Source organism: Pyxicephalus adspersus, chromosome 6, assembly GCF_032062135.1.
Source record: "Pyxicephalus adspersus chromosome 6, UCB_Pads_2.0, whole genome shotgun sequence".
Classification (NCBI taxonomy): Eukaryota; Metazoa; Chordata; class Amphibia; order Anura; family Pyxicephalidae; genus Pyxicephalus; species Pyxicephalus adspersus.
This window is the reverse complement of record NC_092863.1, coordinates 58,343,713-58,415,801: the sequence shown is the minus strand read 5'-3', so window position 1 is coordinate 58,415,801 and position 72,089 is coordinate 58,343,713. Positions and strand designations below refer to the sequence as shown.

At 37.3% G+C, this 72,089-nt stretch overlaps 1 long non-coding RNA gene across 1 annotated transcript; it reads right to left on the bottom strand.

The window, feature by feature from the left end:
- Nucleotides 1-42,521: 42,521 nt before the first annotated feature.
- Nucleotides 42,522-45,795, bottom strand: LOC140332553 (uncharacterized). The gene is made up of 2 exons (XR_011921167.1): nucleotides 45,679-45,795; nucleotides 42,522-42,973 (listed from the first exon to the last, which is right to left on the bottom strand). It is a non-coding gene; the product is annotated as an uncharacterized lncRNA (long non-coding RNA).
- Between the last annotated feature and the right edge of the window lie 26,294 nt (nucleotides 45,796-72,089).

Below are 72,089 nucleotides of genomic sequence, written 5' to 3'. Positions count from 1 at the left end.
GCCAGAAACAATGACCAGGTATATATTCTGACCAGGTGTATATTCTCTAAGTTCTATCCATGTTACCTAATACACCTTCAAAGTAGAAGTAGGAAGGAGATATTCAAATTACCACAATATGTTTTGTTAGAGTAGTCTTGAGGGCTCATTGTGATTCCTTCACAGACAAATAAGCATTTCTGCTTTGAAGTGAACTTGTAATTGAAGAGTTCATATTATTTCCACCCCATCTTCAGCAATAGGAATCCATCTACCTTCATTCCCCTGATGCGCCATTTGGCTGTACGGGGGCCTCCCTGTGTAAGCTGCAAAGATTATAGACTCCCCACACATGGCATCACTGATCCATAGTGGCTGGCCTCATTGTGTCACATGTAGAAAGATTCTACAGCTAGGCAGAGTGATGGGGAAAAGGAAAGGTGATGCTAGGGGATTCAAGCAAACGTGATGTGTTGCCCTGCAGAATACAGGTATCCTATAATGCAGCCATTTTTATCCCAGGTCATGTGGAACCACAGGGTTCCTCCATAGGTTGGACCCCATATTTGATTATACTTGCATAGTTATGGAACCAACGCACCTTGTAGAGCCAGCTACATGATCTTTTTAGGTATCTATAAAGGTAGTATTATAGTCACCACTGTAAGGACGGCATTTATTCTACTAGCCACATGTAAAATGCTAGGGTTATCCAAAACTAAAAATTATTTTTAGTTTTGGATAACCTCAGGGGTAAAAATGGTTTGCTGGATTACCCAGCTTCACTGATGAAAGTGTATCTTCTCCAGCCTTGGAGAGCTTTAATAAATCAGGTCCAATGCGTATAGTAGATAGGTAATCCTAAATACACAGTATTTACATGGTAAACGGTTAAATACTTGGATGCAGTATTGCAATAATAATCACTATCATTGAATCTTTTACAATAATACCCATTATGCTTGCAAAATTCACCATTTAAATGCGACTACAGAAATCTGACAACATTTGTCATGGAATTTTATCCATTATATATTACATTTTTGTGTGTGTCAGGTCTGAAAGCATTATTTTATGGTATTTAACCTATACATCATTTCTCTATGTATGCAATTATCAAACCTTGGATGATTTTGCAAAGGTATTACCGGTACTTATATTTTGTCATCTTTAAATAATATAAAGTTGCATATAAGCACAGAGAGGAAAGTACAGTAAATTAGCCACAACAGACTTGGTTTTAAAAAGCACACACATTGTTACAGACCTTTCATTCTCTACATGGCCATGTTTTTCAGATTTCAAGGATCTACTTTTTCGAGAGTAATATGCATTAAAAGCAAGATGGAATTGTAAAACTTGACTGTTTTCAATCATTTTAGAGCACAACAGCAGGGTATAGCTTGTTAAAGGTAAACATAGACATTAGGTGATTGTTGTCTAATACCTGTGATTTTGGTAAAATCAGATGTTTCTCAAATTGTCTGTGGGGTTTGTGTGACTCTACAAGACATCTTTCAGGGAGTTCAGGGAAAAGGCAATCAGTCAGGGAGGAACTTTATTGTCCTGTGGTGATAGTTACATCCTTGTTTATAAACATTGACTACCTAGGTTATGTACCAAGTAAACCTTGATTACCTTTTTTAGGCTATAATCACATTGCTTTGGAAGCAGAAGATCATCTAGTGCAGAATATTTAGGCAGCATTCCACCTGCGGTTGAATCAGTCTCCTGGGGCTTGCTGAAAGTAGCTACTGAAATCAAGAAAAATCTCTGCATCGAGCACTCTTGCTTCTGTTCTACAACACTTCATTCAGCCAATGTATGAATTACTAAATTTAGGTCCATTATATGGGGGTGCTAAATGCCTCCTTACAGCTGCAATATGACAAATTTCTATTTGCAACCTTTGACTTTAAAACATTCATTTTCTGTTATTTCTCTATTATCTAACTTTAAATGTTAGCTCTTCAGTGCTTCCACATTTTCATACTGTATTAGAATTATAGTGGATTGTGTAGATTATCAATAATAAGCTTTATAATTTAAAACAGGGGTCGTCAAAGTTTTATGGCCACTAAGCCATTTATGGGGTGGACGGGAGCAAACTAGGCTGGACCCGCCCTAATAGCTCCGCCCACCACGAGGGAACTCCCTCTGAAGAGAAATCCCTCTCCTCCGCAGGGAGCTTTCTCTATTTACCGTGGCGGTGGATACTTCTGCCGGCCGTGGTAAATAGGGGAGAAACTGCAAGGGGGCGGCTCCAGAGCTCCAGCAGCTCCGGCTCTGGTAGTTCCTAACGCCAGAGCGTTAGGCCGGAACCAACTACCAGCTAGGCTGTATCTGGCATAAAGGCCGGAGTTTGCTGACTCCTGATATAAAAGTTATGTTATAATACACAAGAACTCTAAATCCTATCTTAGAGCTACAATTTCACTTTTTTTGTGGTATTCCCATGATGATTTAAAACAGCTTTGGCTACAATACACACTTCTTCCCTTTGTTCACATTACCCCTAATTGAGAACATTTTGTGAGTGCAGGATGTCATAGACACCACAACTTTTTGTTTTCTTGAACCAGAGAAAGGCACTGGTACCCTCATCTGAATACCTGTCTCTGCATTATTTAGGTGTGCTTACTGCAGGGAAAATTAAAAGAGTAAGTGGACCTTTGCTGTCATTTGATTGGCCTGACAACAAAAATAGAATTTTATTATTTTAATAAAACCGTATTAAACGTTGTCATATGACCGCCAAAGCCATTGTCTTTGAAGGTGAGAGAGAAATGGGCTTTCATCCTTTTACTTCCAGAGCCATTTTTCCATTTTGCCCCTCTAAAACACTTGGAAAAAAAAACATTTTCAAACCCTATGGAATGGGATGATAACACAAATTTTTATGTGACTCACAGGACCTAATGTATTAAAGCTCTCCAGGACTGGAGTAGATCGATTATCATGGATTATCATGGAGGAATGGATTTGGTTCAGGATTGAAAACATTTGCCAAATAATAGCAAATGAAGAAGAAAAAAATATTCTAGGCTTGCTGGACTCAGATTCTTCCATGATAGTCTTTCTTCTCCAGATTTGAAAGGCTTTAATATATCAGACTCATTTTATGAATTGCTTTTTATCAAAACTTTATTCAGGTAAAATTCTAATTTTGTGTAAAACATAGAAGGTTTTGATGATGAAACAGATGCCAAATGTATCAGTGCCCCAACAAAATCCATAACGAAATGGTGACAAGCTGCAGTACCTAAAATTGTCCAAATGGTGAAGATTTAAGAGAATTTACAGCTCATCAGTTACGAGTTATCCAAAAATGCTGACTGTAGATGGACTCCTTTCACTACCTAATATGTGTTGCTCAGTAATCTTTTTTATAGGTTTGCACTAATGTTCTGTTCTTGGGGACAGGTCGCTTTAAAACAACTTGTGAGGTCCATTGAATGAACATTTGTTAAACCTCAACAGAAATATTTTTTCTTTAGTTTAATGACAAACACCCTGTGTGATAGCATAGTGAAGGTGCCAGGTCAGACTCTTATTGTGACCCTTGCCCTCTGAGCAAAGTCTGTGCTCAACCGCCTTCAACAATCAACTGCTTTCCCCACAACACTTGGGTTTTACTAGGCACTTCCACGTGCAACCACACATAATTCTCCATCCTAAAAGTCCTTCATACCATGAAGTTCTTTGGTAATCCAGGAGGGCTAGGTAAGAAAGCTGGGACAGTGGGGGTGGCAGGTACATATGGCAGGTATATATGTAATTTATAATTTTACTACAAAACCAGCAGCTCAGTGAAAAAGCATTAAGTTCTTAGGTGGTATAGAAGTTTTTTAGTACAGTCACTTCTGTAATAGTTATAGAATTAAAAGGATTAAAAGGAAAGTATAGAGTATTTTTAGTGATTTATTGTTTATTTACTTCATATTTCCTTATTGAACAACTGTTGAGCTGCAATATCAACCACACATGTTGTATATTATTTTTAAAATTGCATTGTAAAAAAGCGCAATGAATTGCAGTAAAGCATAAACTTCATATGTAATGAACAAATATGACTACCTCTATGTTCATACAGGATTATAAAACTATATACAGACACAAGGTTTTTGAAACATTAACACATATCACACACCATTCCCAACATTGATTTCCTAAAGCTGATCTATTTTACACGTCTACTTTTAGATGCTGATTGATGGATGTGGTTATGTTCAGGTTTATCTGTGGTTTTCCTCCCGTATTCAAATTTCTGTGTCTGCTTAGGCAGATCGATCATGGCATGCAAATGAAAATAGCCGTTTAAATGTAACCTGAGATTGTGGTCATGAGAACCGCATAGTTCAGATATCCCTAAGGCTGCTTCTGGCCGTTTTCTTGCTATTTTAGCAGTCAGGAGGAGAATTTTATAGAGTACATGTTTGATTACTGGTTGGAAATTTTCTTGGAGGGTGTATAGCAATTATACAGTATTATAGTGTAAATTATATTTAAGACTGCGATCAGTTAGCACTAGAAAAATTATCATTTATGAATTATAAATAGACAGATGCATCACACAGGGATGACTTGGATTAAATAACTAGATAGGATTAGCATGAAAGCAGTATTGAAAGTGAAAGAACAAATAATGATTTAAAGAAACGATTCTCAACTCTGTTATATTGTATATCATGTATTCCATTAAAAAAATATTTTTTTTTACATGGTACATGTCACCTAAACTCAAGTTATGTGTAAATGTTTCCTTTATAATTCATTAGGTTTTGAATACTCAAGATTACTAATACCCATATTATAATGATCTTTCTTTAAGAAACCGCCCTTTAACCCAAAAGTGCCCCATGTAAACAAGTAACTGATTTGTATCTTGTAATGTAAGATATTATGGTTAATATGCAAGTTAGGGTCGATAGGTTTAGAAAAGTCAATCTGTAAATGGATAGAGAACTGGCTTAAAGATCACATCCAGAGTTGTAATTAATGATTCATATTCTGAATGGTCTAAGGTTATTAGTGGTGTACCCCAGGGTTTTTTTACAGGTTAAACTTTACTGTTTAACATTTTCATAAATGATATAGAGTTTGTGAATAAAAGTACTATTTCTGTGTTTGCAGATGACACCAAACTATGTAATGGAATACAGGATCCATACAGGATGTCTATAATCTACAAGCAGACCAGGATGTACTGTTTGATTGGGCAGCCAAGTAGCAAATGACATTTAATATAGATAAATGTAAAGTTATACACTTGGGAGGTAACAACATGCATGCTTCAGACTGTCTAGGGGGAATACATTTGGGAGAGTCAGAAATGGAAAAGGATCTGGGGGTTCTGGTAGATCATAGACTTAATAACAGCATGCAATGCCAAGCTGCAATATCTAAAGCTAGCAAAGTACTTTCTTGTATTAAAAGAGGAATAGACTGCAGAGATGGAGACATTATCCTGCCCCTGTACAAAGCATTGGTCAGACCACATCTGGAATATGCAGTCCAGTTTTGGTCACCAGTTCACAAAAAGGACATTGTTGAGTGCAGAGAAGGGCAACTAAATTAATAAAGGGAACGGAGGAGCTCAGCTATGAGGGGAGATTAGCTGAACTGAATCTATTCTCCCTTGAGAAGAGACGTTTAAGGGGGGGTATGATCACCCTGTATAAATATATATATGGTCCATATAGAGAACTCTCTTCCCCATTATTCACTTTGAGACCATTACAAAGAACAAGAGGGCACTCTTTGCGTCTGGAGGAAAAGAAGTTTAAGCTTCAGGTAAGGAAGGGATTCTTCACTGTAAGGTCTGTGAAATGTGGAATCAGCTCCCTCAGGAAGTAGTTTCAACAACTACTATAGATTGCTTTAAGAAAAGCTGGATGTCTAGAAGCACAGATTATACCTGAGTATTAAGGCTTTAAAGTAAAAATAACAGTGACTGTTGATCCGGGGAACATCCGATTGCCTCATGGAATTAGGAAGTAATTTTTTTTCCCCTGTTGAAGCAAATGGTACCAGGGTTTTTTTTGCCTTCCTCTGGTCCAACTATGTCTTATAGGGTTTTATATCTGGGATATGTTTATTTCCCTAGTGGTTGAACTTGATGGACTTATGTCTTTTTTAAACCTAACCTATTATGTAACTAATTATGTAAAATAATGCAATATTTTGTAAAGTACACACATGTAGAATTGTAACTGAAACTGTTTACTATACAGCTAAAGGTGTTTTATTATATCTGTTATATAAATGTAAAAAATGCCAGCACATTCTTGTGAGAACTTTTATTAACTCATTAGGTTACAGGCAGGATTACTGCTGTATTCTATTTAACAATACTGTGGGAGTGCATCAAGCCCTGAAAGCCATTGGTGCAGTGCTGGCCAACATGGCAGAAGATGTGATTGCCTATGGGAGGAAAATAAAAACCGGCAGGCAACCCACAAAACTTTAAAACCTTTCTACTATGACATGCAATATTTAATACATCAAAAAAGATCCTGCCATCACAGCAGAATGAAAAGTAACAGGAATAATGGTAAGCATCCTTACTTTAATACATGATGGTAATGTGGGTATTGGAAAAATATTGTTAGTAGAACCAGGACAAACACAACTACATCATCAGTAACAAAAATATGATTTCCAGCAAACCATAATTGACATTGACACTCACAAGATTTCAAGCACCAAGATGTTCAATAAATTGGACAGATGTCAATTTATTTGTCTATTTTTATTAATAATAACAGACAAAAAAGCCCATTCCATTAGGGGTTTGGACAGTTCCATTTTTGTGTAGCCAGTATTTGCAAAAAAAGTAGGACTGCCTAATAATACTTTTCTAGGTTAAGAGCAAGTTGAGACAGTTTTGTGGGGATAGGCCTCTTAAGCATCTTAAGGCCTCTTTCTATTACCCAAAAACACAAAATATAAATATTGGCCAATGATCATTGCTAAGACCTAAGAAAGACAAAGAGCCACCCTATGCTCCTAGACTTAGATAAATTAGGATTTCTGGAATACCATGCCAAAGAAATAAGTAAGGGTTATTGTGTTATTGGTTACTGTCCTCTGCATACTTTTTTTTCTATACCCTATATTTGCTGTATTTGTTAGAACAGAAGCTTAACCCCAATTTCAAAGTGTTGCTTTTAAAAAAAAAAAACAAGTGTGGATGTAAATTCATGTCATTGGGCCTGATTTATTATAGACTGGAGAAGATAGACTATCAGGGAAGAGCCTGGGTGATCCATCAAACCTTGAACAGATTCCTCAAAATCTTTGCTAATATTTGGCAATTGTTTTCAATCCTTGACTGGATCCATTCCAGGTTGGCCTGATCACCCAGGTTCATACATAATAGTCTATCGTCTCCAGCCTTGGATAGATTTAATGAATCCAGCCCATTGAGCCTGAATGACATTGCAAAGCTGTTGTGGTAAGGAGAACATGCACTTTTTACATAATTCACTTTGCTGTGCAATAATGCAGGTGTGGTAAATGCACCACATTAATGTAAATAGAATTTTGTTGTTTTGATTCTAGAAGCTGTAGAATACATCAAGGTCTAAAACTTATTTAACCTTTTTTCTAGAAAAGAATAAATAATCTGAAAGGTGCATTGTCAAAAGTGTGGCGCCACAAATGATATTAATGAAAAAAAATTAACTAAAAAGAAGATAAACTACAGGATGTTTCAAAGCATACTGTGTACATATCAAATCTCACTGGCAGATTCCAACACGCAAGACTAAAAGGCCACTTTTATCACAACAGGCCCAGAAAGTGTCTGTAAACTCATTCACTAAATGTGGAGTTCTGGAATTTTGGCCAGGTAGTGTTATGGCAAATATTCCAACCCTAATACTTAGAGCTGCAAAGTCAGAATGCTAGAAATGAAAATCTGCTGTAAATTTTTAAGGATATTAGAATTTATCTCAGAGTCTTGTGACCATTTATTTTGCACAGCAGAAGTTACTTAGTATGCAATAGCAATTATTGTGCTAAACAATGTGTTGTCAGGGCATTTCTCTACTCCTCCAGAATATCTTGTGTACATATTGCATATAGTATTTTTTTTGTTTTGTTTTTCATTTAATACAAAATAATGTTCTGGACTATTTAGGCTACATCCAGGCTAGCTTAATTTTTGGAACCTGGTATAATAATCAAAGTTGTACATATACTTGTGATGCATTTAGTAAAACCAATGTAAAGGGAAATATTAAGGTTCAAAGTGCAGGGACAAAATGCAACTAATCAGATTTCTGTTTACTGTGGTAATGTTAGTTTGTTTATTTGATCATTATATTATAAAATTTTGTTAGAAATGATGTGCTGTTAAATACAGTATTTGAACATGGTGCTCATGTCGTTGCCTGTCCTTACTTGCTTTTTGTTTAACCTCCCTGGCGGTCTAAATAATAAGTATTTGTAAATGTCAAAGCATTTAAAAATACCTATTATTCTAAATTTCCCACCTGGTCCCGCCTCCCAGCCACGCGGTCCTGCCCCCCAGCTGCACGCTCACACGGCCCGGCCGGCATCTGCCTCCCCAGGCCTTGTGTCCCAAAAGTTTACACGCCGGGGACGCAGATGCCGGGTGGGCATTGCCAGGCGACACAGATGCTGGGCGGGCATCACCTTGGGAAGCAGATGCCGGGCATCACTGGAGGACGCAGGAAGTACCGCTGGAGGATGCCGCAGGAACGTGGGGACCAGGTAAGCTTTAAAACTCACTTGCAATTCCACCTCGAGTGTAGCTCAGGGTTACCGCTCTTGGGACTGAAAATAACCCTGAGCCACACTCGGGAATACCGCCTGGGGAGTTAAAATGGCTTACTTATCAGCCTAGCAAATGGCCACAACTGTAAAACAGGATTTGCAACCCACAGACTTAAGCTACCTACCTATGCCAGATTGCTATTGATCTTCAGTGATCCTTTGCAATGACAGTAAAATAACTGTTAATGAATGAGAGCTATACACACTTCTCTGTTCAAATAATTAGACATGGGAGGATCCTATTGAAAATGTTGTGTGTTTGACCTCATCGGTCATTTAGTGATTAGCAATGTTCACCTCGGGTGACAGCTATCGTGTTTATTGCAAAGTTTTGTAATTTTCATTAGGATTTACCAAACTTTTTGTAAACTGGATCTGGGATGATTTGCTTATCGGTGGTTGATATGATAATTTTTTAATCTAAAAGGTTGGCATATTAAATACTAGACTTTTTCAAATATTGCTAAGAGGTAGAGTTTTTCAATAGAAGGCACTTTGTATATCTACTCACCCCACCTCTTAGACACCTCTTATGACCTCAACATGTCATTTTCATCAGATATAACTTTATGTGGGCTTTGTAGTATTTCAAATCTGTGTTCAGTTTTTGTAATGACGCTAATTATATATTGTTTGAAATTAATTATAAATCGCCTTAACATATTACAACATTTACGACAGTTTTATTTTTTTAAGGTCCTTCAGGCACTAACTGCGATTTAATTTGTCATCATACCTAGAAATTGCCTTAATAATCCAGACAGTTTCTGTTACGTGTGTGGTTCATTCACGATGAAAGCACAATGTAGCCAAATACAATTAGGCCTGTTCCCCATGATGATTCATTGCCAATTCTGGTACCGTCACATGATGGACTTGCTTTTCTAGAAGGTGATGAGGAATGCGCTGGAGTTGCAACCAGTAACAATCCTGAATCATCTGATCCTGAGTACTTGGACGATAAAGATTCAGAACCAGAGACCTTTACACAAGCAGAGCTGAATGATCTCGTTTGTGATCTAAATCTCTCCAAAGACAAAGCAGAACTTCTTGCTTCAAGGCTTAAACAGAAGCACTTGCTTGCAAAGGGTGTAACTGTAACTCACTACAGAAAACAAAATCATAACTTGACAATGTTCTTCACTAGTGATGGCTCACTGTGCTACTGTCATGAAATAAATGCATTCTTTAACAGTTTGTCAAAAGAGCATGTTCCATCTGAATGGTGTATCTTCATTGATTTCTCTAAAAGAAGCTTGAAATCAGTCCTAGTGCATAATGGTAATTCCAAACCAAATTTACCGATTGCCCATCATGTTAACCTAGGGAGTCCTATGACAACATGAAGTTACTACTTGAAGCAATCCAGTATAAAACACACCAGTGGAACATCTGTGGGGATCTAAAGGTCATTGGCCTACTGATAGAAATGCAAGGAGGATACACAAAATATTGCCATTTCCTATGCCTGTGGGACAGTCGATCTACGGGAAACCATTATGTCAAGCGTGATTGGCAACCAAGAGATATCTATAAGCCCAGAACAAGCAGTGTCAAGTTTCTGCCTCTGGTTGATCCCCATAAAATATTTCTGCCACCTTTACATATCAAGTTAGGCTGGATGAAGAACCTTGTTAAGGCCAGGGTAAATCAAACTCCATGGGTTTTCAGTACCTTGTTGAGAAGTTTCTAAACATAAGCACTGCAAAAATAAAGGAAAGGATATTTATAGGGCCACAGATCAAGTCTGTTTTGCAGGATGATGTTTTCAAACAATCTCTCTCAGCAGCTGAGCTAGAAGCTTAGGATGCATTCAAGTGGCTGTGTGATAATTTCGTGGGCAACCATAAGTCTCCTGCATACAAGGAAGGAATTCAGAATCTGCTTGATTCATACCAGAATCTGGGCTGTCGCATGTGATTAAAAATACATTTCTTGCACTCACACTTACAATTCTTCCCGGAAAATCTTGCTATGGTGAGTGACGAACATGCAGAACGTTTTGACCAGGACATGCATTTAATGGAGCACCTCTACCAAGGTTTCTGGAATGAAAGTATGATGGCTGACTACTGCTAGATGTTTTACCGCAACAATCCAGACAAAGAGTACACAAGAAAATCATACTCAAAGCATTTCTGAAGAAACAATGGTACCTGACTGACACTGTTCAGTAAATCTATAACACAGTGTGCCTTATTTTACTTCACACTGAAGATGTATTAACATTCACTTCAATGGTGCTTACGTTTTAGTACAAAATACATGCACGTACAATGTTAACTATATTAGTACTCATAACCCAGGAACGTGTTATGGATAAACTGAAAACAGATAGAATACACTGATTTAGAAAAGTTTGCTGTGGTTTCTGATGATTATCAAAACTAATTTTTTGTTGAGCTGTGTAATCTACACTCAAACATTTCTTGGTGGGAATCTTCCAGGTCCATGTGTTTCAATAGCAGTAATTGATTCACCACCAGGAGATGGCAGATTTCCTGTTTTATAAATCGAGCCCTAGGAGTTTGTTAATAGGTGTACTTTGCCTGCAGATTCTGCACAGTGTACACACACCCAGCATTTATAAATGTGATCATACATTATATAATCTGATTGTACAGTCTCTTTGCAATCTCTTTTAGGCCTAGTACAACAAAACAAATCTGCCACCATCTTTGCATTTCACTGAGTGATCCAATTTTGTTTTGATTTTATACATTACATGTAGCATTATTTTCATGAAACTTTCATTTGCCTTCTTTTTCTTCATACATTTTCTTTTTTTACAGAAATATGAGTTCTTCAATAAGAAGTTGATTAAATAACCTTAATGTATTTTGCTACATTTGTGGTGAATATTCACCACATAGTTCCACTCAAAGTTTGAAATCTGTTTTACTGTATATTGGCAACTGCTATGCATCAATTCCAATAGGTCACTCAACAAAACTTAAAGAAGAATACGAAAATATCAAAATAGTCTTACAAAAGCTTTGCTATCATGAACACCAATGGTCCATATGTGTTAATTTAAAAATGGTGAACTTCCTACACGGACAGCAAAGTGGATACACAAAGTACCCATGTTTCATCTGCTTGTGGGCTAGTAGAGCAAAGCAAGATCACTGGAAAAAAGTGACATGGCCTCCAAGGGAAAACATGAAAAAAGGTGCAGCGAACATAATTTAAGAGCCAATGGTTGACAAAGAAAAAAATCATTCCCCCTCCACTACACATAAAGTTGGGATTAATGAAGCAATTTGTTAGAGCTCTGAACAAGGACGGTGATTGCTTCAAATACATTTGTAGATTCTTCCCTCGACTGAGTACTGAAAATTTTTAAAGCAGGAATCTTTGAGGGACCCCAGGTTCAGAAACTGATAAATAATTAAAATTTCACAAGTTACATGACTGGGACTGAAGCTTCTGCCTGGCACAGCTATGTCATGGTTGTCAAGAACTTCTTGGGTAATAAAGCACAAAATTATGAAGAACTGGTACAAAACTTGCTTCTTCACTTTAAAAGTTTAGGTGCTACTATGAGCATAAAGGTACACTATTTCCATAGCCATTTGCAAAAATTTCCAGAAAACCTTGGCGATTCCACTGAGGAACAAGGGGACAGGTTCCATCAAGATATAAGGGTGATGGAAGAAAGGTATCAGGGCAGATGGGATCGACACATGATGGCAGAATACTGCTGGAGCCTTCCAGTGATTGTCCTGATCATCAGCAGAAAAGGAAATCATACAAACTAAGTGTTTCAATTACTTATTTGTGATTAGCTCCGTATTTATACTGAATATAGAATATATTGGCATTAAGTATTTCAAAAATGTAAGTGTGTATACGTAGGCATATCTAAGTTAATTTTACTTAATTTTCATGTTTCATTAGTTTTCTATAAGCTTATTGTTGAGGTCATCATTTCAAAAACTAAAGCCAATCTAGCAAAACCAATACAATTTTTGGAATCATCTTATGTGCATCAATCATAACCCAAAATGACTTTAATCTGTTTGGCAAGAAAATGTTTGTTGACCAGTGTAATGAACTGGTCCACAGCCCCAAAACTCAGCAAACATGTGTACTATATTCTGTCCTTGCAATTGTTTTACATGGGGAGTACATGATCATATTTAATTCAATCATTCATACACACAACTTGTGTGATTTCAATTGATATTTACAAAAATGTTAGATCAACCCTGCATACATTTGTACATATAGTTTTCTGTCTAGAATATGCAGATTTTTTATAATAAACTGAAAATAAATTGATTTTTTAAAATATATATGAAAAATGAAATTTTAATCTTTCATTTGGTTGAACGTGACGGACTTTGATGTGTCTTTTTTCTATGTAACTATGACAAGGTGGCCAATCAGGCAGTAAAGTAAAGTTTTGCTTTTTTAAGACTATACCCACCAGAAATGACTTGTTAGTTCAAATAATTGTATTCTAATATTATGCACAATTATAGCTGTTTCTAGCACTTCTTAGTAGTGAATGAGTGGAATGTTTTAAGACAAATACCATTTAGAGTTTCCTAATAGGTCACTATAAATGAATCTTACCCTGCAAATGACTACACAACACTGTCAGGATAAATACACCAATTGAGTGTATCCAGAACTGTGTGTTGTCCTTATCATAGTTTGTTTGTTAGCTATATAGATAATCTGAAATATTGAACACAACTTCACATAAGATAAACCATGTGCTGTAATTAAATTTGAAATGGGTATCAAATCCTTTGAAGTTTCCATAGCAACCTTGACTATCTTGCAAACTAGCTCTTTTAGAAAGGAAGCAAACACCGTTATACGCAGTAACTAAGTGTGACATGTTTAAGAACAAATTTATTTTTGTCAGTGATATCATACTATGTGGCCACGTTTAGATACCTACATATCATTCAATACTTGTGTATTCACTTACTGAAATAAATAGTTTTATACCTTTATTGGTTGCAAGCAGATGATGATTTTGTTCTACATCCATGAATCATTGCTATCTAAGCCTATTTATTTTATAAACCCTTATAGTACCCTCATGTTTTTTATAAAATTCTCAAAGTACATAAGATAAATACAAAGTCACTTGCAATCTCCTATATTGGAATCTAATTAAACTTTCATTTGAAAGCATCTACATACATTTGAAGTGCATCAAGTCTTGGGGCATATTTTTATTATTACACAGTATTTATATAGCGCCATCATATTACGTGTCCCTACCACAGTTATATGTCATTAATGTAGTCTAAGGTCAATTTTTTGGGGGGGAGCCAATTAACCTAACTGCATGTTTTTGGGATGTGGGAGGAAACCAGAGTACCTGGAGGAAACCCACGCAATCACGTGGAGAACCTGCAAACTCCATACAGACAGTGTCCTGGCCGAGATTCAAACCTGGGACCTAGCGTTGCAAAACGCTAACTCCTGAGCCACCATGCTGAATGTCAAATTCACTAGGCATTAACTGCATGTGAAAGGAGTATATGTTTTAAAATACAGTGACGTGCTATTTCATAAATATGGCCAAACATTTGTTATATTTAAAAAGCAGCTTAAGTAGAAAAGCTTGCATCCTTTGATGGCGAAACGCGCCAGTCCACGAGACAATTAATCACTGTATTTTATCTACAAGTCGCACAAAAGTTGGGTGTGATTATTTGCATCTTTGTCTAGCACCATTTCTGACCAACCGTGGCACTTTACAACTTAACAAGCTTCGCTTTATAGAACTTATAAGGTAAATGCACACTTGTATTAGCCTAAAAAGCTCCTTCTTGTTGTTTGTTCTGTTGGTGTGAAAGCTTGCATCATGTTATTATTCTGTAAAAAAAGTTTTCCTTTTTGTGGGGAAGCAGAGGGCCTTCTTCTGAGGTCTGAGACCCCTGATGTGTCAAAGCTGGAGCTCTTCAATATTCTACATAGATACCTTATGGTACAGCCTAATGACAGAGAACAGGCCATTCTACTCCGGCTGTGGCTGCTTTCTGAAGTGGTAATGTCACACCTCTTCCCTTATGCCTTGTGTTTAAAAAAAATGGAGCTGGGGATTACTAAAGAGAAAGTGGGAGTTTGGAAGCCCTACTGTTGGTGTAATTGAAAGTAAAGAAGCCTCATTTTGGTGTCAGTTAATGATAAAATAAGTACTGATAACTTCAGATAAAGTAAGCTCTAATCCTCGTGTCAATAGAATAAAACATACCCATTGTTGGTGTTTGTCATTAAAGTAAGTAAAATAAGTCCATTCTTTAGTGTAAATGGGATATAATATACCAATTATCATTTCAGTTGTAGTCATATAAGTTGGGGTCAGTGGTAAAAAAAGGACCCCCCTTTTTATGAAGTCAGTGGGATAAAGTCAATTTTATCATACCAGCATCAATGGGATCAAAATAAACCCCCTTTTGGTTTGGGTCATATAAATGAGTTATATGTTTGCATTACAGTGATTGCTTAAAAGATGAAAAGCCCCCTTTCCTGGGTGTCCAGGAACCTACAGGACAGTTTCCAAAATTCCAGAACATTTACACAGGATCTAGGACAGTTGATATTGGAATTTGCACATTAGTCTGATTCACTAAAAGAACAACTTAGTTTGCAACTTATTTTTGGATGTATCTAAGTGCTACATTTTTGTATGCTAAAATGAAAAACTTTGTAAAGAAACCTGTATTTAAATTTAAATTCTGAAAATGTTTTTTTTCTGTTCATCTAAATTGTATTCTAGTTTATGATAGTAGGCATTCAGGATACCATGTTAACCATGGCAGTTTGTCTGTTTCAATTAAAAGGCCATCATTCACCCTCCAGAAACACTCTCATCACTGTTATCACATTATTTCACATGCTTTTTGGCATGTGACAGTGTGTGCACACAGCCTAGTTTGCACTGAAAAATGTTTATGTGCAAACTATGCCAGAGGAGGAACGTGCAGGACTTTGTGTCTTTTTGGCACACCCATAATCTTTCTTCATTCATAATTTGAGCCATGAATTTTTTCACAGGCCATCCTTTGCATATTGGGTTCAGGGAATAAACCCCAATGTTAGGGGATTACTAGAGTGTGGAAGCTCCCTCGACATTCTCATGACAAAGTCACTTTAAGATCTCTCATAAATTTTTTTTCCCTTTGGAGAGATTTTTCTTAACGTCCTGATCCAGATACACAACAGGATTTTAGAGAGGATGCCTTCTGTGATAATACGAAAACATTTCCTTTACTTTCTGTACTAGGGACAGTGCTCATCAGGACAGTTACACAAAGTATAATCTCAACTGGTGGTGGGATTATAGCAGTTAAATACAAATTACTACAGCCCATGAACCAAATACAACTTTTAGAGCTTGCCTGGTCAAGGGATAACAGAACAACTAGTATCCAATTTTTTAAGTTGCCTTGCATTTTGTATTCAATTATATATAAATTACTTTTAATCCGCTGTTGTTATTTTTGTTTTTTGTAGACCCTATACTATTCAGAGATACCCATTATGTGTAATCGGTTTAGAGGTATTTCAAGGCCAACAAAATCCTGTTTATTGGCAACTGATCCAAAGAATATGAGTTTACCATTCCCAAAATGCATTGAAATTCCAGCTCTCTGTATAAGCTAAAATGTTGTTTGCTTGCTCTGCGGCAACTGCTATCTTCATCTTCTATTTACCCTTTTATGAGGATGGGCTTCATAAATACTTAAAGTGAACTTGAACTCAAAGAAGAGAGTTAGTTTGGTATAAAGAATGCTTTAAACCCTGAAAAATATACAATTTGCTTTAAATTCCCCCTGAAAATGCAGTGAAATTCCTGGTATATGAGGGTACAACCCCCACCCAATGACAGAGTTCAGAACAGAGCTTGATAGGTCAGTAATAGAAAAATTAGCTATATAGAGATCGCAGGCATTACTGCTGACTTTTTTCTCTGCCTTTTTGGCCACAAATTTTAGTTCCTTCTTTAACTCTGGGCAAACAGCACAAAATACAGTTTAAATATGTTTGTGTGCTTTACCTGCCAATATTCAAACAGGATTTGTAATTCTGTTCATCTACTTCATCAAAAACCGCAACAGAAGTAATTATTATTTCTATATTTTTGCTGTTGGCATGTGGTTCACATTAACCTTTCAACACAAGATACATAACAAACATTTGTGGTTTGAACTGATGTGAACTAATACATTTGACTCAGATGTGGTTTAAGGGCAGCTATATCAAATTTGCTTTTATCTACAATATGCGCAGATGTTTTTATAAAATTTCTAGCTTCTAGACATGTGAGTAGTTGTAGATATTGGACTACTGGATACTGTGAAAATAAAGTAAATAAAGTCCACAGATTAGTAGCATTAAACAACATCCCACATGCAAAAAGTGACATATTGTACATAAATAAAATGAAAAATAATCTTAAATACGTTCATAAGTATTTTAATATAGTAACTCCATAGCACTAAGGAATATTCAGCAAGATGCTGAAAACATTCCTCAGGGATTTTGTTTCATATTGACATGAGTTCATTTTGCAGTTGCAGCAGATTTGTCAGCTAACAAATTCATGACGCAAATCTTTTGTTGCCTCACATCCCAAAGGAGCTCTGTTGGATTGAGATCTGGTAATCGTGCAGGTCATGTGATCTCATTGCATGGCATGGTGCATTTTCCCTGTTGGAAGTAGACATCAATAAATAGATACACTCTGGTTATAAAGAGAAGGACATGATAAGCAACAGTAAGGTAGGCTGTGGCATTTAAATGATGCTCGAATGGCACCAAGGGGTCCAAAGTGTAAACATCCTCCAAACCATTATATTATCACTACAAACCAGAACTGTTTATACAACATAGAAAAAATTAATGATTTTATGTTGTAGATTTATGGTCCCCAACATTTTTTGCACTATGAACTGGTTTCATGCATGAAAATATTGCTATGGACTTGGAAGGGTTGGGAAGGGAAGTTGTGAAAATGTCGGCTGCAGTCTGTGCAAGGAAGGATGTCTGTCCTCTCTCCTGCCATTTTATTCAGCCATACAAAGCAGCTTACATATTTGGCTCAGTGTAATAGCAGAAGAGAGGACACAGATCCTTCAGCGAAAACTGCAGCCGATAATGGTGGCTGCAGCTCAGTTTGGCACAGCCCATGGCCCGGTACCAGTTTGCGTCCTGATGGTTGGGAACTGCTGTTGTAGATAACTTATTCTGAGCTGACCATCTTAATGTTGCAACAAAAATCAAGACTCATTAAAAGTTTGTTCGGTATTTTCTTTCCAATTGCGGTGAGCCCATGTGATTTGTAGCTTCAAGTGTCTTAGCTGACAAGAGTGGCACCTTGTGTGGATTCTTGCTGCTGTAGTCCATCTGCTTCGAGGTTTGATGTGTTGTGCATTCAGAAATACTATTCTGGCTGTAATGGGCTTGAGCTTACTGTTCCTTTCTATCAGCTTTAACACGTCTGCCCAGTAATTTCTGACCTCTGCCATCAATATGGCTTTTTTATACAGAAAACTGACAATTACTGGATAATTTTCATTTTTTCGGACCATACTCTGTAAACCTTATTGATGGCTGTGCATGAAAATCCCAGCAAATCAGCAGTTTCTGAAATAGACCAGCCTGCCTTCCACTGACAACCATGCTATGTTTAAAGTCAGTTTAAATCACTTTTCTTCCCCATTCTAATGCTTTCTTTAAACTTTTTCAGGTCAACATGGCAATGTAAACATACCCAAATAAATGCCATGTAGTTAAATGATCAGATATTAGCATTAGGAAGCAATTGAACAGGTGTATCTAATAAAATTGTTGGTGTGTGTGCACGTGTGTACACACCTGGCTCAGCGGCTAGCACTTTGCAGTGCTAGATCCCCGGTTCTGATCTTGACCAGGATATTATCTGCAAAGAGTTTGCATGTTTCTTTGGGTTTGCATGGTTTTCCTTCCATATCCCAAAAAACATGCAGTTAAATTAATTGCCTTCCCCTAAAAAGTGACTTTGTGGTAATGACATATGACTATGGAGGGACAGTTAGTAATACGACTATGAACTTTGTAAAGTGCTGTGTAATAGGTCAGCGCTATATAAATACAAGTAAAGCAATATATAAAGCTATATGTACCATTGAAGACCCACTTTACACAGACAGATGTTGCTATTCTGAACAAGGACACACTGTATCTGCTTTCTATAGTTAGGTTTAAATTTACATTGGGATTTGCTTGTTTTCCTCTAGCACATACATAGTAATGCAAGGGTAGTTAAGAATCTTTGAGAAGCGGTCCTTGTTAATTGTGAATAAGATGATGATTTGAAGTACAATGCTCAGGAATGCAGTGTAGCAAATGAAGGGTTACATTCCTGTTGAGAAAACTGCACACCAAATCCACTAGGGTTTACTTTTTACCATTGCAAAGCTTTAATCTAAGCCCTTGCCATCTGTTCTGTTTACTGACTGGGGATTTTTTTTTAAATAGGAACATATTTACCACCACAACAGAGTAAACAGCCAGCAGTTGGCAATGAGCTGATTTATTTGTGAAAGCGGGGAATTGCTTGCTGCAGGACTTGTTCCCTACTGGTCGGGTGTTTCACTGCTAACTGATATTTTATGGGTGAGGACACAGTAATGTTGTTACTGCAGATCAGTAGGGTAGCCATGCAAACTTCTGAGAATCCTAGGACTGGATTTCAATGACACAAATGTTTATTTTTTTTAACTGATCCCTTACATTCAAAATAAAATGCTTTTTACACAGTCATTGCATTGCAGTGAAGATTATTTCAAGGGCAGAAGGGAGTCAAATAAAGTGTACTTTCGGGTGTATCTGGGTTGCTGTAATATCTGCTTCCCTAATGTGGGAATTGTGTTGTAGCACTTACTTATTTACGCAATGGCACTTACGGTTTTATCTTAGCCCCCTGCAAAGTCCCACAAATACCAATCAAACTTGCCAATAAAATCCACCAGTATGCAGTATGGGAATGATGCTGCACTGCTCCTAAATGTAGAGCAGAGTTGCTAAACTCATGTAAGTTCTACCTTCCAGCACTACAGCAGGATGTTGTTTGAAAAACATTTCAAGCGGAATGGCTTGAATTGGATTGTAACTGTAGCTTGTCAATCAGCACCTGGTCGTACCTAGTCATGCCTTCTGCTTTTTAGATTGACCCCATTGCTGGAATCCTTCTACTGTGATCTGCAGAGCCTAGAAGAGGAGGATGTGAGACACAGATAATGGAGCATTTAGCTCAGTCAAGGAGGATAAACTAAGATTTTGACTTTGACTTGTACATTACATAGTACCTTGATTTGGTACTTCTTTTCACTGTCCTGCAGAAGCCATAAGTTGTTTGGCTGAGCTGCTTCAAGCTGCTTTAGGTTTGTCTTTAAAATTGTTCAAGAAAAGAAAAATAGAATAAAAAAATAATTTATTATATTTGAGGATATACAATACTGCTTCACTGCTCCTGGGTTGGCTCAAACACACTTGGCAATTGTTAATAGTGCTCTCTTGGATCATCAGTTCAACACATGTAAAAGCAAGGAAGGTTGATGCATTACCATTCACATTTAAACTTCCCAATGACATTTCATCAGTCCTACTAGCTACTAGCTACTGCAGTACTAGAAATAAAGCAATTCAGGAATGTCCAAAAGGTGAAAAGAACCGTTATTTGCACAGCATACAAACAGTGTTTACCTGTCCCACTGCCCATGCCTCTAAACTATGCATTGAAGAGAGAAGCTTCCTGGGTCATTTTCTGCATCTGACACTTTTTGGTGCCAAATGCCAGTATCCCTTGTTGTGCTCTTTAGTTATTTCCACTGACCTACACCATAGGACCCAATAGTGATAAAGGGCCCATGGGAAGAACTGCAATGTACACCAGGGAATCAAGCATTCCATTCTCTCAAGTGTGCTGGATGTTGAAGATGTTTCAACACAGTGAAGTTTGGTGACACAAGCAGGTGAGGCAGGTTGCTTGTATTGAGATAATTTTACATCTAAAAATACTGACAGAATTACTCAAAAGCAAGGAAATAATTACATCAATACCATCCCACTCGGAATTATACAAATTTGTTATATTTATAAGTTTTCCTTCACAGGAAAGGTTTCTTTGGTTGCTGGTTAAGTAAATTAATCTACGCATCGGAGCAAACAAACAAAGAAAAGAAAAGGAGAGCTCCTTACATGTTTCTCTTTGTAATTTTCTTTTAAATATACACTTCACTGGTTACTTTTACTTGTTTTATGTAGTGCTGCAGGTCCAAAAACTGCTTTAAAAAATGTTTTTACCAACTCCGCACCAAATTACACATTACATTGTAGGATGCCACAGTACTGAAGTTTATAAATGCATTGCGACTACAACTGATTTCAAAGCAACAGAAGTTTAGTAAACAAGGTACACAGCCAAATTGCAATGTTTCGCAGTGTTCAGTGATGTGTGAAGTGTGTTATTGGAGTTTAGTAATAGGAGACCTTAATCCTTCAGCAAATCATATCCTTATGTCAAATTTACCACCAGTACTACAGTATAATTGTGTTCATTTTCCACTTCCTGCCTGATAACTTGCATGATGCCTATATGTCATCTCACAGATTCTAAACTGTAAATTTGGAAACTCTGGAAAACTGTGCAGAGCTGAATAGCTTGAGGCTTTTATTATGTACCTTAACAGGAATATCTAATCATACATCCTATGGCAATTAAATTATTAGTAGAATATCAATATGGTTACATTTTTATCAGCTTGATCAGATTTAAGAGATTTTGTCAGCTGGCTAACTATTGCCAGTAAGTTCTGCTTTAAAACTACAAGAAGCAGAAGCACAATTTGTCACATGTGAAATTCCCACTTCATAAAAGAAATATGGATGTCAATGCTATGCACACATGCCTACATTTGAGCCACTGTGTGAGTAAGTCACTATACTATGCAGGTGAAGGGGATGGCAAATCATTCCAGACCAATTGCATGTTCCAGGGATTGTGATCAAGGCCACTGACCACCATTTTATATCATTAGGTTAGATTTGCATGGCATGGCTTGCAAAAGGACACATGGAAGGACCCATCAAATGCTTCCAAATGTCAAGGCCACAGTTGCAGGTTATTGCGGTTCCTCTGTCTTGCATGGGTCCCTCTGATGAGCCTTTTGCTAGGAAAGAAATCTTATACCTAGTAGAACACAAAACAGGGATGATCATGTAAATTCAACCATTTCATAAAGTATATTGCATACTTGTTACCAACTTGGATTTATATTAATAAATTGTTACAGCTGGAACCTAATGTATTGAAGGACACAGTTTTGCCAAGAGCAGTAAATATTACTGAGATAGCAAAAGAGAACAAACTACTTTAATAAATAGCAGCACATTAACAATTGGAATAGGAGCACTACAGGGACGTGGAATCTTGCAAATGGTAGTCAGCTGTGCTGATAATAACCATATATGTACCTGCCAACAGTGACAATTACTGCAAATCCCTGAATAGATAATACTCTGCATACATTAAAAGAAACCCATGCTGAGTAAAGTACAGGGTATTCCATGATGACGCTATTGTAAAATGCTAGTTTTTTGGATGCTGAACTTGTGACTTTTTCACTGCCTTGGGACAGTAGGGTACAAAATCAATCTAAATCATTCACAAAGGGATAGTTGTGAGGGTTACTTAACATAGTGAATGGGTGGAACTCTTCTAACGTTAACCATCAAAGAATGTGCAAGCTTTTGCAAAATTAAATTTAAACTTTCACTTACATTTACTAAGCAAAATGAAAAATCAATAGCAAGGATATAATTTACTTTGCTAAGTGAATATTCTTTATTTATTTACTAAATCAACCCCAGTGAAAGTTTAAGGATTCCCGATTACTAGCCTTCACCTTTTCAACACAATGGGCCTGATTTATTAAAGCTCTCCATGGATGGAGATGATGACATCAGTGAACCAGTGAGTGATCCAGCAAACTTGGAATGGATCTGGTCCAGGATTTGCTAACAAATAATTAAAAATAAATATACAATATATTAATAAATTATCTAATTAATTAATCCATTCCAGGTTTGCTGGATCATCCAGCTGTTTTGATGAAAGTGTATCCTCTTCGGCCTTGGAGAGCTTTAATAAATCAAGACCAACATTTACTAATAATATATACAAAAACTATATCCCAGGAATAGGAGATGCTGCTGTACATGGCAAGCAGAATTTACTTCTTACAGAAAAATGTACCTACAGCTGTTCGGAAAGATTTACCTAAATTGTCTATAGAGAGAAAGATCCATTACGATAAACTGTAAAACTCACATAGTCTTAGATCTTATTTTAGATAAACAAAGGACAAATATTACAAACAATTTATAGTAAGGCTATAAGGGTCTCTGTTGAGAGACTTATCCTTACTTCCTGTAATTCTCACAACTGTGTGAGTAGTTAAAGGCTAGAACTGTCAGATATTGTTGCCTATATGTGTCTCTATTGTATCTTTATTATTACTTTTGCAAAAAGTATTGTCAGTGGGAAGTGAAAATAACAGAGCCATGAATAGCAGAAAAAAACAGTAAATGAGAATTATACTCTTCTCCCTTAATATAAAACAAGGAAAAGGCTTTTAAAATAACAAACACTTAAAATAAAACAAACAATCCTTTTTCTTTGAATCAGAATTTTATGAAATTGTGATGTTGTTTATGGGAAATGTATTCTAGAGGCACTTGTGGCATCATTCCCCTCATCTTTAGTTATCGGGAGATCATTGGGTGAACAGACTGAAAGCTCCTCTGGGCAGAAGGCATTCTGCATCTTTTCACAGTGCACAGTAAAACATTTCAGTATTCAAGAAAAATGTTTTAAAATAATCATATTGTTGGAATGGAATCATATCTTTTCTTTTGAAAATGAAGTTGTCTTTGGACAGGAATTATGGTTGAAAACAAACCCGTAAAACACATCTTATCTGTTTCAAAGTCACAAGATTGTCACAATTTTACATTAACAGTATAATTTTCCAAAGAAAAAACAAAACTTCACCATTCTGTAACTGTTCAATATAGAGGGGGCCAATCACTCTGGATATTTACCATATGAGAGAATAGGTGGCTCCAATGCTGTGAATAGATAATAAAGATAATCTGAGTGGTCAGCGGTCCATTTTACAAACTCAGGAAGGTATAAGGACTGCCACGCTGATTTGATATGCACTGAGATGTAGTATGTGTTCATATGGGTAAATATCAGTATTTCCTGAGCAGTCACCGGACTTTTAGCCCCTGGATTTCAAACTCTGTACTTATTTCATGCTGGCTATAGTTGTGCTTTTAATCACAAGAGCACAGTGGCCTCCATTATGCTCAAATGGTAGAAACTTGGCACAACCAGGACTCTTCCTAGAGCTGGTCACCTGGCCAAACTGAGCATTGAAGGGAAAAGAGCCTTAGTGAAAGGTGACCGAGAACCAGACTGTCACTTTGACTGAGCTCCAGTGTTGAGATGGGACCAATCAAACAGGATTTATATACAGGATTAAACAGGATTTATAAAGCGTCAGCATATTACCCAGCACTGTACAATAAAAAGGGGTTGCAAATGACAGACGAATACAGACAGTGACACAGGAGGAGAGGACCCTCCCTCAAATAGCTTACAATCTAGAAGGTGAGGGAAGTAACACACAATAGGAGGGGGATATGTAGTGGTGGGAAGTAGTTTCAAAAGACAAGAAGATGGGTATGCAAGCTTGAAAAAAAATGGGTTTTGAGTGCTCTCTAGAAAAGTCTTGGAGCTGTGCGTGTGATGAGGTAATGAGTGAGGATCTGGGATTTATGACAGAGTGGCTAAACAGAAGCTTCTCCTCAAAAGCCCACTTGGAGTTTGCAAAAAAAGCACCTGAAAGACTCTCAGGAACAAGATTGTTTGGTCCAATGAAACCAAATTGAACTGTCTGGCTTCAATACCAAATGGTATGTTTGGGGGAAACCAAGCACCACTCATCAACTGCCCAATACCATCCCAAAGTGGTGGCAGCATCATGCTGTACGGGGTATTTTTCAGTAGCGGGGACTGGACGACTGGTCAGGGTTGAGGTAAAACTGAATGAAACAAAGTACACAGAGATATCCTAAATGAAAACTTGTTCCACAGTGCTCAGGACCCCAGATTGTGCTTAAGGTTCACCATAAAAAAGACTCAAGACTGTAAGAGTTCCCAAGGATGTTTCAACTAAGTACTAAGTAAAGAGTTTGAAAACTTATGCGACTGTGATATTCCACCTATACAGTGGTTTAAAAAAAAAAACGATCCTTGCCCCTATCAATTTTAAAGGATCTTTTGCAAGGCTCTGGTCCCGCAATAGTACTTGCCAGACACCAATCCCCCAATCAAACGCCTATAGCAAGCCTCTGCTCAGCCTCGGGAGACTGGTTGCATTTCCCAGCTCACGGTTGCCCGAAGGACTTAGTGCGCTAGGAATAACATCTGAGGAAGGGCTGGCAGAGAACCAGAAGCCCTCAGATAAAGCAGTACTAAGATTAGGACAAGTCTGGAATACTGAACCAGGTCATTCACAGGTAATCAGTCCAATAGATGAGGTATTCAAAGACAAGGGTCAGGGTCACTGGCAAAAGTTCTGTCCAGGCAACATACACTTGCAGTGTCAGAAACAGGCAACGTCAGCAACAGTAAATCGTACAAATTCACGCACCAGCAAGTCAGCCTAGTTTAACATTACAACAGGAACTGGTGACTGGGAGCAGAGAGCCTATAAAGTCCCAGCAGCCAATGCCTATGCAGTATAGAGTCAGAAACTAATCTGCCTCTAAAATCCTCATCAGCTGTGTATAGCCTTGGAGTGTGTGTGGGGATACAGATAAAATACATCAGGCTGCACGGCTAAAGGAAAGCAGGGGCTGCTATTTCTTAGTCCTCCTTGCTGCTACATTGCTGGACAGAATAAAGGTAGTTTTATACTGCAAAGGCGCACAGCACAGTATTCCTGGACAGATAAGCAACTCCTTCTTTTTGTTTTGCTGTGAGTGCTTACAAAAAATATTACTATAGTTTGAGTTTAATATAATTTTTTTAATACAATCAGGTATCACAAAAGAATGCCTTTGCAGCCCTAAGACTTTTAAAACCTAAGACCCATGAAAAGAATTTGATGGCCAATGGCCAAAGAAAACCGTTGGAACATCCGTCAAATAATTGAGATTTCCAATGATTAAGTGAAATGTAAGTGTACCCACACTATGAGACAACTGACTTTAAGACACTATGAGACAACTGAATGTTAAACGCTTATAATTGCCCACACAGTTTTTGTATACGTTTTTAAATGTTTATATGCTTTTATGCATTTAAGATGTTTTAAACCAAGTATGTGGCAGAAAAGAGTTAAACTAGGGGAAAACACACTGCAAATGCCCAAAACGCCAAAAAACACCCATTTACATTAATGATGCATTTGTAGTGTTTCTGAGCATTTTGGGGCATTTGGAAGGTGTTTTTAGGCATTTATGGGTGTGTTAACATGTGTTTCTTTACAGCCCATCAAAAAATACTCTAGTGTAAACTGGTTCAATGAAATGAATGTAGATTTTAAAAGTAAGCAGTTTACACAATCTGGGTTAGCCTTTTTTGTATTCAGTTGAATTTTTGTGGTTTCTTGGAGATGGGCTTTAATTGATCAGTAGAAAAAAGGAATTGCTCTGCTGAAGTTGCAGATTATTGAGTAAACTGAATCAGAGGAAATGTCTTGGAACTCAGATAGAGCCAATGAACTTAAGTGCCTCGGGGCAACACTGTTGTTGAATGCATCTTATTTTTTAATATGGTATACATGCTTTGGGAATAAGTAAAGTACACAGTAATATTCTGTTGTACAACCTTTTGTGCATTTGAAAAATGAATGAAGCCTTAATATATAACCAAGGGGGTATTTTTGCTTTAAATATTTATGTATAATATCAGTGGCAAACATTTAGGAAGAAGGTACCCTTTGTGCTTGGGAAAAGTGAGCAATGTGACATAGCAAATAACACCATCAAACCCAGAAATAAGTAGATGAAAACAAAATGTGTAACAATAATGATTTCCTAGGCCTTATTGTATATTCAGTTGATGATGAGCAGCTAAGAAAGCTCCAGGTCATGTTGGGTTGTCTGCACGATGTGTGGATTTGAAAGAGCCAAGCTACAGACATTTCATATAATGTGTATTTTCATACCAGCAAGATCAAAGATCTGTTGCTGTGAAAGAAAGTGTTACAGGTTTGCATACAAACATTTCAAAGGCACTGAGATTAAAAGAAATATTCAGAAAATGTTAGGTTTAGTTCCTGTTGTGCCATGTTCTGATTTTTTCCCAAGTTTTCTTTCTCAGCAGAAATAAAAAGCTGAAGTCTAAACTAGGTCCAGAAACAGCGTGAACTACAGCTCAAAAAAAAATAAAATGGCACAATTCAAACACACGCTATTGCATAAACACAGACTTTTTTTTTGCTTAACAGACCAACGCACTTTTTTTTTATTTTTTTATTTCCTAGAACAGTAAATACACATTTTGTGAACAGCACACTGCATACAAATTTGTAAATGGTAAATAGTGATATTGTACTAGCTAAGGATTTGTTTAAAAACATTCTACCTTGGCACACCTTTTGATACAATCTCCACCCCTGTTATGTGATTATTTTACTTCTAGAATGCACTATTGGGAAATGTAACATTTATTTACTCAAGTTCATTTTATTAGCAGCCCATGGCTGCTACTTACCCTTGTATTTCTTATGTACATGGTAAGGGTGTACCTATTTTGTGCACACACTGCTTCTGCATTATGACTTTATGTCTTTGTAAATAAACAAATGACACAGTGTAATATGTAATGATTTGCTCTATTTATTATATATATTTTGTTATATTTAACTAATTCTACCTGACAAAGACAAAATGATTTTTATTCCTTTTATTCATGTCCTGGTTAATGAAAACTTAGAAATAAAAAAGGATGTACTTTCTTTTTCTGATGACTGTATATATATTTGTTTAACCAGCAATATATTTAAATATACAGTATATGACAAATAATTTAGCAGTTTAGCTATGCACATTTTTTGTGTTTCACATAGCTTAGTAGGTAAACACATAAATATTTGTCTAATATACTGTATATTTATAAGTATATTGTGCTGAAACATTGCGCTTACATCATTTATGGTACTGAAAAGCCAAGTTTAGTACCATTAGGAAGTTAGAAAATATAAGTAGAAAGGATTTGTATAGATTTGCATTTAATTTACATATCCTTATACCGGTAGGCAAGACATGACATGTTTGAATGCATTAAATTATGTTGCAAGAATAAAAAAAAAGTTGTTAATATTTGAGTAGGTGTGAACCAGTGCAGAAATCAAGACATGAATATTACATTTCTAAATTGCAACTTCTAAAAAAACATTTAATCATAGCCTAATATAACAAAATTGATAGCAACGTAAGCCATTTAAAAATACACTATACCTTGTAAAATCATTTTATTTTTTATATAGACTATGATAAGCTTTATTATGAGTTATATTCTTATAGCTAGCTATTAATTTTTTTATGACTAAGATCATACTGGAGTAACACATTGCAACCAAAGTTCCTTTTTATCTGATTTGGGTGATGCTGATTGTTACTTTGCTACAAAGAGATAAAGACCCAAACCGGTAAATCTCTAGGGGACCTAATAACACTATGCATTGCCTTAACAAACCTTATTTCATGCAAAGCATTATCCTTAGTTAAAGCAGAACTGAACCTAATTTGTTTTAAAAACTGAGTAAAAGAAGGTTCTTTATTGCAGAAGGCACAGGCTCCAATAAAACAAATTTCCTGTTTGCAATCTTCTACTGTACTTTTAGTTCGGCATACATAGATTGCATGTACGATCATGGCAGGAATGCATGAACTCCTATGAGCATGTAAGGGCAATATGCCAATTAATATGACCTAAAATGTCAAGGGGTTGATGAAGATGTTGGTGCTGAAATGCAGAGAGTTTACTTATATAATTGCTCCTGTGCATGGATAGATCAAATTCACCAAACTTTGCTTTGGCTTCACAGTTGACATATTACTATAAAAAAGTGGTAAAGCTGCATACCAGTGCTGGAATATTGTCACCTGAGACAATATATTGTTGGTAATTGTTGTAGGCAAAGATTAAGCAAGTTTATAGCAAACCTGTAACATATTTTAGTGATCTCCTGGGTGGATCACTGGATAACCAACTAGGGACTGCTGTCATTTCCTACGGTGGAGATTGCAGCGGGGTTCCTTCTGCTCCTGCTACCCCCTCCCCTTTCTATTGAATTAGACAGCACTATGTATACTTGTTGGGAAATTATCATGAAAAACTGTACTACTGTATGCACTACTATGTGTATGTAGCCACACACTGTAGCACTGTTTACTTCTTTACTGTTTTACTTTCTGTCATAGGTTCTTACTAAGCTTTCATATACTTGTATCAGCCATCCTAAGAAGCAGGTTGGATGGAGGGACCATTACAGGTCCTATTAGTCTCACAAAACTTTGGTACAGAAATTAGTAAGAAGCTTGGGTGGGGAATACTAAAGGAGGTTTGGCCAAAAGGGGGGAGAGGGTTGGTTACAGCAGAAGTAAACTCACCTCCTATTTCTCCCTTGGCACCACCAAAATTTTCATCCATTGACTAGCCAGGTAGGAAGAATGTAACCCCTGCACATGTCCCCTGGAGTTCATTTGTTCCAGCACAGCGTTATACTGACAATGTATGGTACACTGAACTGTGCACGCACCTCTCAGTCACAATTTTGAAAAGAGGGCAAATAGTAAACTCAGATGCCTAAATAGACTGCCACCTTAGCTCTGCTAGAAGTGGGCACAGAAAAGAGACAGGTGCCACACAGAAGAGGTGGGCATTCCACTGAAGACTTCATTCACATGCAGACCAATGTAGTGGACGATCAATGTGTGGTGATTGAAGTTTGTTATAGTTCAAAAGACTAGAAGGAGCAACCTACTGACACCTTTTCTGAGGAGGAAGGAACTGGATGACAGTGGTGGACATCCAGCTTGGAAGTGAGATGGAAGCTATTAAGTTGACTTCTATTTTTTTTTAACTTCTATTACATACTGGGCCTGATTTTTTAAAGGTTTCCAAGAGTGGGGAAGATAGACTATCATGGCAGAATCAGGAAGCTCACGGTGCTCCAGTGGAAAGAAGGCTGTAGAATGGCTGAACGTAAAGGTAAGGCTGACATTTAGACTTTAACCAACTGCTACATTCCTTAATTGAGTTTTCCGACACAACTCTGAGCTATGTCTCATTCTCATTCCTAACCTGCAGTACCCCAATACCTGATAGCGTTTTCAGCAGCCTATCACTTTTCGGTGCAAGTACAGACACTCCCACTGTCAGCCGAAACCTTCAGCTGTTGTTTAAGAGACGATGGGAATTAAATATAAAGAAAGATTACAAGCAATTACAAATGATAAAAATAAAAATTAATGTAGTAAGAAACTTAATGGGCCTTACCTTTGCTTGAAGTGTTTCTTTGAATTATATGGTATTAATGGAAATAAAATTAGACAGTGTGAGTTTTGAGAACCTTTTTTTTAGAAGAGCTCATTAATTACTGAAATATAAGTAAATACGCTTAATTACTTTCACACTTCTATTGCTGAGGAATAAATACACGTTTAATTATTAAACTTGCAAAGTCCATAAAACAAAAATAATCTCCCTTTCACAAAACTTCATATCCACCAAAGACACGGGAATATCTGTAAATGAGCTTTTGGGTGAGGAGAGCATTTTGTTGAGCGCATTCAACTTGTTTAAAAAAATTCATTTAATTTATATATGTTTTTTCAGGTTATTTGGGGAAAGAGTTTATATTAAGCACTGACATTATTCACTATGATGCTGAAAACCTTAAGGGTTTTATTTGATTAACCAAAAAAGCTTAAGGTTATTTTTCCTCTATTAACAAACAATAAACCATCACACTTGTCCTGGCAGCATCTAGCATGTTGTGAAAACCTCTCTTCAAATGTTAAAAATCGCCTTGTTTTTGACAGTCAGATTGAGTGGACTATATTTAATCCTAATTAATTAGAAATAAAGCCACCTAAATATGGCTTTTGGGTATTTGTTTCATGTTTTAAATAATATGGTTGCCTCCTTTATATAATTAAATATATCTAGATTCAGATAGTGTGAAAGTGAAACAATGACTATGCATACAGAGGAAAAATTAACATAATACATTTATATTTGTACAATGTATTTTATTTGTAGAAACCTGTAAAGTAGAGTATTGGGTTGAACCATTTTTGTTCATCATTTAGGGTAATACTATCATGATTGCTGATGTCTGCTACCAATTATGACTTAATTCTGAAATTGCACATTCTTATTACTTATAGGTCCAGTTGAGGTTTCTGTTTTCACAAAACTTGGGCAAATAAGTAGATTTTGGCAAAATGTCACCAAGGCAGTTCTATAAATTAGTGTCAGTAAGAAAGATAAGATAATCAAGTTTTAACCACTTGAGGAGATAATTGTAATTGATGCAAATATTTTTGGAAGCATCTCTCTGCCCCTTTAGCCTTGCTGCTGGGTCCCTGTTAGTATTACCTGGCACCTACCAGCTGTCAAAATAACAGCTGGGGATTGCTTTGTATTAAACAACAGAATCATCTGTCAAAATATAGCCCCTCCTGTGTAAAATAAAACTTGAACATAGTCTGCAAGTTTTACTGAGAAAATAGAATGCACCAAAGTATTTTTTTCTATTTAACCCCTTAATAACTCTTAGTTAAGGCTCTAATCATCTGTAAATAACAGCTTAATTTGCCTTTCTGTCACGGACCCTTCCGTGACAGAAGTTTGAGGATCTGTCAGACAAGCTGCATATGTGAATATCTGACAGCCTCTTTGATTTTACTTGTTTCTGTGTTGTTGTTTGTAAAGACCACTCCCCTTGCATCAGGTGCAGGTGCTGGTCATTACTGCTCCTCCATTTAGTCTGGCCTCACACTTCTTGCTGTGCGGTTGATATTCACTGCTGAGTTGTGAATAGCTGGAGTGTTGAACCATCCTGTGTTCCTGTTGATATCTGCTAAGATAAGTTGCTTTCCTTTTGGTGTATTGGTGTTTTTTTGTTATTCAGTTGTTTACTAGGCCTCAGGGAGACACTGGGTCCTTCATAGGGGAAGGAACCAGCAGTCTCAAGCCAGACACTACTGCCAGGGCTATACAGGGCTGGTAGGGCCTAGGTTCCTGAGTATGAGCTTTCCTACCATCAGGGGATGCTCATACGGTTAAGAGTTAGGGCCAGATTAGGGTGTCTGCAAGGGGTGACCATTCCCTTTTCCCTAGTCATTTCAGGCCTAGTAGTATATACACCTTTCTGTTACCCTCCCCTCCCTGTTATACGTGACACTTTCTTTTTAGCTAGTATTTTTTTGATAATTCCTTTATTTTATTTCTTTTTTTTTTCCACCATTTTTAATCTCCCATCTAAAGAAAAGAAAACAACACAGGTAAAAAGTAAATTACACTATTGTTTTCTTTTTTTTTTCTATCAACATAATTTTTGCAATACAATAAAAGCAAGTAGAGTTTGTCCCAATGTATGTGATCTGTGCTATAACAAGGTATATGCTACCTTTTCCTATAATATATATAGAGATATCCTAGGATATCCTATTAAATGACAAGTTATCATTGGATAAACAGGCCCATAGTGAAAATTTACAAATTGGTCTAGTTTATGGGGAGTAAACTAATACTAGAGCTCAGGTGGTTAAGGATGCAATGACCTTTTTTAAATTAGTTTTTTATTCAGTTTTCCAATAACATCTATGAAATGGCCCTCAAAAGGCTCCTTAGAATTACATAAGCTCTTTTTAACTATCCCACATCAGTTATTTTGTCAAAAAATGGCCTTGATTTGACCTTGGTATTTATTTTAAAGAATGACAAAAACAACCGAATGAAAAGAAAATACATGAAATCCACATGAGTGGAAAAGGAACAGAGTAACAAATAGATAAAAAGTATAGATCAGATCCCCTGCAAACAGAGTTGACTAGCTGCCATGGCCTCTCAGTGACACCTATCTCTTGCCTTGTACACAAGGGTGGAGGGTGGGCATGACTGAGTGCTCAGGGGACCAGGTAAGGTAGGAGTTAAGTTATTTTAGGAGGAGGGAAAGAAGGTCAGTAAGGTCAGTAGTAGGGATCTACGAGGGGGTGGAGAGGTGAGGGATGTAAAAAAAGTGTTATTATTATAAATTATTGTTTGGGCACATTAAGAACAGAATTGTCTTGTCTATATCATAAAAGTTGTGTATTTATTCAAAAATCTTCATAGAAAGTTACAGCAGCAGTTTAATAAAAATACATAAGTGTAAATATGTGTATGTGTGTGTGGTGACGCCCGATGGATGTGACGTCTCTCAATATAGTTAGGATGCGATATATACATTCCATACATTCAAATATGGTCATACATACGGAAACAGAGAATGAAAACAATATGCTAATACAGCTCATGAATATTTGCTACAGCCTTCAGGGCAGTCTTACACTCCAAAATAGCATCAACTCTGTCAAGTAAGATAGATAAACAACATATATTCTGGCCTTCATTTGTTTAACGTCACGTACATGAATATGACATCAAATAAAATTATAACCTGATCTAACAAGGAACTTGGCGTGGGGGAAGAGAAGGCAGAACGCCTGGGATTTTGAACATTCCAGCCACCTTACACCGTGGTGTTTTTGTGGTCAAATTTTGGGTTGAGAAGCAGTTGGGGTCCTCTAGAGCAGAGGCGGTGGAGTCATACAGTGATGGAGGACCCAGTGGTCCGTGGGAGTCTCCTAATATCTAAAAGGTAAAAAGAAATTGTCTCTTCAGTGTTTGTTATGGAGGGGCTGCTAAGAAGGGCTGTCATTTCCAAGGTGGGAAAAAAGGAAAACATATTGGCAGATCTATAGGTGGTTAAAGAGACGTGGTAAAATGCCTTTGAAGACCTGCAACCTCATTATTGGCAATGTTGAGGTCCTCGTTTATACAGTAGTTTAAGTTTTAAGAGGGGTAGTGGTAAAGGTATTTAGGGTAACATTGTTAGTATGGCCCTATAGCTGCTTTTTACATTTCCCTTATAAATAATAAAAGCTGAACTGTTTATTATTGAGTGGTAGTTAGCCACATTTAGCTAGACGAATTCTTGTAATGTTGAAGATTCAGTTTTCAGACAAGGCAGCTTTTAACTGTCCAAGAACAGGATGAGAGTATGAACGTTGTTAAAACACCCTATTCTAGTTGCATAAGCTTATCCTTAGTGGCAGGAAGCCTGCAACAGTGTTTTTCCTTTATTTTGCATAGCTGTTGTTATTTCATTTTCGTAAATCCACTGCAATGTGTGCTCATCAACTTATTACTTTTATTATTTTACCTATGCACAGTATATGATAATATATTGCACATAAAAGGAATTTGGAAAATCTTCTTTTAGCTTCATTTCATCCCATCTCTAATTTTTGTATTATAGTCAGAAGTCAATAATTCTGAATCCATTGATAGTTCTATCAGTTTACAGAAACAACTCCTGGTTTTCTTTCCTCTGCCAGACATCTTCCTTTAGAACGTATCATTAGTTTTCTTAGTAATGGTTACCGTGGTAACAGAGAGCGCACCAGGCCTGCTGCGAGCAAAGCCAGAAAGGCCACACCTGATCACTGTCTTTAGATTTAAAGATAGCCAAGAGAAATGCTTTTTTCCTGGCTGGACGGAAATGGCTTTACAAAAGGGACTATTATTATGACACTTGTCAGACTTGCAGGGAGTGAAGTGAGGACATCGGCTATTTCAAATGACCTTCTCCTATCTTATCTTGGTGAAATACAGGGATTCAGATGAATCTAGTATTTTAATCTCACCGGAAGATCAGTTACATGTAAAATAAAACTTGGATGAAGTTCAAGCCTAAATAAAACATAACATATATTTCAGAAAATGTATTAGAATATATTGCCTCCTCATGGAGACATCAAATGTAGGTTCATATTATGATACATGGATGAGTTCATCTGCCTGTAGAATAATTCCTTCTCTTTTCTCTTCTTTATAAAAGTTAATTTTAAGCTCAAACAGTACTAAGATAATAAACACAATAACTTTATGGTTGTTAAGAAATTGAAAAATACACAGCCCTCATGAATGCAATGAAATGTAACAGTTGTGCCCAAAATGGCGTCCTTTGACCTTGATGCTCATTCCTATTACCATCCAACAACACAAACTAGGCGCAGACCCTTTCGACTCATGAAATGAAACTTGCAGGTCCTAGGCACTTTGTTTTCTCCATCCCCTCCACTCTGCAGACGGTTACTGGTGGTCCATGACCATCCCATCGGCTTTTGACTTATTTTTTCTCTTAAAGATATTTCCTACTCTTCACCAAAGGTTGGTACTGTGGCAGAAACTCTAGTTTTAAAGTTAAAAGAAGTACAAAATGAAGACTAACATTTGAAAAAAAAATTTAAGAGTGACTTTCCTCCCATGACCTATTTATCAATCATTTTTATCTGCTCCAAAATTTAGGCAGGCTCAATATATAACATAATTTTCAAAAATGCCAAATAAATATTAGAGTTAACCATAATTTAAGGGTCCTAAGTAACTAACTAGGGGTACATGTTTTCCCTACAAGTTACCTTGGTGTTATTTAAGGGAAACGTTATCTGTAATAAAGCAGTTCCAGGATCACAATATTGTACTAGATATACTTTTAAATGTGAGAGGCTTAACAACATATGTGTTGAAAGTGATTTATGTAAAAAGGAGGAAAATATATTTCCTTTTAAATAAAAGTTTTAAAAATAATACACTGTGGATGTATTTATCCATGTTAATTTTTCTGGCATTTCTCTTGATTACTGTTTTGAATGTTAGCAGTGATGGATTCATTTTGTACCTTGGGTTTATACTCAAAGTCGAAGTCAAAGCAGGTTTCCTTTATTACCAGGTAATAGGCACCTTGGTTTGTATTTGAGTATTTACATGTTGCAATACCCAGCTATTGACTGCACTTTGTTTGATTCAGCATTAATTTACCATCCCCTGGGTATAATTGAAAGTTGTATTGCTCAATCACAAAATAAAATATTTTGTAAAAAAATTGACTTACTTTAAAACCTTCATCCAGTGTCCTATGTGTATTTTCACAAAATTCCCAATGTTTCCTAACCCAAATTTTTTTAAGCCCTCCAAAGTGAACTTTACATTTTTTTTGCTCCAGTGATCACAGCTTGTTTTTGTAGCAACTTGAAATAAACAGTTTTATTAGCATTTATTTTACCTTGGTAATATATTTGGTATATAAGCTTGTGAACATTTTATCTGATCATAACTGGAACTTCTTTTAATAACGTATCCTGATTAGAAGTTATTTTCCCTTTGCCAGTGTTATATGATATTTTCATTTGATCTTTTCTTTTTTGATTTGCAGAGTAAACATTCTAATAATTACTAACTAACATTCTTACATTCTCATACCTTCATAGTAGCTCATTTTCTAAATGTTTCCAGTCAGTTATAGTGTGTACATCTGGTTAATGATGATAATGATTATTTTTATGTAAAATATCTAACTGTTTAAAAACGATTGCCCAGTTTCTCAATATCCAGCACTAAGTCTTTGCATTGCTCTGGCAAAATGATAGAAATACACTGCAATATGGTAGAAACCCTTGCTACTTCAATATTTTCTTTTTTTAACGGCAGTAATAGATTTTACCACTTGTATTGTATTCGTTTTTTATTGTATTAGTTGTTTTTGCACACTATTATTCATGTAAAATGTATTTTTTTTCAATTTGGCTACATTTTTCAACCCAAGGAAGGACTGAATTATGGCTTATGTCTTATATATAACTTCATAAATTTAGAGACATCTTTTCAGGATAACTTTAAATTGGAGTAGTAAAGGCTTTTAGTTTGCCACTTATAACTTCATACTTTCAACTTTTACTGTTCTGTAAAACCAAACTATTTTGGTATGTTGCGATGATTGTATAATAGTATGATTGAGACATTTGAACATTGACTGTAATGTATTTATAATTTATATATAATTGCTTTCATGTGCCTTCAAAAATATTTGAGTTGGATGGATCTTTTACCAATTTTCATTACTGTAATGGGTTTCTATGGGCAAATGCAAATGCTTTTGAAATCAGTTTGGGAGACTTCCAGGAACATTCACAGTTATGTGCCAGTGTATACTACCTGCGGTTGAGCTGCTTCAGCTTACATTTAGCTGGATTTGTATGAGGAAAGAAGCAGTTCTGAAATAAGAAAATACCCTAGTTCTATAATAGACTAAGCCTCATGGCGATGCCTTGGGAGGGGGGGGATATGCCCTGGTAAGAAAAGGTAAAAAGAAAAAAAAACTTTTGTGACCAGGGTATTTTGAAAGATTAGGTCAAGTGTGTCCAACTCCAGTCCTCACGCCTACAATCTTGGCCACATACAGACCAGGATTTTTATACAAATAGTCATTTTCTTATTCTTTGTAAACTATAGCTTTCTAAATATACTTCTATCTGGTAAAGACACACGAAGATACTATGACTATGCTATATGTTTGACCTCAGACTTGGAACTAGGAGCACACACAGTTGCACAGCTCTGTTGTTCGCTTAACATTCTTGCTGCAAGTGGCATTTTTCACATGACCTTAAAAAGACACATTGCTCTCACATGGTTTAAAATTGTTCTGATTCCTGGATTTTTTTTTACAAGCATCCCTATATCCTGGTTGTATTGTATTATACTGTCAGTGTATTGTCACCAGGAGGTTCTTTTTATGCGCAGTGGTTCTATAATTCTTGGGACACTTCACCTTTTCTTCTTCTTTGTACTCTTTTAAATTTTGGCAGCAAACATACCAACGATTTCAAATAATCGTAAAATAAGGTGCATTTTAATTGAAGGGATAAATATTAATTAGCAGATTACAGTGGCTGCATATAATGGTTGGTCTGATAGCTTTCTGGCTGACTTTCAAATCTTTTAGAAAGTAATGAAGAAAAATGGCATTCATTAGAAATGTTACTTGTTGTCTAATTGTGTCACTTTGGTCCATCTTCAGATAGCTGTCATCTTCAATCCAAGGCCCACCCATCACAGCCTATACCTTGCTCTGAAAGAAAGTTTGCTTGTTACTAAAGAGTATCTTGTTCTTCATCTCAAAAAGAGTTAGGATTCCTGTCTCTCAGGCCATGAAATTGCCTATTTTCCCTGTGAAATTTCTCATCTTCGTTCTTTGATTTGCCACAAGATGTCTATCACAATGTTCCAGGCATTTATATAGTGTGTCTTGGGGACATGGTAAGGCTTTTGTAGAAACATGTTTAACTATGTCGTTTCCATCCTTTCTATTAAAGCATGAAATGTGTTACAAGCTACAATGCTATAAAAAAAAAATCACAACATTTTTAGAAAAATGTATTCATATGTAAAACAAAATTACTTATCGCTCAAAAACAGATAAACCTAATGATAATGCTAATAATATTGCTGGTAAGAAATAAAATTCCTGTTGGAAATGTCTTTCCAAAAGATCTTTAAAGATCAGCTGAGGTAACTCCTACATACCTACTAAAAAACTAGACAGAAGTAGGAATTGTTGTGAACTTCATCAGTGACAGACAAATGTAAGGTTGTGTCTGATGTCTGGGACTATATGAGTATCTCCTTACATGCCTATTTCTTTTGGTGGATTTGTAAGCACCAGAATTTCACTGGAAGGGGCTGCCTACACTGAATGCAATTATAGATTTTTATGAAATCTACACTCTGAGAACACCGGAGAACACTCGGAGAATACCGTTGTCCCCACTATTTTTACCAAGCCAAGGCAATGTCAAAGTTAATATTTGCTGTTACATGGTATTTAAATGTTACCATTTCACCATATCAGTTATGACCTAAATTAAAGCAACATTTTATTATTAGTTTTAGAATGTCCTGCAGATCAGGTTTACTGTATTCTGAACATACAAGGTTCAAATGCACAGAATAATGGCTATAATTCTTTAACAAAATTGTGATATATTATAAAAGGAATGTTTATATTATAGGAACAAAACAATATTTTAAAGAGTTGGGGAGATCAAATAGAACTAACTGCAGAATTACTCATACCCCTCCTACTAACTTCTAACAGAAATACCTGCTTATTCATCCAGATTGCTTTATAGAGTATCATCAATGCATCATATATAAATATATTTTTAAATATAAAATGAACAAAAATATAAAAATAACAAAAATAAAATGTTTCACACTTAAATGATGTAGCAGCTTAAAATGTTAATATTGTTCCAGGTAAATGTAACTAAAACCATTTTACTTTATAAACTCAATAATGCAGAGCTTTCATAACTACAGTACAGAGTAATCAGAATAATGAAACATTGTAGCAGTTCTGTTGTTCCTGGTAATCATTTTTGTGCATTTATATGTGAGTTATAAATGAAGTGAAAGAAATATATTACATCTGCTAACTTGTTATTAAAAACATCACAAAAGTACTCATTCTTCTCCAATATATGAGTGACAGCTATAGTTATAGCATTAAAAACAAAGTAATTGATTGGTTCTTGATATGCCTGGGATTTCTCTACTTGAGATGTCAAGCAACATCTATAATAAATACAATTGCATTATTCTGAACTGTTACTTACTGAACCTAAATATTTAGCTAGCTGCAAGTATACCTAAGAATTCTATAAGGTTTATGCCTACGCAAAATAGTCTCAGCCTGTGAAGTGCAGGAGACAGAAAATTGCCGCCAGTGGCTATACAAAATGTTCAGCAGGTAGACAGTATGACCAGCTTTAGTACAGACTTTGGAACTGCATTATACATCTAAACGGTCCACAAAAAGATTTTTATAAAATGAAATGCACAGTAATGCACAGTACCCTGACCTGCTTAGCAATGAATGTAGCGGAAAGGCACCACTTATTGCTTCCCTATTTGGACCAAGAACTGACCAGGTGTTCCATTTTAAATAAACTCGATTGCAACAGATCACATGGACTGGTATAATTTTTCAAATATAAGTCAGAAAAGAAAGTATAATTCTTAATTGTTCTGGGATTAATGCATCAATGAGACACGTTACTTATGGCTTCATAAATGGATGAAGGGGTATTTTGTGAGTACAAGACTACATATGTGTGTTTTTTATAATTGTATAGAATCAGACTTTATGTCCCATATTTAGCATAGGCAATTTTCTCTTTTGGGTTTACTTCCAGGCCTTATTTATAAAACATAGCAATCAAAGTGGTAAAGATGTGACACTACAAAAAAAAAATCTATAAAGCAACACCCATGGCCACTTTTGGCCACATGCAGTCTTGATCACACTCCATGTGTTCTGTGATGCCTTTATGGTGGGATAACCAAATAATGTAAAATTTACACAATATTTTGGCGATTGCACAATTTTTCCAGTTCTAAAACGGGACTGTTATTTCCTAATTTTGTGGTTTCATTGCTGACATACTTGCATACTAAGCTCTGTATAGAGCTCTCCTTCAGTACTTTGTCTCTGCTCCTTCCCAACCCAGCTACAGCAGGTGAGTTAATTTACAACATTGTATCTATCTATCTATATATATATATAATTATTAATATTATTATTAATAATTTTGGAAAGGTAGAAAAGGGACATGTTAAAGAAAGGAAAAGGTAAACAGTCTAGTTCTCTCACTTTACTGCTCTCTATTAGATTTTCACCTTCTCCATGTTCAGGTGTTGCATCTTTTGTCTGTTTACCTTTTTCCACCTAGACTTTTTGGTTCTGTTCCCCATTTTCAGTCCGCTTACAGCTATGTCTTTGCTTCATTGTTCCTACTTAACTCATGTGTCTCTTGTCTGCCTCACTATCCCCACCTAACTTGCATGTCTCTTGTCACTTTTACTGTGCCTGCTGACCTGCTGTGTCCCAGTCTTGCCTTCTTCATTGACCTCACTAAGCTGTTGGGAGTCTGCCTTCCTTTATTGCCCCTACTCAGCATTTGTGTGCCTTGCTTGCTTATTTTTGCCCCACTATGAGTCTATGCTCTTCTTCAATGTCCCTACTCAGCTCTTGTGTCTCTGTTCTGCCACTATGCCCCCACTCTGCCCCTATATATATGCTCTCCTTTACTGTCCCCATTAGGCCCTCGTGTCTTTGGTCTGCTTCACTGTCCTCATTCAGCTCCTGTGTCACTTCTTTCCTTTACTGTCCCACTGAGCTCCTGTCACTTTGGTCTGCTTTGGTGTCCCCATTTATCCCCTTTATCTCTGCTCTCCTTCTCTGTCGCCATTCAGCTTCTGTGCGTCTGGTCTTTTCTAACACAAGGCATCTGGAAAGTAACAGTTAACCACTTGCTTTTTTTGCAAACACATGTGCAGGTTTACTGTTTTTTGTTCATTTGCAAGTGGCACTATTCAACCCCTGAACACTACATATAAAGCCTGTTTTATTAAAGCTCTTCAAGACTGGAGAGGATACAGTGAATCTGGGCGATCCAACAAACCTGGAATTAATCTGGTTCAGGATTGAAAACACTTGCTAACAAATAGCAAATTACATTTAGGAAATCCATTCAGGTTTGCTGGATCACTCAGCTTCACTGATGAAAGTGTATCTTTTCCAGCCTTGGAGAGCTCTAATAAATCATGCCCATAGAGTCCAAAAAACGGCATGGAACAGACATTTGCTAAACTAATTTTGCAAGTAGTTTTGAGAAACAAAACCACTTGCAAAAACAGCTAATCTGAATCTAGCCTTGTTGTTTTCACCTAGTTTTAGTGTATGTGCACTTTTACACTGTGGACACTAATCCCCTATGTCTCTGATCTTTTTTACTATCTCTACTTAGCTCATGTGTCTTTGCTTTCATTTATCATGTCAAGTTTTAAAATTGTGTATGGCCATGAAACAGTGAAACACTATGATACTGAAAAGTGTCCATAGATGACTCTTTGAAAACATTTGCAGTCCACTAGTTTAGAGTTAATCCTGAGTAATGGCCCTAAAATCATTCCTACCACTCCAGCGTGATGCCTAATATGTGTTGTGCTTTTGTTGTTTGCATACACATGAAAACCTACATATGTACATTACTTTGTAGTGTGCTGTTGTAATATGTCAACGCTATATAAATACATTTTAATAATATTATGTTTGCATTTGCATGTGTGTTTGCCTTTTAACATTCTTTTTTTTACAATAGTATTGCTATGACATTTTGGCTTCCAGCTATCCTGAAGGATTTTAGCTGGTCCCAGGCTCCAGGGAGCTTCAGGTGAGCTTGAGGACTGTTTCAGAGACACATTGCCACTACCACAAAAGTTTTAGAATGCTGGATCACATCTACATCTACAGCCAGGAGCCATCCCAACCCATCATTCACCTATGTATCCTGGAATGGAAGGTGTTACACAGCGCCTAAATCTGCAGAAAAGTTGGTATGAAAGTTGCCAGATACCAAAACCAGCAGTCCAGTAAACAAGAAAATAGACTAATCCTCTATAATAATCAAAGGCAGTGAAGAAGAAGGCAAGTTAAACAACACTACACATTTGGCACAACAATCTATGATAGAATTGCAGGTTTTTATGAAGAAAATAGAACAACATAAAAGGCTTTGTCAGTGAAAGTCCTACAAGTAAACAAAACATTTTACTTCCTTAGAATATCTGATACCAAATTGTTCCCAAGTGCAGCACATATATTGAATTCTGGAGATCATGATCCCTTGTTTCTTCATTTTTTACTAAAATACTCTTTGCTTCTTGCTATTTAACATCAATCTCAGACGCACAGTTTTCTTAGCATGTCACAATTTAATTAAAACATTTTATCACCTTGCAAACCAATGATTTATTGTCATTTTAATTGATAGTGTCAGCCTAGAGTTTGGTGTTTCAGTGACACTGGACTGCAGATTCTGATGACAGTGACATCTTTAGATATGGGGATTGCTTAGCAACTAGTACAATTCCTTTGATCTGCTGTGCTCTTTCCACTGCTGCCAGAAACTTTTCAATAACCTATGGAAGAGAAACATTTTTGTATGGTAATGTATGAGAAAAATGAAAGCCATGTAAAAGATATCTGCTACATTTACTGTACCCAAAGCTGTGTCTATATTCTAAAGAAGAACTCTGGTATTCTAAAGAAGTACTTTGGATCCAGTATTGTTTTAAATTGTAAAACATTCAAAACATAAAAAACAGCTATTGAAGGCACTTAGAAAAGTATTGCTATGAAGTATTGATGTAATTTGGCTTCAATATATTATAAAGAACTTCCTGTGAGTGATGTTTGATGTCCTTGCCAAAAGAAAGATTTTTATTGTAAAACCAGAGGACAAGGTTACTGTGTTATTTAAACACAGGGAAATAGAACAATCACATTCTTACTAAAGAAACTGCTATTTTTCATTATATAATATAATATAAGGAAAAGGGCGCCTTTGCTGGAGCACCTCTGCAAAGGAAAAGGAGTAGAGACGGAGCAATGAGATGTAATATAGCGAGAAATACTTAAAAGAGAAAAAAGAGAATAGGGGGACAAAAGGAAAAAAGAAAAACTATACCTATTGGAGGAGAGCACTTATAAGGCATCAAAAGGAGAGGAAAGATCTGTTTTTAATGTTTTCAATCCTGGACCAGATCCATTACAGGTTTGCTGGATCACCCAACTTCACCAACCAAAATGTATCCTCCCCAGCCTTGGAGTACCTAAATCATGCCCATTGTCTGGGTCCCCTCCTCTGTGTTTAATGGGGCCCGGTACAGAGGTACCCCTTGTCTGCCTCTTCCTGATGACAGCTCTGTATAAAGGCAACCAACTGCAACTTTTTATTTTTTTTTAGATAATGTGGGAAAGACTAGAACTCCTTTCAGGTTTTACTATAGCCATAGGCTCCACTGGATAGATACTTGCTTCCTGTCTGGTTAAAATGTTGTCTCACCATAATCAGAGGTAGAAGAAACTCTCTAACAGCAATACATACAGCAGTCATTTTTTAAATGTTAAGTATAGGGATGTTAGAATCTCTGTCCATTTTCCTGCTGCAAATTTTCCTTCTGTCTGATGAAAAAAAATGTCTCCATAAGAGGAAGTCAAGACACCTTTCTCTAACGATGCACCATCCAATTTTATAGTTTCCTCATTCTATCCAAAACTGAAAAATAGTTATAAATATAGTTATAGATATACATTACCATTAAAAACAGATTATCTTTGGGGTTCCAAGCAGCTAGACTCCCACTGTTTGCATGTTTTTGTTAAGTAATGTTAAGCATTAAAAAAACTAAAGTATAAAATCATTTGTTTTATAACATGGAGACAGAATCATTAATTACTGCTGGTAGGATGCTGGTTTTGTTGCTTTTTTAATTCTTTTTGCTTGGGCAGAGAAAGTGAAAGCCTGTTTTATTGTGAATGTGCATTTTCTATACAAAATTTGTTGCTTTTGTGCTGGCTGCTCTCAGAGCTTCTCTAAAAGATAATTTCCCTCTGAGCCAATCACTCTGTCAGCTTTCCTCCATCCAAATATTTTCTGTCTATGTCACATTGGTTTACATTTTACACAATATTGATTGCTCTCTGCTCTGGGGTATGTGTGCTTGTGTCGTATTCTCTTCCCTCTGGTTCTCCTTCCTCGGCGTGTTTGTTTTCCATTTGCAATGGGAAAGAAGACAGAAGCCACAGTCACAACACTGGCATGCTCTGCTGACTTTGAAAAAGAAGCTGCCACAAGCTACATCAGCTTTTAACTCTTTGTGGGGGATCTTGCCATTTACAAAGCAAAGATTGGGTTAAATTGAATTGTCTACACACATATGCTTTATGGCAAATGATACTAAGGTTGTTAAAGGATGTTACAGGCTCTGGAGGAACTGTAATTAATCCCATCTTCAGTGAGCCAGGGTGCATTCTATTATGTTCTAGTCATTTCTAAGCAAGCTTGGTACAGGCTTGCAGCCACTGGAAATCATATATCAATCCATAGCTGGCACTAAAGTTAGACAGCCAGTTAATGACCATCTTCTTCAGCTCTGTGCTGTTGTATGCAACACCAGGGCAGCAACATCTAAAAATATACATTTAGGGCTGGTTTGTAATTGCAGAAAATGTGCTGGTACGCTGGATACTTTTGCATGCCAACGCATCTCTTGCATACATAATTAAATTCCTATACATTTGGATTCGCCTGTTACTGAAACAGTAAACAACTGTACATTTTGACATTTTTATAGGTTGGTCCACTCAATAAGTCAAAGTTTCAAGTAAATCATTTTATCTAAATTTGCATGTAAAAGATAAATGGTGGCTGTTTTACTTGTCAAAGGATTTGCATTTTTGCATTTTTACTTCTGAGATTTACCAAGCTTTGCACGTCCTTGTCCAGTGCACCCAAAAACCTGATTTTTTGTCTTTGCTGCTGTAAAGTAACAGTTGTTCCTTTAATCTATTGCTGGGCAGGTAAAGAAAAAGCAGATCACCTTTTCTCTGTGTGACTCTGCTCTCTCCTTCTGTCAGGATGTTGCTACCACATGAGCACTGTATCACAACTAACTAACCCTTATACTGCTTATTCCATTTCCAGTCTGAACTCTGATGTACAGAAACTGCAAAATTCTGATGACAAATCAACGTTACCCATTTGAGTCCCATATATTTGTCTGGACTTAGACTGTATCCATATAATATTTTTAAACAATACATTTGTATAAGAATGGCATACCTTTAATCCCGCAGATCAGTCCATCTGTCGGGAGGTTTCTTCGTGTGGGTCCTGTGTCATCCTCACATCTTCTTCTCTCTTCTTCCGGATTCTTCTTCCTGCGTCACACGATCTCACACTGCGCAGGCATGAGATCGGGAAAAAAGATTGCCGATCTCACTGGGCATGCGTGAGATCAGCAATTTTTTTCTATTAATGAAAATGCTCCTTCTGTGCATGCCTGAGATCAAGGCATGCACAGAAGGAGCAGCCAAGAGCCTCATGGGATGCGTGATGTAGGTATCCCTGGAAGCTTTGTGTTCCTTTTCTGTAGTGATCGCCGCAGCGACCTCACAGAAAGGGGAGCTGCTGCACACTTTTTTTTTTAAAAAGGTGTTGCGCTTTAAAAAAAATAAGCAAAATTATTAATTTAAATAAAGGGGTTGTCTACCATTTTATGTAAAGTAAAACTTCTGAATTTTGGTACGCTTTAAGTTTTTGTGCAACTAAATTCTATGTCTCCTGGTATATAAAGTTAATAGGAAACATAAGATAATAAATAAAATTAATACATAATAAGATAATAAGTTAAAGATAGCATGGGGAACATTAGTAGAAAACTCAACCAAGTCTTTGGGGGACAGTTACCAGACCTCTCCCAGATGTCAATTATGTTAGAAATTTATGTCCATTACATTTTTTTCTCAAAGAGCTTCACTTCCTTAATATATATTTCCTAATCTTGAAGAACCCTGTTCCTAAACTATTCCTGTTAAATATGACTATAAATATGTATGCATATGCTGCCAAAAACCTAATTTAGCAGAAACATCCCCTGATGTCTCCTGGGAAATCACCACTTTGGGATTCTTGATCTCCAGGGTTCTTTTCTGGTTCTATTATGTGATGACAGGGTGGTCAACAAAAGGAACCACTGGGAGCTGTGGGGGACCCAGGAGATGAACACTCTTGAAGGAGTTGGTTTCCCAGTGAAATTTAGGAGATGATTCCTACTGAATGAAATAGATGGAAAGGTAAGCAGTGAAATTATTTTATAGAGACAGCTTTCATTTTGAAATAAAGCAATGTGACAGAGTTGGTGTGTATAGAAGTGTATAAGCAAAATCGTTGGTCAACAAAACACACAAGAAAAGAGTGTGTAAGGAATCAGCCGTGGTATTTATAGATTGGAGGCTATTGCTGGACCTGACACTTACACAGAGTTATTGCTGGGGGTTGTTATTGTTGACCCTGACACTTACTTGGTGTTATTGCTGGGCTGGCTCGGCTGCCAGCAGATAATACAAGTGTTGTCTACTGTTGTCATGACTGTGGCATATAAGAGCCTTTATTTTAATAACCAATGCCACACTCCCCCTTTTACCCCTCCCCTCTTTTCCTATAAACACTTTAATAATTATTACACACAACACCTGCGGGTATGGTGAATATGGCCTTATGGTCGTCTATTAACTTTTAAACTTTGTAACATATTAATTTACAACGTTATTTACAACAACTCTAATTTACTGAACATAAGTTGTCCAACACACACACAAGTGGCAGGTCCTCCCAATCCTTACACTTTACCCCTTTAAACCTATATTTACGTTGCATTGATATATGTGCCTCTTGCTCCCAAGCCCCACTCCACCACCTCAGGAACCATATCAATCCCACAACCAACCAAACATTAACCCTTCAACATTACTGTTAAACCGACCTGGAGACCCCATACCTTAGATGGCTCTCCACACACCATCACTTTTAACAAAACAACTTCCCAAACATACTGCCACCTGAGGACCTCACACCCTCACAGTGCCACAAGAGTAAAACCTCCATACCCGCAGGGCCTATTGAATGCCCACTTGTAACCCTAAACACCACAGGTCAATCCCAACTGCATTCAGGTGAACCCCATCTCTTTGCAAAAACTGCCCACCATCTACTTCTCTACGCCGGATGACAATGTCCATGTTTCTGGCAATAAACCTGTCCTCTTCCCGATTACCCTTGGTCCTTGCTTTGTTTAAACGGTCCACCAACCGCGCCAATCTCCACCGAGCCCTAGGCATGATCTCGGACTAGACCACAATCAGATGTGGGAATGCCGTGCGCAAACGCAGGTAATCCCACTTGATGTTTCTTATAAGCTCCCTCATAGATCTTACCCCAATGATCCTCTGGGCCCTGTGGTTTTACAATCCAAATCCTCTTGAAGCCCTGTCCCCACCTTCCCCTCCCCCCCTGACCCCCAGCCAAACCCTAACGCCTTCCCTACCTGACTAGCAGCCACTAAGGCCTGCAACAATGCCCGCACCCCCTCCAACACCTGTGGCACACCTCCCCACCCCACAGCCCTTGCCAATGCATCCTGACCACCATAAGACATTCCCTGACCCACCCAGTCCCCAAAAGGCCCACACACAGCCCCCCACCCCCTGCCAAATCCCCCCAATTGTCTTACCGCTATAGGGGCACCCTGGACTGCCTGAAGGCCCTGTGGCTGGAGCTCCAGTGGCTGCCATCTCCTCACTGCTCTCCGAATCTTCTTCCGCTGCAAGCTCCCCTTCCAAGAGCTTTTCCTGAGCCCGCCGCGTCTTCACACCGTGCCTCCAATCTCCCCGCTGCCTGGGACCAGAACCACCAGCCACCCCCGAAGAAGTGCCGGCGTCCGGAGCGGACTCCACTCCACCCCGGTCCCCGACTCTCAAACTCCTCAAACTCCTCTCCTCCTCTCTCCTGATGAGGCCGCAGGCTCCCGTGTTTCAGAAGACCAGGAGCCCTGTGGAATTCCTGTGAGTCTCAGGACTCCGCTCTCAAGAGCTTTGTCTAGGAAGGGGACCCCCCCCCCTCCGCTACTCCAGCAATGCACTGTTTTGTGTAATCAATGCCTTACTATAGATGAAACAAGGTAGATGGCAGTGGTGGGGACAGGATAATGCTTTTATCATTGGAGAAGGGGAAACTCAGATGTAAGTCTGACATAATGTTCAAGGTAAAATTTAAAGTAGCTAGCCAAGATAATATAATGCAAATTCTGATTCCTCATTTACACTTGGTGCTTTAACATTCACATTATGTCACCCCTTAAATGTGTGTTACAACCCATTCATTTTGAATAGACTGCAAATGGAAAAGAATAGGAAAAAAACAAACATGCAGCATTTGCTTTCACAGCGAATGGAAGTGCTACAACACATCAGCTTCATAATGAATAGTTCCAAAATGTACTAACGTGAAGTGTGCTAATGTAGGCTGTTGTGATGTGCGGATTACCCAAACATACCTCATGGTGCTAGGCTAGGTATCAATTAGCCTTTAGTTCAAAAAAAGAAAATGAAATATGGTGAGACATGATGAGGCTATCCAGCTTTTATATCCACATCTTTTTTTACACTGTTTTGCCTTATTAGCACCCTAGTACGAAGATGAAGAATCAGACCAAATTTGACTAGAAATGTTGCTCCAGTGGGTCATGGCATAGGAGAACAATCAGCCCCACTGTTGTAAAAATCCCAATCTAATAAAACCCAGCCTACACTGCATTTTTGTTTTTCCATGATACTTGTTTTTTCAGCTGGCTTACGTTGCTTTCATTTATTTCTACAAAACAAATGCGTTCATGTGCATGTTATCTGTGTGTCCATAAATTTCTGTGATGTAGAAAATACAGTTGTACTTAATCCCAGATTGAAAAAAACATGTAGGTTGTTGTTCTTGGTCAGGCAAGCTGCTAATCTTGGTATGAAAGTATTTGGCCATCTGAAGATTGTTACATGGATTTGTAGCACTTTGCAATGAGTGTTCTACTGATGGGTATTTTGCTTCTTAATGTGCTAGTGAGGTAATGACAGTCATTTACTTTGTTAGAATTTTATTTTAGATTATAGGAAATCTTTATCTATAACAGTGCACTGTGCAAATTGTTATGTTTAAAAAGATATAGTATTATTAAAAGCATTTTGAGGAAAGAAAATATTTTTTATAGGCAATTTTCGCAATGTTGTCTGTACTGTAAAAACTGTAATTTGGAGCGAAATTTTAGCCATGAGCCAAAGTTTGGCCATATTTGATTCCTAGAGAAAATAACAAAAATATAATAATGCAGTTTACAGCAAATGTGCCTATAATTTGATCCTTTAAGAAATGAATTTAGTAAAAGGTTTGGTGAAAATTCTAAAGCTACTACAAGGTTCAAGGAACATTCTTAAGGATTGATTCTAAGAGAAAATAACTCAATATATATATATATGTCAAAAACATTCTTTTAGAATGGGAAGGGAATGGGAAGGCGGAAAGACCTGCAAGTCAGAATAACTGGATGTAAGAATTAGCAGAAGAAAAATAAACTAATTAAGTAGAAATATTTATAGGAATGGCAAGGATTTGTTTAGAGAAAGTAATAGGATGAACACAAGGCATTATTGATAAGGGATAGATCCACTGATATTTAAAAGCAAAGGGTAAAGGAAGAGCAAGTTGAAAGCTTAAGGTAGACAAGAGAAGATTGGTGGTTTTAATAAGTAATAGTGCCCATTTTTTACCTTAGCAGCTGGAATGCGTTCTACATCTGGATGGGTATCATTGTTATATATGAAGTTTATAGTAAATTTGACACCTGCCAAGCATCCCAGCACTAACAGGATGGAAAATTACAAATTATCATAATATGCAGTTCTACCTTCAATGTCACATACTGCATTGCTTTCTTCTCTGCTTGATTTTAGTTCTTTTCTAGGTATTGATACTATCTGTGATCCAAAACTATTCAGTTTTTCTCCTAAATTCACTGTATGACTTAGACGCATTTAAAAAGAAGAAGAAATACAAATCTGTTTTAGCCCTATAGACATATGTTTTATGGTCTATGTATTATTATTTTACTGCATGTTCTGGATGTACAGCATATAAATATATATATATATTAAAACTGTGCCTAAGTTACAATTTAGGATTTTGTCTTATCTGTATAATTTTTAACAAAACATTAAGACTCATGTACCCATGAACCCTCAGTGCTTATTGCAGGTGCTGGGCACTGTAATTGCTGCAGCTATACAAGATCCAAAATAATAATTATAGAATTTGGCACCTAAACGCTGTGCTTATTGCACTGTATAATACTATCCTTTGGTGCTAGTAAAAAGCATAATGATAGCCCCTGGTAATTTCTGTCATTTGGAAACATATCACACTTGCTGATTGAAGAATATGGGACTTGATTGTTTAACTAATAATGAGAGAAATATAAGAAAGTGTTGCACAGTATACATGAAATTGTAGCCTGTGACTGGGTAAGTGAGTTGAACCTAAACACCTTTATACTTTATGTTACTGAATGTCACATTTGTGGCTGTTAAAGTAGAACTCCAAACTTTTTTTATTTAAAATGGAGTAAGAAAAGCTTAGGGGATGAGAAGAGAATTCTCTCTCATTTTCTGTTGTCACCTAGAAAAGACATATAATATTTCCGAAATGGAACATAGCAATAAAAGTACAATGGTAGAGCATAGAAGGGTTACAAGGGCTGCCAGCCCATTGGTTAGATTTTACCTCCTGGTATGTCACTTAGACAGGAAGTGTGGGAAAGTCAGCAATAAATATTGAGTTTTCAACTTGTAGTCCTAAAATATAAGCAATACTTGTAGGTTCTTTTTTACAACGTTTGCTATATAGGAAACTACACAACAATACTGCATCTTAATTGTAACAATAAGAACTATCTTGTTTTGTAGAAAACTGTCTTCATCTTCTTTCTGTTTTGCAACCAGCCAATCACACCTAAGACATGTGTCCCCATGAGAGGTTTTGATTGTGATCTGGTGAAACAACTGTTAACATGATTTGCATCTGTATTTATGTTCCCAGGGTAATTTGTAACGTGATCCAGTTTTTGACAATCAGAAAATAATGGCTTCATTTGGAAAAAGGCAGACTTGGTTGTTGCTTTGTAGGGATTTATATCATAATTATAAAACAAATCACAGATGCTTCTATATAATTAGTGCCTTCTGTTTCATAAGTGACTTAAACGTAATTTAGTCTCCACCATTCCTTCTGGGTTGCTAGTGTGGTTAATAGAGATAAATAAATCTGCAGGGGCTCAGTTTGCAGAATCATTTGTGATATTGTGCCAATAAGACAATTTTTTTGGCAAATCATTTCATAAAACTTGAGCTTTGAATCTGATAAAAGAACAAAGATGTTGGAAAGACATTTTACAGTTACAACAAAGATGTTTATTTCAAAGCTGAAATATATGATATGAGAGTCTGATATAGGAATATCAATTAAAGTGGACCTATCAGTAACATTCAAGTCTACATTTCTGACATGCAGAATAAACATACAGCATCTGAATAATAAATACTTTAAAAAAAAAGTGTCACCTTCTTTATTCAAAGCAGTCTTTTATCTCTAGGTAGACTTTGCCCAGACTGGGACATGAAATCTGGAAGCATGGTGTCATCAGGCTGCTGCTAACAGGTGGAAAGCATCTATGGCTGTGCTCAGACTGGCCATGTGGTCGAAGTGTGGTTATCCCTTTTTCACACCCCTGAACAGCTGCTTATTAAGAACGAATGAGAGTCACTGTAATTGGTTCAGTAATGCCTGCCATAAAATGTTAAAACGTTGATTCGATGAAGTGGTGCAGCTGGGTTAAGCAGTCTAACAAATCAGGACATCAAGGATATGAAGCAAAAAATACAATTCATATGCCTGTAGTATAAAAAGAGGTATATGTAATAATAAAGTTTAGAACAGGTTTGTGTCTAGCAAGAATATGGCACAGCCTATCTTATCTTTTAAAGATACAATGGGGCAAATAAAAAAATTTGCAGTGAAAAAAGTAATAATTCATTTTACTAAGTGAACAGCCCCATTAATAAATCAATCCCCTTGATATTTCGGCTATTCAGTGCAATGTGACTGTAATGTGACTGTGTCTGTATAGAGCCCACTACCATGAGCATGTATACCTTACCCAGCCTCACTGCTGCAGCATCCCCTTCATGTCCTGGCTTGCTCTTGCAAGTTTGAGATTTATGGCCATAGCAAATTTATTTTGCAGATTTGTTTGGAGATTTTTTTTTCTTCAAATGCTCTGGATGGCTTTTGATTTAAAGCCAGTAGGCTTACAGGGGTGAATTTTAGAAAAAAATTCCAACTTAATATAAAATTGCAACCATAGGGTCGGTGTATTGGATACTGCTGGAGGGAATGAATGGGGATGCCTGACAAAATGCATAGGGATAGATTAGGTTCAGTGAAAAAACTTTATTTTAATTTTTAGTGTTAGCTTTTTGGATATTTTTAGGCAATTTTTGTCTTTAATTTATTTTGTGGATGATTTACGGTCACTGTTAATTTGAGTTGTTGTCCTATCTTTAACATTTGTTTTCTTGATTCAAAGAATTTTGTTTTAGCGGTGTATTTCTTGGGGTTTTCAGGTGTTTTGAGGTATACTGATTTTTATTTTATAATGGTAAGACCATTTTAGGTTAAAGTACTTTTTTGGCTGCAAGGCTTTCCATTTGTTTTAGCGATGGAATTTTGGGGTTAAGATTTCTTATATTATATTAAGTAAGGCATATGAGTTGGGCCTTTATTACCTAACAAATAAAATGGGCCTAATTTTTTCAAGCTCTCCAAGGCTGGAGAAGATACACTTTCATCAGTGAAGCTGGGTGATCCAGCAAACCGAGGATTGATTTTTTAAAAGTCAGTGGCTATTTTTTAGCAATTTGTTTTAATTCTGGACCAGATCCATTCCAGGTTTGCTGGATCTCCCGGGTTTACTGATGAAAGTGTATCCTCTCCAACCTTGGGAAGCTTTAATAAATCAGGCCCAATTTGTGGGTAAATGGTTTTCCTATTACTATTGGAATGACATAGAAAAAAATCCAGGTAAATGGCACAATAAATGACAGGTTTGGAATTTCCATACATATGAGCAAGATGTTGTAGAACCACTACAGTTTTTAAGAACAGCCTTGGTGACAGCGTATTTTGGCAGTAAATATTTGGCTGTAGAGTTGATTTCTTTTTTTGCTTGCAGACTTGCAAGTCAATAGACATTAGTAAAAATTCCCTGACAGACAACTTGCAAAAGGTTGCCAGTTCAAAAGGACTACATTATTGTAAATACTTTGCCTGTTCCTATAAATTTTTTTCCAGCAAAGAATTTTTGATAAGAGTAATAACCTGTGAAAACAGTATTATATTTTTTCATTCTTTATCTGTTTTTCTTTTCGAATACTGCTCAGGGATCACAATGTACATCTGAACAAGCTGTACAAGTATTAGAGAACAACATTGTTAAGGAACACTATTATAAATTTAATTTTTCTCCCGCTATGCTGTATAATATGAAATATGTTGGAAAGTTTGAGTGTTGTCTTCCCTAATGAACTCTTAGAAGTCTATTTATAAAGAATGGCAGACATGTACACATTTGCCATATGCTGTGCTTCCCATTATATTAAAGTGATTCTCCATCCATTGTATTCCAAATGTAGTGGGAAGTAGTGAACTGGCAAACTGAAAAATGATAAATTGGATTCTAAAGTGCCAGTCTGAAGTACTGTAATTACTGTAAAGTGGTGAACAGGAACTGACAAACTCTGCTTAAAAAGTGGAGTACTTCTCTTAAAAAGAAGTGATTCCAGCACTAAATTGTGAATAGAAATGACAAACTAACAAATGGTCAATTTAAACACTAAGGTTGTAATATTGTATCAAGACAAAATCATACAAAATTTGCCATAATATCTATATGTGTGCTAGCATTTACAAATACTAAAAGCTATTCAGTGTTACAATTTGCCAAAGGATCTTCAAAAACTGCATACAGAAAACGCTGCAAATTCGTTAATATTGAGCAGAACACTCCTTTTAAAACAACCATTTTTATGTCAATCTCATACACATGTCAATTAAAAGTGGTGAAATAGCAAATGACTCATTTAAAGCAGAATTAAACATTACAAATAAAAAACTGCAATGTCCCTTCTATAATAACATAAGTTTACCTGCCCAAATCACAATTTTTTAATTTACACCCACCTGTTCTCTCTCTGTCATGGGCATCACCACCTTCATCTGGTCCTGTTGCAGGTGCTGGATCCTTGGCTGATTTAGATGAGGATGTTCATTTGTCCCCGGCAGCCCTGGGGGATGCTCACATAATTGGTATATTCTGGTAACCTACACCGAGATGTGCATGCGCTCTTTCAAGAAAAGATTGCAATCAGGCAGGTAAGTATGTTTTATTGCAGAAGATACATTATTGGTCCCTTTTGCGATAAAAATCCTGTCTGCTTGCAGTTTTTTATTGTGGAACTATAGTTACACTTTAACCTTTACAAACAGGTCCTTGAAATGTTTATTGTCTAATTGGCCTTTTTATTACCTTAGGAAATAATATTGCCTAATATCAAGTGGAGCAATACTTAATACTTTTTTGTTAGTGTTCTTGCCTGTTTCTAAGATAGTGTAGATAGTGTAGTTTAGTGTAAAACTAGAAACCAGCTGAGATTGAAGCAGAATAAGAGTGACATTAGAGCAAGCTGAATAGTGTTGCGGTATAAATGGTTTTACAACATGGTGAATCATTTGCTGTAACTAATCTATAATTCTCCCTAGCATTCTATTTCTGCTAAAAGATCAATAAATATTCACAAATATACTGCAATTATGTAATAATGTGAAGACAATAAAATCTTTTCGAGTCCTCTCAATAAAACACAAATGCTTAACTTGTTTTTCATTTAAACAAAGACTGAGGCTGCTAAGGTACAGAACAGTCTGCCTTGTGGCATTGCACAGGGAGCATAGAGGGAGAGACACCTGGCTCATGTGAATTTTATGAGAGATGGAGAGGCCTGTCACCTCCGTTGATGGATGGACATAAGAAGTAAAAGAATTTGCTTTTTCACCATTTTTCATTTGGCAGTATGTGGAACTCGGAAGCAGATAAGTGAGGATAACAGCTTCTCTCCCAAATGTATTCTGAACGTCTGCTGCTGTTATGTGAACAGCAAGCAATGGAGATGATTGGCCTTGTTTATAATAAGTAATCTACTAGGTTGTATTTAGAGAAAGAAGAACGCTCTCTTTATACCTACATAAAGGTTAAGGATTATATTTGTGCACAATTGCTTAATATTCAGCTTGCATTTATTCTTTTACTTACAAAACCCATTGCACAGACAAGTATTGAGATACTTAGATAAGGGCTGATCTATATCTGTGAGCTGTGAGTTATGCATGTTGGAGAAAGGTGTGTTGATTAAGATGCTAAAAGCAGAATTGTGTCAGCAATCCTTATGCCAGTGAGAAATGCAGTACATTAGAAAATGGAAGATTCTGTGGTCGTGTCACCCAGAGAAGTACTAGGATATACTTATGTGGTAGGATTATGGAACACCACCTTGTAAAGCACTACTAAAAACTTTAAGTGGCTTTTTAAATTTTTTTTGTAAGGCATGATACACAAAGCATTGGTCTGATATTTATCTGAATTATGGCTCCCTTCTACAATGCCATTTATAATAGATCAGCAGTCGCCAACTGGTGGTCCTCAAAAAAAATTTGGGTGGTCTGCGGCTCTGTCCCCTATATAGACACAAGCCACCCACTCTCCCATCGCAGGTTTAGACCTGCTTGCTAAACATCCTGGGGGGACACTAGTCCAAAGTCTTGCACTACTGTCCCCCCAGGATGTTTAGCAAGCAGGTCTGAGGCTGTGATGGGCGAGCGGGCGGGTTCTAGCATCATGACATCACTATGGGGGAAGTTTCACATGGCTCCCTGCATTGTTAGGATTCCGTCGATTTAGTGGTCCGTGAAGTCTGAAAGGTTAGCAACCACTGTAATAGATTGTTACTGATTCTGCAATAAGCTTTTCTGGATTTGGGGCTTGTCTGTAGATGCTTTGGATTTTACTCACTTATTCATTTATTTTCAGTCATTGTACTTTTTACTATTTAATACTAGTCTTTAAATTTTTTAGAATGAGTGGTGCCTGAAAGGGGTTTCCAGAACTAGCATTTGTCTTTTACTTTTAACTTTAGTATTGATTTATTTTGCTAACCAATGCCTCCTGAATTAAATAAGGGAAAGACGCAATCGGTGTTGGATAAAGGGTCCTAAATAAATGACCACAAGTATACAAGACAGTATCAATAAGCATTACATGTATGTTTCATGCTGGGTGAGTGGATTTTCCCAATGGTGCTTCAGGACCACCGTCACAAATTTCTGGGCCCCATATTGGGTAACTTTCCTGTGATCCCTATAATTAAAAGTTGCAGCAATGCAAAAGTCATTCTCTTTTAATCAGCGCCCTGTGCAAGAGTACCACTGTCCCCCCTCTAAAGACAGTCTTGTGTAGCTTAGGTAACATCCACACATATGTTGCTAAGACTAGTTGACTGAAAAAAAAGAAAGGTAAGGAGCAATATGGACTGTGCCAATATTAGGATAAAGGCTTGCACAGACATTGCTGCTGTCCAGTTAACTGAAAGGGGTTCAATAAAAGGAAACAGCTGGATGATGCTGACATTATCCATTCCAGAGGTTGAACATGAGCTATTGGGCTATAGGCAGATATGTGCAAGTGTCTGGATTCTGGATTAGGAGAATAAGATACACATTGGGTGGGAATTGAAGGATAAAGTTTGAATTTAGCTTAAAATATCAAGGTAAAGGTTAATTTTATATTCCAATATTCTCTAGGGGGTCAAACTAGCCACCTTAGTAGAGTCGGGTCTTTGCATTCTCAGAGCCTTCAGCAGACAGAACAGTGAGCAGTACACTAGTGACACCACCAAATTTATTTCCAAATCTCGCATTGGCTAACAGAGGCAGCAGTGACTTGGACATTGCCCTGCAAATTTCCAGATGTGAGGCTGTAGACCCCTGTGCCTAGGCAATCTTATAAAACAGGATGTGCACCACTATTTTTAGGAAGAATTTCAGAAAAAATAACATTGTACAATTTACTGTTTAGGCATAATAAACATTTTTAAATGTTCCCTATCACATAACAAATCTTCATTCTTTGAGTTCAGTTCCATCTTAAAAGTCAGATTGAGCTTTAAAGGTCAGACTTAGCTTGAAGGTGTACTACAGAGTTTTTAAAATACCATTTAGTTCTTTATTGCGTTTAATAAAAATAAGTAAATGTGTTTCCTCATATAAATTGTGTTTGTATCTGACTTAATATATCCCTAATAATCCCCTGTGCAGCAATATTCTTATTGGGATTTGAAGTAGTACCACTCTCAATCAATCCAAGCTCCATTGCTTTGCACAAGAGAAACCTACTTATTGGGGAGCAGAGCAAGGGGATGGACTTATAAAAGTGCTAGTGCTACTGCTTCTTCATTGCTTATAAACATGTTGGGAGGGCAAAAGTGAATAAGCAGAATATCAACACCCATTCTATTATTATTACACAGTACAACGTTAATAGTCATGTTGCTAACTGTATGTCTCTACCATAGTCAAATGTCTTTAATACAGCCCAAGGTCAATTTGGGTAAACCAATTAACCTAACTGCATGCTTTTGAAATGTGAGAGGAAACCCACGCAAACATGGAGAACCTGCAAACTCCATGCAGATATTGTACTGGCTGAGATTCGAACCTGGGACACAAGTGCTGCAAAGGCCAGAGTGCTAACCTCTGAGCTACCATGTCACTATACTATATTATACTATTACTATTCATAGCCAGCAGCTAGTTCTTTATACGTTTTTTTCACATGTTCACCAGAATATGCTTCTAAACTGCTAAAGTTTAAACTTTACACGCAATTAAATCCGTCCCATCTCTCTTCTCTCTCTGCAATATATGGTTCACATGGATTTTATAGGCAATCTAAAAAGAAAGTATTACATAAATAATAAAGAATATTTTACAAAAATTGAGACAAAAATATATTATATATTGTAGCTTTAGATCCCAGTACTAAGATGTACTAGATACTTGTGCTTCTTTTTTTGTTTTTGTTTTTTTTTTGTTTTTTAGGGGGGGGGGGGTTACTCTTTTCTTCAAAAAATAAATTAATTGTACTGTATATTTAGAAAACTGGAATTGCCATTCTAGTCCAGATAGAAAACCGGGAACAATGTTAACCAATATCGGCCTAACAGGGGCTGAGGGTGTAGCAAATTATCAAATCATTGGGTTTCTTATACAATCAACACATAATTTTTTAATGTATTGCTCAGTTTGAAGTAACCAAAACCAATTAGATAATAAATTGCAGTGTCGCGCATATTACTTTACGCTGAGCTGGTCTCATCCAGTTGACTTGAATTCACTTTCCTAACATTTATATTTGAGTTATTTTACAGTAGTTCTCTTTTTCATGGTTAAACATTACACTTTTTATATAATCATATTGTATCAGCATATTCTTATCTCTTTTAAGCCTGGCAGCTTCTTCCAGGATGTTCCATATCCTTTACCTCCTTTACTGTATAAAGTGGAGTTTAACATCTTATTTAGTTTTAAGCATCATCTTCATAGAGATAAGAACCATTAAGAGGCTGCACACAAAGTAACTCCACATATTCTTTATCCCCCAGTAGTCATTATCAAAGCTGTATCAGCTTCACTGCTCTGTGGGGTTCCCTGCATTCTCAAGGGAAACATTTTCATTCAATTTCATGAGTTTTTGCTTTTTAAAATGCCTATTAAAATCATTTAAATGTTATTATATGTATTTGGCTCATTGGCCAAGTAAAAAATGTTCTGCTTGCCTGGCAGGGTAAAGATCAGCCCAACTTGTAACCATCAGTTACCCTTACTTTCCACTGGAAAGTAAGTCTTACTCTAACAAATTGGCTCAGAACATCTAAAAACTTTTTATTGATGTGTCTTCATTTCTGCTCACTTCATACCTATTTGATTGGACACAGGTCAGGAAACAAAGCAAATCTCCAACATATCCGTTGAGAAACAAATTTACATTACATACACATCTGTAGGCATACATATGTACATGCTGCACTCTACCTCCCAAGAATCTGTGCACAAATGCATGCAATCCATAATGCACTGCATGGCCAACAATGGCCAATATTAGTGCATAGATAGGCCAAATATCAGTGACAACACCCGGGATTCCCTGCCCTATTATATATATTCTGTCATGAAGTCTTGGGGCAACCTCGTTGTTTCCAGTGATTAACAACAGATTTGCATTGCTGGACAGTGAGATTGAAAATGGTTTTAATTCTGGGGCATAAATACATTTGAGAAATATTATATAATTGCATTGAGAATACCATTTTGCAGTGGTGCAAACATTTGTTCCACAGTTTTTAGTCTGTGTCCCTGTGGGGATATTTTCCATGGTTGCCTTGGTGTTAATTCTGAAATGTTCCTAATTGCAAAAATTCAGTTACATGAAACAGAGAAAAATATTCAATAAAATCCTGAATACATGAAAGGTTGGAAATATGATCACTCGATGCCTAATACTTTATATTCAACTATTTAATTTCTGACATAAACTAACATAGCAAAGAAGTAGTAATCTACTTCGACAAAGTCATAGCTTGATTTAAGCTTTTTTTATAATCAGGCAAAAATCATGTCATGTACAGCTTCCCCAGATGGTAATAATAAGCTTGTCTGACCTTTGGAAGATCTATTTTTCAATTTGTTGTGTGACAGATGCTGACTGTTCCCTTTTCAATAGAATAAAGGGAATGACAAGTTAACAGCACATCCGCCAAAACATACAGAAGGATCAAGGTGGGTCCCAGTAGGTTGGAAAACAGGCACTGACAGAAGCTTTCAACCCAACATCTGCCAGTTTATGGTCTGTCCTGGGAGTACATCGCAACACTTTCTTTGTAATGGACATGAACCTTTTTCTAAAGAAATATGAAGACCACCATTACTGACTTGGCTTTTAGCAAATGCTGCTAGCTGTCATACTGAACAGTTTGCTTAAAGCAGAACTATTGCTGCATGATTATTGTTTCTGGGAACATAATCCTTTATAAAAAAAATTATCTGAAAGAGTTGAATTTTCATAGTTTTTTTTATCTAACAGGGCATTTATTATGAAGAATGTTGTAGGAAGAGAAAAACACAAATCTCTAATTGCAGTCAAAGGGAACCAGGAAGACTGCCAGTGACAAATTAGATGACAGCAAGAATAAAAAAGCTTTATTTCTTACTTGTACAGATTTTCCTGTGTAAAGAGTATGATCTAACCAGGCAATATGGCTGCCACTACCTTACAGTGAAATTGAGTGAAATGTATTTTTTTTCAGATGGCATTGCTTTGGGACAAAGCTAGGTAAATAGACTGATTTTCATTGTGCAGTCAGCCTGTAATTTGGCTTTAAAAACTTCTCTAACCTAGGACAAGTATGCAGAAAAGGACTTTAATCTTACTTTTCTGATCTGTACTGTTGGCCATTTCTGGTGGGTTTGACTCCTTTGGTGCCCTTCTCCAAATGCCCCCTACCCTTCTGCCTTCTGGCTCCCCAGTATAATAAATATGATGTTCCCCCTTTCTTTACCCATAGGCAGAATAGCACACAAAAATCATAATGCCAAAATCCTAGCTTACCTGTTCCAGCTCTCAAAGAATGATCTGTGAAGTCTGGTCCTGGCACTTGACATCACATTACAAGTGCCAAGTTCAGGCCTTCACAGAAGAATCTGTGGAAGAAGCTAAAAAGCCTTGCTTACTTGCACTGGTGAGGGGGCAGTTGCTGGGGTATACAGGGCAGGCAGGCAGGCTGGGGGGCATAAGGAAAGTTAAATTATACCCTTTTCCTTAGTGGTGCCCTAGGTGACTCACTTATGTCATGTCCCTGTTTGAACTCTGGGTCACTGCCAAAAAGTATTATTCTAGGTGGCTAGTAAAACAGCCAGACAAATAGAATGTAACTGTTTTCTCAGAAAAGGACCTGTACATTAAATTGCCTAAAAAAACAGGTAAAGAGCAACTTAATGGTCACTAATACTGCTTGTGATTTCCCAAGGTGACAAACACCTGGTGGCACATATTCATTATCCAAATCCTGCTAGCCATTGTCTCACTATATAGAATACCTTTGCACATTCAGATCCAGGTATTATACCATTCCAATGAGTTTGACAAAAACATCCAAAAATGTGTAACAAAAAAATCTAATGTGTAAATACTACTATGAGTGCCAGAAGCTTGAAACTGGCATCTACAATCAAATAACTATTAAAGATAATTTGAATTGGGGAAACTGTCAATTTAGGCAGAGTCGCCATTATTTCCTGTAGGGTTCCTGCAACTGATATTTCCCCATTATTGACTTACCATAACTTGTTCTGTACTTTGCTAGTGTGTGGACAATCTTAATAAATAAGCAGGGATTTCCATCCTCTAGATGACATTGCACTAATGGCTGGGTATCTGGTGGTTGTGGGGAAATATTTTAAGGAAATAGAAGAGGTGCAGAAAACATAGTGAGCCTGATTTAATAAAGTTCCCCGATGGTGGAGAGGATACACTTTCTCTAGTGAAGCTGGGTGATCCACCAAACCTGGTATGTATCTGGACCGGGATTCAAAACATTTGCTAGTAAGATTTAGGAAATCCATTCCAAGTTTGCTGGATCACCCAGCTTCACTGATGAAATTGTATACTCTCCAGCCTTAGATACCTTTATTTAATCAGGCCCAGTGAATCAAAAGCAGGGAGATTCTTGCACCACACAGTTGCTCAGGAACAGCTTTCTCTCCAGCAAGTGGAATGGTGACCAGAACAAAGGTGATATTATTGAATATGATTTCAAAATTGAGAAACTAGACAAGAAACTAGGCTTAAAGATGAATGGAGGAAGGAGAAATTTATAACTTCGTGGCTTTGTACACAGAGGGAGCAGTAGGCTAAGGGTTAAAGTGAGGAGTGGAGAGTTTAGGGGGGATCAGAAGTGGGGATTGGTTGTTGGCAGTATAAAAACTCTAGCTGAAGATGAAGGAATGTTCAGCAAAATGCCCGCTTACCCTGCCCTGGTGGTAACCTAAAAAAAGTCAATTTTGGGCTTTGGTAAGGTAGTGCATAAATAATGATAACTATTACTTTTTATTGTAAGTAGAAGATTTAAACAGATTTTAATGAAAATGAAGGTGGGTATTATAACTTATTGTAATTATATATTTTAGGCCTCATTAATTTGCAGTAATTAATTTACTTGATTTGGAATCAAATTACCCATCCTTTCAACTGCAATAAAACATTGTTTAAGTTTTAATCAAATTTAAAATCCCTGCCTGCTTGCCTCTGTAAACTGAATAGATGAGTGCACAGAAACTGGCTGCTATGAAAATATGGAGGTACACTTAACTTTCAGAAATTAGAGCTACATTTGCAAATAAATATTTCTGCTACTGGGTGTTTTAACTGCTTGTTGACAATAATCTTGTTAGTAGCATTTTGATTTCAGTGTGCTGCTAGTGAAATGAATGCCAACAGACAGTTATTTTCCTGGCATGGATGTAGCCCAAGGCTCATTGTGCAAATAGAATAAGGCTAGGTGAGATTTATTGGTCAATATAAGGGGCCAATATGGACAATGATATGAGAACCTCCCACATAGGAGTAGTCTAGATGATAGAAGACTTGGACCTGATATGTCATGTGATCAATAATTTAGACATGTAAAAGAAGTGTTTATCTTACATTTCTTTTATTTATTCAGTATAAATAAACTACTTAGAAATATTCGAGCTATCATGAGATTTTGCCACAAGTACAAGTATACCAAGCGTATACTGGGCATATTTGTAACCTATGGCATTCTTCCATTGTAAATGCCTTTCTCGAGGGGTGTGAATGCCATGTCCCCCCATCCTAGCCCTTTTCCAGCATCAGAGTCTTTGGTCATCCTCATTGGTCAAGACAAAATACTGTTTTATTTTTTCATATTTAAAACTAATATGTATTTTTATTTTACTCCCGCATCCCTATCAATTTACTAGCATATTGGTGTTTTTTATAAATGTACAAGCCATCAATATCATGCTTTTATTAGGCAAAGAAATACTATTTATGTAAAGGGAAACACAATCAAATTACTCCTCTTGATGTGTGAATCGACCAACAATGAATAAATGATTATAACATGACCCTGGAGCAGGGATATTGAACTGACACAATTCCACAGACACATCTCATTAGCTAATCTCATTAAACAAGCATCTCTTGGTCTAACACAAAGAACTTTGACTTCAGTGACTGAACTAGTCCAAATAACAGAAGAACTATATAAGAAAATATCAGGATTAAACTCTGATGTTCTGTCTGTGAGATACTTGTCAAATATTGTCTCAAATTCCCAATCAAGCAGATGGATTTAATAGAACATATATTTATATACTTACTGTGGAACTACAGTTTTAATATGTAATTCTTAAAAAGGACATAGTAAGAGTCGGGATAAAATGAAAATCGGATGGGGCAAAATACCATTAAATAACTTTGTCAATGGAAATAAAGATCACATTCCAACATGACATGGACCTGAAGCATACACCAGACACAGCCCGGACATATACCCTATCTGGGGAAAATCTGTGGAATGACTTGATGACTGCAGTCCACCAACGGTAACCACACATTTTAACTGAGCTTGAACAGCTTTTTAAAGAAGAGTGGGCAAAGTCCAGATGTACAAAAATGGTACAAAACTATGCCAACATACTCAGGACGTTAATTAAATAAAAAGGTGGTTTCAAGGAGGTGATGCTTTACCAATATTAGTTGTTCCATCTTTTTTATCCTTTAAATTTTTAATTTGCAAAATTTTAATTTTAATTTTGAACTGTTGCTTACAATAAATACAGCTGAATATGTTTGTGATACCACCGTTTTTTCAGGCTGCAAAACAACAGAATGTAAATTTTCTATACCCATTGTACATAGCAACCTATAAATGATATAACCATGTTTAAAAATGTGCCTTACAGTCTGCCTCATATTATGGCCTGGAAATTGGCTACTCAGGCAGTGTGCATTGTATAGTGCAAGAAGGGTAGAGTCACGTGTACCAGACATTTTTAATGGGCCCTGGTTAGAAGAGTGTGGTGACGGGTAACATTAGTATTAGTTGAAAAGAACTGTAAAGAAAACCTGTTCATTTGCCCTGAAAAGAGGGATGTGCTTGGCTCCATAGCTCTGGAACCATATAGTATGAAAAAATGACACAGATCAGCACACATAAACACTACTTTTTGCTTTTTGGAGCCTAGCTGTAAATAGCTTTGTGTTTGTGCAATACAAAAGACATGTACCCTAGAATATCTGCTAATATTCACATAAATGACAAGTGCTGCATTTTGACCTTGGTATTTAGTGTGAATTTGCTATTAGTCTCTACAAACAAGAACCATCTAAAGGGCTTTATTTTGTAAAACTACAGACAATTTAAATTATATAGCATCAGGTTGTATTTAGCTACTGCTTCTTTTTTTCTGATTTTAAGCTAGAGCATTTTTGACACAGAAGGTTACTACTGGCAAATTAGCTCCCATCAGCTGAAAGCAAGCATCTGTTAATGGTGATAGTTCAGTGCCAGGTAAGCTGCAATGTGTATAATAACTAGCATTTGTCTGGAACAATGTTTGAGACAGCTTTATTTCCTGCTGTTCCACGTGCCATCCTTATACACCAAAAAATATGGAGCTTAATGTTTTTCTTCCAAACAATGTAAATTAAAATAAGAAAATTGTGATTTTTGAACAATAATGAATAATGATTCATATTGTAAGTTTATCATTAAATGTTGTGTTTTGTTTTAGGTTCTCCTATTGTCTCCCCATCGGATGACCTTGGTAGGGAAGCGCAAGATTTCTGTTTGGGGAGCCCGCTGGTGTTCTGTACACAGTAAATTAACTTGTAAGTTGTTCTGTGGACCTCTTTATCAGTTCATTGAGCAAATCAGGTTTTCACAGAGCTGCCACAAGTATGAGGAAGTGGACCCTCTGTGCACGTTTGGCAGAGGTATGAGCTGAGGCGCAGAGTCCAAGGAACTGCCAGGTGTTCACCAGAGCACCCAGCAAAGAAATGATGGACATTGCTGCGGACAGCACCCAGGTTGCGGCCCTCAGACACACCCGTGCAGATGGCAGCTGACTGCAGATGGAACCAAAGCGTAGTACCAAATCGATAGGCAATCTCAAAAACCAGAGCAGGACCAGGTTAGGGCAGGCAGCAAACAATCGAAGTTAAACAGGCCAAGGTGCAGATAAATCAGCTGAAAAACTCAGACGACGCCTCTAGCTCCAAGGCCTGGACAGAGCAGCCTGAAGCAAGGTAAGGAGACAATCTGCTACTGATCTGACATATATCTGGTTAACAACAAGTACCAGATCAGTTGTGCTGCTGATCTGTGACACAGGTTTACCGGCACAGGTATAATGCTTCACTGTACAGAAGCAGCTGGGTGTGTTGTTTTCCGACTACATATCAGGTTGCTTTTATATAATTGCAGAAAGCTGAAGAACCATGTAAAACCCAAAGATCTAACTCATCCTAAAAGCATGTATGTTTCATCAAAAGTATCACCTAAACCAGTGGTCGCCAACCTTTTCGGTCCTGCGGACCACTAAAACTACCATCTCCGGACCATGTGCGGAAAAAATTTCCCCCATAGTGACATCATGATGTCAAGACCCCGCCCACTCTCCTATTGCAGATCTAAAAATGGGATGGGAGAGTGGGCGGGTTGTGTCCAGAGACCCGCCCACTTCATTGAGCCTGCGTTTCGTACGGGGAACATGGTCCGTGCCTCTGGCAGGTGCGCCCCACCAGTGGGTTCCTTCTTCTGACCCTGCTCGGGGGTGAACAGGCCAGAGCAGCAGACCATCAAACTTTCTGCAATAATCAATAGTTTACATGGCACTCTACTACTGATTTTTAACATACCAGATTCCCCAAATTCTAACACACTTGCATACCTATAGGCACACCTCCTACCCACAATATGTCAATATTCTGGCCTGCTGATTAATATTCAAGCACCAAGAAGTAACTTGTAGAAAGATGCCTTTCCATTCTCTCTATACCCACAAGCTAATATATTTTTTTGTTTTCAATCAATTTTAGTGACATTTTTCAAAAAATTTTACAAACAATTACAATAGAAAAGACAAAAAGGACTTTTGAATATTGCAATGACAGAACAAAAACAAGAAAAGGAAAAAACAGAAATAAACAAAACAATTAGAATAAATACACTTCACACAAAAAAAACACACAAAAACACACAAAAAGTGGGATCAGAGCATACACAAAAATGTAATAGGAAAAACCCGGGGCATGGAAAAACTCAAATGGCCAGAAATGAAAGGAACAGAAATTCATAGGTAGAGTAGCCTGCGGTCCATATCCGGGGTAGTAAGATAATCCAACCAAGGTGTGAAAATCTGATAAAATTTAGAAACAGTGCCATTAACAATTGCAGACATTCTTTTTTTAACACCATATTTTTTTTTAGGCAGAGATGAATTAGGCTGGTGGAGTAACGCTTCCCAGGGATCTTTATGAATAGACACATATTCACCTGATGTCAATATAGACTCTAATCCAGAGCCTCCAAACTATAGGACAGCCCCACCAGATATGGCGAAAGGTGCCTACTGCACTGCAGCCCCTGAAACAACGGCAAACCAGTGGCAAACTTAGCAATCCTATCTGGGGTCAAATACCACATAAATAGCATTTTTTACGCATTTTCCTGGGCAATTACATTAGGAGAATATTTAGCAATAGCTTTCCATATATCCTCACAGTCATCATTGGTAATAGTGGACTTTAAATCATCCTCCCATCTAGACATATACTGCAGGGGGCAAGCATTATCTTGAAGTAAAGTTGCATAAAAATGGCACACCAGTCCCGAGGAACCAGCATTTCTGAGACAACACGATTCAAAGGGTGTCAATCCCAGGGGGGAGTCAAAAGAGTTCCTGGGAAGATAGTGCCTAATCTGTAAATACCGGTCCAATCGCTGGAGGGCAGGCACCAGTGTTCTCGTAGATAGCATAGGATTTCACCCCATTGAAGAAGTATAGTTTGTAAACATAACAAACAGGCCTAGCTGGCCACCAGCGAAATGCAACAGGATTCACGTACACAGGTTCAAAAGAGGGGCATTTGAAAATCTCGGTTAAGGGTGCATGAGCAGACATCAGTCCAGCAGAAAATGTAGGTCTATCCCATAAACCCAGGGCATAAGACAAAGTAGAGTCTTCCACCAATGGACGCTTGGATGAGGGCATCCATAACAGGTTATGCATTGACATCGACGGCAACTCTTTCGCACATATTTGTGCCTAAATTGGTTGATCTCGAGAGCGATGAAGTGCCACCAATGGAGCCAATGGAGACTTCATAAACCACCAGATAATTTTGTGCGGTAACGCACTTTTTCAGAAACACAAGGTCTATTGGGGTGCAATATAAAACAGTACCTTACATTGTTCAGCCTTAAGATCTTTCAAAGGAACAGGTATGGGAAGTGTGCGAAACAAATAAAGCAATTTCGGAAGGTATGACGTTTTAATAGGATAAATCGTACCCAAACACGATATATGATGAAATTGCCACTTGGAGCGTAAAATAGAAAGCTCCTTTAACAATGGCGGATAATTAGCCTAGTATATTGATGACAGTCAAGACGTAACTTTAACCCCCAAATAAGGGAGCACTTCTAGCCATTGGAAGGCAAAGTGAGGTTGTAAAGGTTGCTTCTACGACTGTCGTTGGTAAGGTAACATTTAATGCCATTGATTTGTTATCATTAACTACCAGACCACAAATGTTTGCGAACATGGACAACAAAGAAACTAAATTTTTCAAAGTGCTAGTTGGTGTTTTAAGAGACAGTAAAATATCGTCAGCAAAAAGCATAATCTTATTTTCCATATCAAAGATTTTGATACCAGATATGTCTGGGTTAGCACGGATGGCTGCCGCAAGGGCCCATATGAATAAAATGGGCGAAAGAGGGCGGCCCTTTCGGGTGCCTTGCAGAATTGGGAATGGTGCCAATGCAAAACCCATATATTTGACTGTGGCAAAAGGGGAACCATATAAAGCAGATATCGAATGAAGGAATTTGTCCCCAAACCCCCATTTTCTAAGCGCATAAAACATGTATTGCCATGATAGCGAATCAAAGGCCTTCCGCATGTCCAATGAAAGAATCATACATTCAATTGATTTGGAGTGCGCTAAATGCAAGAGTTGTAATACTCTTCTAACATTGTGGCCAGCTTGTTGTTTAGGGACAAAGCCATAATCTCCTAAAGTCTCCTGAGTCTCCTAAAATCTGGTTAAGTCTAGAAGCCAAGGTCTTAGCTAAGATATTGACGTCTACATTCAATATTTCAATATTGACGTTCAACAATTTTGGCCTGTAATTTGACCAGGAGCTAGGGTCGATCGATGGCTTCGGTATCATGGCAATAGATACTTTCAGGGATTCAGATGGTAAACTGGTGCCCTGTTTCAAGGTATTGAAAAGTGTATGCAGATGTGGTAGGATCACGCTGGACAGTTTCTTATAGAATAAAGGAGAAAATCCGCCAGGGCCAGACCTTTTCCCTGTTTTCAAAGGTTTAATGGCAGCTGTAATCTCAGAAGTTGAGATATCTTTTTGAAGAATCTCGAGGTCCGAAGCAAAGTGGGTAATTGAACATTAGCAAAAAACTGGTCAGCCTGTGTAGCGTACATCTCCCGGGGGGGGGGATTATATAAATCCACTAACCGAGAGTAAAATTCTTGCATGTCCAGTAAATTACTAGTAAAGCATTTAGAAGTGGTGCGCAAAGAAATAAAGTAAACTTCAGAGTCAAATTGCGTAACTGTTTAGCTTAAAGCGTACCAGGTTTGTCACCACATTGATAGTATTTCTGCTTAGTCCACTGTAACTGACAGACATAAATTTAATTCCGTACGAGCCTTGCGTAAAGCAGCCCTAGTACCTGGAGTAGAATTCAATTTATGTAGTCTAACCGCCCTGGAGTATTCTGCTTCCATACCTATTTGAGCTTGGATACGTTCCCATTTCTTAGCAGAAGCCAATTGAATAGGATGGCCCCGTACCACTAACTTATATGCCTCCCATAGCGTCACTGGGGAGGACACGGAGTCAACATTTAAAATAAAAAAAATCTTATGAGGGGGCAACAAATTTTTGGACCACATCAGGATGTGAAAAAAGAGAGTTGTTAGGCGACCACACACTGGCGCACGTCTGAACCACGTAGTACCACCAAGTACCACGTAAATGCAGTCAAGTCTCATCCAGCATCTTCTTAAAAAAAGAGGCTGGAGGAGAATTTGGTGCATAATACACTAAAAAAGTAACCTCTGAATTTTGGAGGGTACCACATAAAAAAAAAAAGTATTGACCATCAGGATCAGTGACCTGATGCGTACAAACAAATGGTAGCTTCCTGTGGAACGCAATCAGAACACCCTTGTGTTTTGTAACTGCTGAAGCATTGAAAACTTGTGGGTATTCTACATGCATAAACCTTGGGCAAGAGGAAACAGAGAACTGGGTTTCATGGACAGAAGCTACATTAACACCTGAGGAATGAAAATAATTAAACACTTTCTTTCTCTTTAATGGGGAATTCAAACCCTGTGCGTTAACAGACAATATACGGAGGGTCATGGTTGGACCAGGGAAGAGAAAGAGAGCTCACAGCTAGCCAAAACATCCAAGGTTTTACCCCCAAAAAAGATCACAAGAACAAAGAACACACAAATACAAAGAAAAGCAAAAAAAGATTAAAACATAGGAAAAACAAGTACTGCAAAAAAAACCTGGGACCTCCATAAAAAAAAGAGGAACAGGGACAAAACAGTGGCCTATATGGGCCCATCTGAAACCAAGAACACCCACTGCCACTATCCTGTCGTGGGGGAATGGTGTGTTTCAACAGGGGGTCATGTATCAAGCAAGCAGGCAATTTAAAAAATATTAACAGTAGGAGCATTACGAGCTCGCATTAAAAGAAGATCTTTCGTGCGAAAAAAAATGACATTTTGCGATGATGTCTATAAGTGGGTGGGCTTGCTTTTTAGCGTACAAAGAACTCTATACATTTTTAAGAGCTCAACTGGAATCTCCGGTGCAAGCTCTTGAAATAGGGCTATAATGAACCCCTGCACATCAACAACATTCTCGGGGATACCTCCTATCCTGAGGTTACTCCGGCGGGAACGATTTTCGCAGTCCTTCAATTGATCCTTCAGCAATAAAATCCCCCTATGAGCTGCATCCAAGTCATGGCCTAAGCTTTCCAACACAGTGGTAGAGTCCTCCATGCTTGATTCTAGAGATGTGGTACGCTGGCCTATATCGCGGAGGTCCCGGCGTAGATCAGCTGTAATGGCGGCTGAGGCCTGTTAGAGCTCCTCATGGATCATGGCGCGCAGGTGTGGCATGAATTCCGGGTTATCTTTCGAAGCTGTCCCCTGGAGCTGACGTGGAACTGAATCCATGCTATCTCCTGATGCTGGCAGCGGGGAGGAAGCTGGGGACACATATGGTGGAGGAGCCGGCGCCATCTTGGACTGAGAGGCTGTGCTGCGTGATGAACACATCATGGACTGATTCCGGTTTGTTTAGCCGTGGGACCCATCAAGATTGCACCTGGGACACGTACCAAGGTAAGTCCGGAAAGTAGCTTGAGGAAAACCGGGAGACACGCTTCAATTATAGCCTAATGCCCGTAGCTGTGCGGAGCCTTCTAAAGACCCGTCCATCCAATCATGCTTTGTGAATGTGCCCCCACAAGTTAGGTTATTTTTTGATCTCTAAAGGAGATGAGAAGCCCCCATCTGTTAAAATAGATGCATGCTATGACCTTTTATGGTGCCTTGCTAGCTAGCTGCTATCCTATTATCATTGTGAAAGTCCACAGCAATAGTTTAGCAATAATAAAACTAAGCCATATTTACAAGGTTAATGCTACTAGATTTACTTAGTGAATAGAGAGCTCTTCAGAGATCCTCAGGAGATGGCAATAAAAGTTCACAATTATACTAACAGTTTATGGGTGTTGATATTTGGGCTATTATCCCCTTATGTCTGAAAATGCACTTAACTTTGGAAATAAGAATTCAGAGATGTACTATTTAATGCCCTTTGATTATTCAAATTCCTTTCTACGGCCCTATTTACCTTCCTGAACTACTGGACGAGTGCTAAGGGAACATTTTAGCAGTTAACATTTACTGAACTGATAAAAAAAGATCAGATCTTGTCAGAGGCATTCACCTTTACTGGATAAAGAACACATTATATATTCCCAGAAGCAATGCAGGAGCTTAAACTCTATTGGAAGAATCATGAAGATTCAGATTCACAGCAGTGATAAGTAAGTCAATATCTGGG